At 40.3% G+C, this 72,089-nt stretch overlaps 1 protein-coding gene across 2 annotated transcripts; it reads right to left on the reverse strand.

Moving 5' to 3' along the window:
- Positions 1-29,959: 29,959 nt before the first annotated feature.
- LOC131895848 (desmocollin-3) lies at positions 29,960-54,706 on the reverse strand. 2 transcript variants are annotated; one of them, XM_059246394.1, is made up of 13 exons: positions 54,647-54,706; positions 53,324-53,479; positions 51,996-52,140; positions 49,434-49,600; positions 46,141-46,275; positions 45,566-45,751; positions 39,691-39,950; positions 39,436-39,578; positions 37,735-37,959; positions 34,974-35,198; positions 33,386-33,507; positions 32,791-33,045; positions 29,960-30,825 (listed from the first exon to the last, which is right to left on the reverse strand). In XM_059246394.1, exons 1-13 carry the CDS (start codon positions 54,689-54,691, stop codon positions 30,628-30,630), a joined length of 2,262 nt encoding a protein of 753 aa, XP_059102377.1. In that variant the 5' UTR covers positions 54,692-54,706; the 3' UTR covers positions 29,960-30,627. The 2 variants fall into 2 exon arrangements, with proteins under 2 accessions (XP_059102377.1, XP_059102378.1); XM_059246395.1 differs by lacking the exon at positions 29,960-30,825 and adding an exon at positions 30,921-30,947.
- Between the last annotated feature and the right edge of the window lie 17,383 nt (positions 54,707-72,089).

A 72,089-nucleotide genomic window follows, 5' to 3' on the forward strand; every position in this document is an offset into this window, starting at 1 on the left:
TAAACTCGAACTCTTCACACTTTCTGAAATGAATCTCCAAGCATTCATTGTTCTTTCAGATGGATACTGTTGACTTTGATTCACTACCATCTTGTGTTTGGTTTTCCATCATTAAAAATTAATGATGTGCCACTACAGGACTATAAAATCGGTGACTAGGAAGTGTCTTCTTGAAGAACAGATACAAGTGAGAAATGTCTCAGGCACAGCAATCACCCCTGTAAACTAAGGAGCTACTGTTGATGCAGAACTTTTGCAGACGATGGGATAGACAGGGATTTATAGATAAGATTCAAAAGTACAGGCAGTAATGCAAAAGTAGACATATAGGCTGATTTTTAAAAAAAGAAAACAGTAAGAAGCTTTGGTACATGGGCCAGCAGGATGGCTCGGTGGGTGAAGGAGCTTTCCACCAAGCCTGCAGACTTGAGTTCAATCCCCAGGACCCACATGGTGAGATAAAAGAACTGATTTCTCACAAGTTGTCTAACCTTCACGTGGGCACCATGGCGCGCGCGCACACACACGCGCGCGCACACACACACACACACTGAAAAATGCAATTTTTAAAAATAAAAAAAATAATAAAGTGATTTAGAGACAGCAAAAGAAATCAACAGAGTCAAGAGATTTGGCCATACAGAATACAAGAACATTTGTGCCAACTGTGGAGTTATTATCCAGGTATGAAAAGAACTCAGTCGTCATAATAACAGAAATCAAGTAACCTAATGAAATACTAGGCAAATTATCTAAGCAGACATTTCTCCAAAGAAGACATTGAGGGGGTCACTCAGACAGCTCAGTGGTTATGTGCTTGAAGCACAGGTGTGCAGACTGAAGTTCACATTTCCAAAATTCACATAGGTGCCAGTTGGGTGCAACAGCCTGCCTGAAATTCTGGCCTCAAAGCAAGAAGCCAGCTAGTGGAACTAGCCGTTTGTATTTGCAATCTCTGAGTTTGATAGACTCCGCCCCATCGAATAAGATAGAAGAGCAATAGAGAACGACTCCCAACATTAATCTTAGACCTCCATATGCACACATGTGCCTACACACATGCAAACATTCATATACATGCATGTACAGCACACACATGAATGCACACACACACACACACACACACACACACACACACACACAAGAAAATGGAAAAATAGAAGAAATACAGACTGTTAGCAAGAAGACAGTGTTCTCAAGAAGACAAAGAAATGACAATTGCTGCCACAATGGGGAAGAGGAAACCCTCACACTCTGTTACTGGATAATTAGTTCAGTTGTGATAGAGAACAATATGGAGATAATGCAGAAGATCTGCATAGAACTACCATATAATCCAACCACCCCACTATTACGTTGTTGATAGACAGATAGATAAATTGAAGAAATTATATCAGAAAGACAGCTAGAACCATACACTGGTATTTTAGGCAACAGTATGCCCAATAGACAAGATATGGAATCAATCAAATGTCCACCAGTGGATGAAAGAGTTTAAAAATATACATGATAGGATTCAGTCTAGCCATTAAAAGAGTAAAATCCTGCCCTGGGCACCAATACTGTGTTGTACTATATCAAATAACTTTTCTGTTATTTTCACTTTCTTATTGCTCTGTGGGTGTGGTTTTAATGTCTGACACTCTCAGTAGTTATCACCATACATCTTGACATTGGCATAGAAACCACTGTTTGTGCTCAGGTTAATACAGGACTAAGGAAATGGTGGCATTCTCTGCCAGTTCCTCAAGAACTGGCACCTGAGTTAATGGTGGTTAATTTTGCATAGATGGATGTTAAGTTTTCAGCCTAATTAGATGAGATAATAGAGTTCTGCACAGACACTAGTTGCCTACTTTAGAAAATCAGAGATGCTCTACTAAAGAATTGATGCAGTACTTGGCACAGCCATAGCGTCTCTGGATCGCATTCCGCTTGTTCTTTGTGGACAGCCATCCCCCTGGAACAGTTGGGCTCCAAAAGGACATTTGACTAGCAAATTGACTTGATTGATTCAAATTTCATTACATACTGGAAGCACATTTTGTTTGAGCTAAGCACATTAATATCTATCAGTTAGAAGAAAGGCCCAATCCCTTCTTTGTTATTCATTAATAAAACCTAATGATTTCAACAAAACATTAATGAAGGAAAATATTGGCTTGCATAATTCATTTGAAAAATTAATTAATTGCTTTATTAAGGGCAGCCTGTTCCACCAAGTAATTACTGGGCCTCTGATGGAGAATTGCTTTATGTTATTTATTTAGCAAGCTGTTGTTTACCTCTTTCATTTTCTATTGATTTGTTATGCACACAGCTCTTCTGCCTACAGAAGGAAACTAAGTATAATATGAGGTAATGATTGTGAGTCTGTGCTTAAAATTGATAACGGGTGGTATCTAGCAGGAGGTTTACTGAATTCACACTACTTTGCAAAGACAGGAGACTGACTTAGTTGCAGTATTCTTTCTCACTAGAATTTTGGAACAGTGGTATCTTGCTGTGGATATTACTCTGTATAAATAAAATGCTGATTGGCCAGTAGCCAGGCAGAAAATATAGGCAGGACAAGCAGAGAAGAGAATTCTGGGAAGTGGAAGACTGAGGCAGAGAGACGCTGCCAGCCTCCGCCATGAAAAGCGAGATGTAAGGTACCGGTAAGCCACAAGCCACATGGCCACTTATAGACTAATAGATATGGGTTAATTTAAGATATAAGAACTAGATAACAAGAAGGCTGCTGCCGCCATACAGTTTGTAAGCAATATAAGTCTCTGTGTGTTTACTTGGTTGGGTCTAAGTGGCTGCAGGACTGGTGGGTGAGAGAGATTTGTCCTGACTGTGGGCCAGGCAGGACTGGAAAAAACTTCAGCTACAGTATCTGGGAAACAATGTCTTCACAGAGGAAGTAAGTAGAAGACACAGGCCGGGTCAAAGGAGCTCTTCTAAGTTAGTATTGTGTTGTTTTTTTTTTTATTACAGAAACCCACAGTTTTAACATTAAAGTAGCACAATAAATATTTAATATGAAAAGGACAATACTATTTTCTGAAATGCAATATCAAAGGTTGTTATGAATGAGTTATTAAACATAACAGTGTTGTATCATAGTCAAGCGTGGTGGTGTATGCCTTCAATTCCAGCACTTGGGAGGCAGAGGCAGGTGGATCTCTATGAGTTTGAGGTCGGCCTGATCTATATAGTAAGCTCTAGGACAACTGGAGCTACATAATGAAACCTTCCTATAAAAAAATTTTAAAAAATAAATAAATAAATAAAAAGGAAAAAGGAAATAGTGATGGACCCTAATTTTCTTCTATGATGTCACTCTGTGTACTAAACTTCATCAGATTTTTTGATGTGGAATAGAAATGTTAACAGAAAAATTCCTGACAAGCAGGTACTGATTAACGGTTTTATTTAGTTTGACACTACAATGGTAAATACTAATATTGTTTATGTTAATTCATGACACCTTAAATCATTAAATGCTACTATGCACAAGCAAGGAGTTCACTTGACATTAAGAACTTGTGTGAGTGGCCAACCAGTGACTGGTCCATCTTGAGACCCACACCACAAAAGGGAGCCCATGCCTGACACTGCCTAGAGGACCAGGAACCGTAGGTAGGATAGCCCAGAGACCTAGGACAGAAGCAAACATGACTGGCAAAAAAATAGTCAAGGAAATGATTCCTAATGCTATTCTGCTATACTCATAGATCAGAGACTAGCATAACTGTCATCAGAGAGACTTCATCCAGCAACTGATAGGAGCAGATGCAGAAACCCACAGCCAAACATTAGGTGGAGCTCGGGAATCCTACAGAAAAAGGGGAGGAAGGATTGTAGGAGCCAAAGGGGATGAGAACACCAGGAGAACACGGCTCACAGAATCAACTAACCACAGCTCATAGGGGCTCACAGACTGAACCGACAACCAGGGAGCCTGTCTGGGTCTGACCTGGGTCCTGAGCATATTGGTCATGATTGTGTAACTGGCTGTTCTTGTTTGACTCCTAAGAGTGGGAGCAGGGTTGTCTCTGATTCTTTTGCCTGCTTGTGGGACCCTTTTCCTCTTACTGGGTTGCCTTGTCCAGCTTTGATAAAAGGGTTTGTGTCTAATCTTATTGTAATTTGCTATGCCATGTTTGGTTAATATCCCTGGGAAGCCCACTCTTTTTATAAATGGAAATGGAGAAGGAGTGGATCTGGGAGAGAAGGGAGATGTGGGGAGAGGGACTAGATGGAGAGGGGGTTGGGAAACCGTGGTCATGATGTAATACTTTAGAGAAGAATAAAAAAAAATGGTGGATGATCCAAAGCTCACGTTCTTTTAGAAGATAATTCATTATCTGTCCTGTGTAAGGAAAGTGTTCTTACATTGCTTTGCCTAAAAGAGACTTTCCTTCCACTGCAGGCACATTATTCTGCAGGACCAGCAAGAATACTTGCATAATAGTGGCATGTTTCATTAAGATGTAAAAGGAAGATAAAACTTGAAGTATTGACATTCCAAAATAAATCAGCCTGGCTCTTCACCCATCAGTCCCAGCCTTCTCATTACCACACGCATATGACAGATATCTTTCAGAGCCTAGTTTAGACAGATTGTTCAGAAAAGAATGAGTTCTCTTGGTCATGTGGAAATGGATGCCCACCTTCAACAGACAAATTTAAGAAGAGACCATCATTTCTCAGAATTTGTAAGTCATCTTGGGAATTTTCTCCTCTGTGCCCTGTTCAAGGACCATTTTAAATAGTCCTGTATCTGCACAGAGTAGAAGATAGAGAAAATAAAGGAATGAATGCCACTAAAGGCCATTCTTTCTGCAGACAGCAGGTGCACGCCCAATTGAGACATTTGCTGTTGCATTCCTCCACAAAGCAGAGGGCCTGGAGTCATTGATTCAACATTGAATTTCCCCACCACATTCATATCTCAAATATCCACAGGATGGCAGCAAAGGACGATATATCAAATCTGATTGCTTAATTCGAAATCAGACAGCAGAAGTGATTAATAAGGCTTGAATCCCTTTCCGCCCAATACATGGGACCAGTATCAAATCTACTCATGGAAAACATGGGTGTAGTGTTTACCTACACCTGTGTAGGCGGCAGTGACAACCCACCATGTGATTTCTCCATTTGGTCCAGTCAAAAGGCGTGGCAGAATCTGTCTTTTGTGCTATTTCCGCTTGTAATCTCACAGGTTTATTAATCTGAACATGAATCTGTAGTAAAAATAGTGTGTTTATGGAGGTATGGAAGAAGTGCCGGTGACAGCCTTGGGCTTGCTTTTCTAAAAAGCACACACACACCTTGCTCCATTTTCCTACCACACAAAGAAATTAAAGTGCACCAATTCCACACTGTTTGTACTCAACTTGGCTCATAAACACAGGACTGGTTTATTTTCCAAGATGTAATTTACCTCCAAGTTCCATGAACAATCCAACCAATGTTAAGTACTTCCCACAGTCTTAAAATGGCAATCTTTTATCTAAAACTCCTTCTAGGATCAGAACTCTCACATGCACTTGTTCACTGTTGATGATTTGGGTATATCTTTACGTTAAATTTACTTCCTATTTTCACACATCCACACTCATTCCAAGTGGTATTCTTCACCCGGCTGTTGTACGACAAAAATTTTCCTTGGGAGACACAATGCATACATCTACTCACTCCAATACCATGACAGACCAAAGTATGGATACCACCAAAGTCCAACTTGGTGAACCATTGAGTTTTATTGGGGTTACTCACAGGAGCAGAAGTGATTCTAAGACAGCTGCATCACCAAAGCCCACCCCCAGCATGGGTGGCAGCTCACAAAAGCTGGGAACCCGGAGCACACTGCACAGTCTGCAGGCACCTCACCAAACTGGAGAGTGTCCTTTCCCAGTCACTCTTGTCTAAACCCTTTCCAGGCATCTGGGCTGGTGTCTAAGACTTCTTTGCAGCTCAGCTTCAGTTCGTCTGAGTGGAACTCTCAGCTTTTGTTACTTCCTCCAGCAGAGAGGGGCCTACTGAATCTGGCCAGTTTCAGGGACTTCCTGAAGCCAGTTTGAGTTATTCTCCCTACTGCTCTGGGAGCTTATTGCAGGATGGAATGTTTCAACGGAGAGAAGCTGTAATACAATACTGGCTTATAAATCTACATTTCCAGCAGGTTTCTTTCCCTGGGGACTGTCCCTAAGAAAACGCTCCATGGTAAGATTTCTATTTGGGAATCCCACACATCTTCCCTTAAGAAAAAAAGGTATACCCATATTAGTGTTTTAGACCGTGGAAATTCATCCCCCTTGGAGGGGAGGCGCAATTTGCCTTTACTCAATCTAATCTTGTAAATGTTGCTACTAATACATTTTCTACACATGACCTAAAACTAAAATTAATATTTTCTTACAAGGGCCGTGCTATCTCTCACACACAGCACAGACAATTTGGTGCCGGGAATGCTGGCTACTTAGCTGTCTATCCAAAACTTTAACAGAGTAAAAACTCCGACAAATTCCAAAAAACGAGAATTTAAAATGCTATTTCAATTGTATTTGAAAGGTTTTCTCATGTGCTTCAACTAATGTAAACCACTCAGATTATCTTAAAATATTTCAGTGCGTAAAAATTGTCCAACCTGTTAACTAAAGCAGGGTGAACTACAGAATTTATCAATGTAGATTGCCACCTAGTGGTCATACATTATATCACAGTTCAGATTCTCAGAAATGGAACTGCGTTGATTGTATCTAGTTAGGGTTCTAGCGTGCATTGTTACTGAATTCAAATTAACTTGTCATGATTCTGCTATTATAGCAATAATTTAATTTTTTTATTTCCTACTAGTATACTTGATAAGAGGGAGTGATATAAAAATGTATGCATATCAATAAAAGGAGCTATGTCTGGAGGGCTGGTTTGTTGAATAGCCACTCACAGATTTACATATGGACATTCCCATGCAACTTAATTTATGAATTTTCCACTATATCAGGTAGGACTGTCATACTACTTTTCAAAAGAAATAATCCTCCCATCAATTAACTGCAACTAACTAAAACCAAGGGTTGTTTTTTGGTTTTTTATGTCAGCTCTGTACTCCATCAAAGAGCCTACTTTAGCCCTAGAGTTCTCATTCATGTATTTAAAATATTTGCTTAGGGTAGGCATGCAGCTGAACATTTGGATTTCCCAACACTTGAGAGGTTCAAGGTCATCCTCAGCTACATAGAGAGTTTGAGGGCTATGTACATGTCGATAATATTGACTTGGTACCTTGTTAACATGCTAGTCAACATAAATGAATAATGTTGTGGGGTATTCACAAGAGAAGACTGCTCAGACATGTGTTTAAATCAGTAGAAAGTCTTTATGAAGAGTAGTACATGATTTTAACTGCTGTGCCAATTTTCCAGTCCTTGTATTTACTATTTTTTGAGGTTTGGGGGACATGTGGTTAAGTTTCATCCCTTGATTAAAAATTATGAATTTTTTTAACTGCTTTAATACTAACTATACTGTGCTGAAATATATCTGAGAAGAAACCACCAGAAACTTCTCTAGCTAGGACACTCTCCTGCCCGCAAAATAAACTCACCACGTAGACATGTGTCTGCATGGTGTGAATGACTTTCCACCGCTCCACTCTGCAGCCCACCGCTGTGTCTGCAAGGCGTGTCTCCCTCACCCACTGGGGCACCTTGGACCAACCTGCCAAGGCCTCCTGTGCACTATATCATAACATTGGTGCTATGTGACTCAGCAGAGGCCCTCCTGGTGCTTTCTCCTGCCTGGAACTTCAACACCATCATAATTGGTAAGCTTCCCCCTTCTGGCCATTTCCCACAAGTGAGGATTCCTCTCCTCTTGACCTTGGTCTCTCGCCTCTTGGCCCCATTCAAGTTCCAGTACCAGCAACCACATGTCTGTGGGGCTTGGCTCCCCTCAGCTCCTGTTCTCTGTTTGACGAAACATCGCAACACCCTGTGCCATCTAGCTCAGACCTCAGCGTCCTTCAGGCCCCTGCTCTGTGGTTGGTGACTCCTCCAGCAGTCTTTGTCCTCTGCCTCACCCATGGAAAATTAGTCAGATCCAAGGATTCTTGGGCTGTACATTCCCATCCCTGCCTCCCTTCCTCCTGCCCATGGATGGCATTGGGACGAGGGATGAACCACAAGGAGCAAAGCCACCCCCTCAAGTCCCCTCCATTCCCCCACTCTGGTCCCCACTGCCTACTGCTCAGGGTATCCATGACACCATGATACCTGCCTTACCTTCTGCTTCTTCCAGGCTTTCTCCTACCTTGCTGCCTCTCAGTCTACACCTGCAGTCCTACAGCTTGTTCTTTATATTGCAAATTCTTATCTCTGGCTTTTTAAGTTGCTCAGCTGACAGTTTCCCCGAGTCTTGTCTGTCGTTCTGATAAAAAAGGTTTATTGCACATGTGCGGATGAAAATTCTAATTTCTATGGCCACATGAATGTGTTTCTAACTGACTTTTGAATGATTGAGTTTATGTGCTCCACATGTGTCCCATATGTCTTGGAAAAGAAAAAAAAATGACCATATGGTCAGACGCCTTCTTTACTAAGGTCAAAGACAGACAGGTCATATGGCTCTGTAACCATTATTGATAAGGGCAATCACGTGGTCAGACACCATCTTTACTGAGGTTAAATACAGACAGGTCATTTGGCTTCATCGCCATCTTTGATATGGTTGGGGCCTGCCGCTCCAAAGTCCCCATCCCATGCAGTCTTTCACTCTTTCACTCTCAAATCTCTTGTGCTGACTCTGTTGCCCACTTCACGCCAAGATCTCACTCACCTCAGGCAGATCTGCCCCCTCCTACCCTACCAGATCTGCTTTCTGATTCACCCTCATACACTTATAACAAATTTGCTTTCTTGCTCACAAACAGCTTTATATGAATAAATAATTTAAATGTTTCAGATTATTTTCCCTTTCTGTGATATTGTTATACTAAGATTTTGAAATTTCAGATTTTAACATTAAAATAGAGTTCTGATGCAGTTTGGGTCACAAGCTCAGGATTTTGGGTTTTCTTTGGTTGTCTTCCAAATATAAACTTATAAGTATGACTTTGCTGCTGTTTTACAGATACCTGTTACCGGTTTTTTATGTCTTTTTGTAAAACAGAAAAATCATATAAACTTAAAAAGATCAGAAGAAATCGTAAAACTTAGATCCACTTCACAGAAGTCAAAAGAACTCCAGATAAATGAGTTTTCTTCACCTGTCTATTCCTGAGGATGGCATTTTTCTCTCTCCTTGTCTCTCCTTCTCAATAACTAAGACCATGGACCTAAAAGTTTCAAATAAGTTCATAAAGTTTAACCTTTGTCTCTAGTCTATATCTGTTTCGGCAGATTTCCATTTGGCTGACTGACACATCCAGGCATTGACTACTGACTTCAGCCTGTGAGACATGGACTTCCTGAAAGCTGATATGAACCAAACCAGTTAATATGAATGCTCTTTTTTCCAGCTGGATCAAATCAGATGCTTCTGATTAATACTCCATTGCCTAAATTCCCTTCTTACCTTTGACTAGCCTTTCAACTCACTGGGCTCTGACCATCTGCACCCCATTTCAGCTTGAAGCAGTTATGGAAGAGAATACATTGTCCTGTTCTCCCTGCTCCCAAAACAGGCTAAAAGGCTAAGTTAAAGGTAAACCCCATGGCAAAGGGGACAAAATGGCTACCTAATGCCCATTGATATATCAGGAAACTCGACCCCAAATTGTCAGTTGATAGATTTATTAACTAAAATGGTTCTGCAGTAAGATAATACATTTGACCTTCTTTATGCAGAACCAAAGAGGTATTATATGAACTTAAGAAAATATTGTTTCTATATAAATCATTCAGGATTATATTCTGGCTATACTCAAAGATCAGATCAAAACTACAGGGCCTTAAAGTGGTAATAAGTGCAGATATCATGGCCAATGGCTTAAAGGTGTCTCTCCTTACTCAAGATCTATTCAGGTTTAAGAATGTAAGCCTCTTTGTCCTTTCTAAATTCCACCCAGAACTTGCTCCAGAATAGCACCAGCCACTGAGATGGGCACAGAAGTACCTCAACTGCTGCCAGGGCCTTCTTCAGACCATGGACAACAAGACTCTGGGAACCCATTGCCTCACTTTTGCCTAGACAAGATAGGCTGGTCCTTCCCACAAGTTCCTACCCAACAACTGTTGGATCTTCTGAGGCCTGGCAGCCAAAGACTGTTTTGTTACCCTGAGACCTCTGTCCTCAATAACCATAGAGGTCCCTGGGGTGATGTCTAGGTACCCGCAGGTAAGTCTCTGTCACTTTCAATTGCTAACTGAGGTAAAATTTATCCTTCTCAGATCTCTGATGCTGTTTGGTGACCAGGCTTTGCTTCAGCTGCCTTCCCAGTTCTCTATGTAAAATTCAAAGGCCTCATTCTCTTAGGGCTAATACTGCTCTCAGTATCTCCTGGGGAATTAGATAAAAAGCAATAGCTTTAAGGTTTGTTTATATGAAGACAGGAAAGCTGTCTCACTTCTATTCACTTGCTTATCTTTCTCAGACCTGATAACAGCTCTCTTCCCCAACTCCAAGGTTTCTGTGGACTTTACTAGTCCCAACTTTTAGAGACAGGGTGGCATTGGAGAGGGTAGCGAAACCTCCCTCCTTCTTCTTCACTCACCCAAACACTTCCATTCGGTAAATTTCCTCTGGTTATAGATTTAAAGATATGTTTCATTGGACTGAAACCAGGCCCTAAAAATGTTCACACGTTTTAACCCAAAGCCATAGCCTTTTGTATGATACCAAGATGTAAATCTGTTCCAGTTGTTCTACACACTTACAGGTTCCTGCCTAGGTCCACCTCTCCTACCAGACTTTTGCTAAGACCAACCCTCAGGGGCTCAGCCCCTGCACCAGCTCTGAAGATGCCAACCACCAACCCAGAACACCAGCCAAGCAAATACTGGCAGGTTGATTTCACCCACATCCCTGCTCATAAAAAGGCTCCGTATCTCTTAACTCTTGCTGACACCTTTACAGAATGGATGCATTTCCCACCTCCAGAGAAACAGCAGATGTGATGGCTCCCGTACTCCTAGAACACATCGTCCCTCACTTTGGTGTGCCATCTTGCCAAGCTCCTGGGACTTTACTACTGATACCATCTCCCCATGCTCAAGCCAGCACCTAACCAGCAACTGGAATCTGGTTTTCCAAGATGTCCCAATGAAAGGCATATCTGCTCTCATGTCTCGCTCAGGGCACTCTCCCATTCCATTCTTTCTGACAGTTATTACTTTTCCATGGCTAGCCCTGTTCATGGGGCTGATGATAACAATGTATTTTTTTTTTCCTCCTAGCAACCTGCCTTCTCAGCTTCCTCAAGGAACAGACACCTGGGGACTCCATGACAACAGCTAACTGAAAGCTTCTTTACTCACACCTCCCACTGTGCATGACCCCGACCCCACTTCATCCCAACTCAGCAGAAAGCAGTCTCGAGAATCTGGTGCTCTCATCCCCCCACTTGCTACCCATAACTCACCTTTTTATAATAATCAAAAAGGTAGGAATGTTAGCATTCAGACTCACTTCTTGGAATCCTGGCCAATAAGTGTACTGACATCATCTTACATAAAGCCTACTTTAAGAGAAAACTCCTCCCCCTACTTTCTTTCTATTCCCACAAAGTGTGCACCTCCGCATGCTCTCTCTCTCTCTCTCTCTCTCTCTCTCTCTCTCTCTCTCTCTCTCTTCTCCTTCCCTCCATTCCTTCTCCTCTCCTCCCAAAATGAACTTTCCACGTGGACATGGGTCTACATGGTGTGAGTGACTTTCCACGGCTCCACCACTGCATCTGCATGGCATTTCTCCCTCACTGACTGGGGCACCTTGGCCCAACCCTCCAAGGCCTCCCATGCACCATATCATAACACCCTGAGCAAAGAATAAAGTTGTTTTTTAAAGTCCTGGGTAGTCCTACTAATACCTTTCAATTCAGAAATCAACTGACATGTGCGCGAAAGGTTGTATAGGGGAAAGAGTCTGAGAATAGAAAGCCATTGAGAGTTCAAGATCACATGGTTCAGCAGAGCAGGAAGAGCACACACAGCCTTTGGCCTTTCCCAGCACTAAGCTAAGGACAGAAGGAAACTGCACCTGCAAGAGTGAAAAGATTCCTGCTCATGACACTCAAGCAGGAATTACACTTTTTTCCACATTATATACTTAATAGTAAGCAGTAAATATGATACATATAAAACCAGCACTTAAAATATTTACAAAATACATGCCTAATGATGTCATGTTATTAAGTGGTTATTGATTCACTTGAATATTGACATTCTGGCACATTCTCCCAGGAAGTTGACACTAGACAAAGCTCATTTGTCTCTGATGGTTAACCTTGTTTCATTATTAAAATAATCCCTTCCAAGTGTCGGCTTGACATTCTCTCAAAATGACCCTTTTATTCTCAGCAGTCTTATTAGGACAAATTTTTATCCATGAAGCACTTCTTAGTTAATTGAAAAGGTAATTGGAAGCAAAACCAAATCTTCCAAGCCTATTTGGGAGGATATTTTATAATTATGGCATTAATTGAGTTGATTAAATCAACATGATTTTGAAAATTACCTTCACAAAGATAGCTCCAATGTCCACACATTGTAGTTTCTCAGAAGAAAAGATGTCATTTATTTTAAAAGAAAAACACAGAAAATCCCTAAAGTCCCTTTAAACTTTTTCAAAAATGAAGACCAATTATTTTAATTCTGTATCAGACACAGAAACAAGAAACCATGCTCTAAAATGAAAGGAACTAACTTTTTGACCTGAAGGAAGTGACACACTGCTGAAACTACCAGTTTAGAAGTGCAAAGGTATTTGCACGTCCTCCAGGCAAATCAAGTCTCTCGTCATGAGAATTTCTATACAAATATTGTTATAAGCAGGAAACATTGTATAAATAATTTCTAAAGCAAATTCTACTCACTTAGCCTGAGTCTTTAGGATTTAATCTCAGTGGGACTCAAAGAAAAAATACTAGACTTGGATTAAACAATGCTTTTTTGTTTCCTAACATATCTTTTAGAACATTAAATGACAGAAGATGGGTAGCAACTTGGAAAAATAATCGTTAGAGTAGTTAAGAACTCTGTGGACTCCATAAGCAAAGTGATAAACTAAGAACTGCAAACCTTCCCTTCTCCGGAGAGATACAAGAAGACAGATGCTTCTAAACATTCTCTGGGAGCTTACAAACAAAGATTTATGGCAATCAAACAAACCCCAAATCAAGAAGGAACTATCTCCAAAACGATCATAGAGCTGGGCAGTGTTTAACTAGCTTCAAAGCCTCTTCTACCTAGTCACCTTCTTGGTCTTCAACTACAGCAACCTAGTTCCCTTCATCCTGAAAACAAAGAGAGTAAAACACACCAAATGTAAAAGATTCTTTGCAGGCTCTTGTGTTGAACTTGTGGCCCCTAGTCTATTTTGGGAAAGTAGCATAAACAACATGGGGTCTTAGCTGATAGGAGAAAATCACTGCAAATGTGCCTTGGATGGTGCCTTGGATCCCTGTCCAGCTCTGCCCCCCCTCTTTCTCTCATCTCTCACTCCTTCACATGGGCAGTGAGGTAAATTAAGTCTCCACACAGTTCCACTATAGTGAAGCTCTGTCCGAGCTCAGGGGCCAAGCAACCATGTAATGAGTCTTCAGAAAACATATGTGCTGAAGTCAGCCTTCCTTTAAATTATTCTGTTGGTATTTGTTCACAGTAATGAGAAAAACTGATGAATATAAATACCTCACTTGTAATGTGTGTGTGTGTGTGTGTGTGTGTGTGTGTGTGTGTGTGTGTGTGTGTTTGTATGCTCTAACCAGGTTAGAATATGTTCGAGGAACTGGCTTGCTAGGCTCTGAATCCTACCTCAGAATCTAAACAAGGGGAAAGGTAGTATTTCTCATCACAGTGGCTGGGGCTAACAAAACTCACATGGATGGAGTTACACAACAGACCACCAATGGCCAGAAGTTCAAGTGAGACTCTTTAGAAAAGGGACATCCATACACAGCTGCTGACATATATGAAGGATGGTTAAAGAGTCACAAACATTTGCTCAGCCTAGACACGTGCTTGGAAATGTACTGAGAAGATCATGAGTTTTCACCCCAAAGTAAGACTGGATAGTAAGCAGGCCTGGGCTAAGCACGAAGCTGGTCTGCATGAACCAGGAAAAGTAGTTGTTACATCCTTTCAGGTGTGTGTGTGTGTGTGTGTGTGTTGTGTGTGTGTGTGTGTTGTGTGTTGTGTGTTGTGTGTGTGTGTGTGTGTGTGTGTGTGTTCATGCATCTGTCTGTCTATCTGATTTCCGGGCAATCCAGAAAATCTTTGTCAACGCATTTGGTGAATGTGAGCTGAAACTACTGCTGTGTTTTGAATATAAAATGTCTACAGAGGCCCACGTGTTTGAATACTCAGTCCCCAACTGTGGGTGCTGTTTGGAAAGGTTCCAGCAGTTATAGGACTAGGTCAGGAAGCCTTGCTGGAGGAAGTCTGAGGACTTCAAGATCTTACAGCCTGGCCACACTTACTGTTTGCTGTCTGCTTCCTGAGTGAGGGTATAATGTGAGCCGCTTCAGATTCCAGCTGCTGTGCCTTCCTTACCTGTTGCCATGGTTTCCCTCCATTATGGACTCCTTTTCTTTTATACTGTAAGCCAAAATGAATCCTTTCTTTCCTGAGTTGTTTCTATCAGATATTCTATCACAGCAACATAAAAAGAAATGAATTTCAGCAACAGACAGCAGTGAGTGCATACAAAAACAGTAATCACCTCATAAGCTGAGAAGTCTCAAAACAGGTGTCCTACTACTTACAGTTTTTGACATAAAAAAAGTATGAGACTGTCCCAGGGCAAGGAGAAATCTGATTTTCAGCATAACCACATTATGATTATCAAATAATCAATTTCTGACAGCAAAAACCCACAAGCTACAAAAGGAACAGGAAACAGGACTCACTCAAAAAACAGAATAAAATGTGCAGCTGTCAGATTCATCAGACAAAGCTTTTTAAAAGACTGACCTAAATACACTCAAAATACTGAGAAAAATATAAATAGACAATGAAAGAAAATTTTAGCAAAATGGTATCTGAACGAATTGAGAATATCAACAAAAAAATAAAAGTTATCTTTTTTGAGTAGCACAATTTTTAAAACCTAAAACTATAAGTGAAATAAAAAAAAAGTTCTTTAGAATGGTTCAATGGAGGGGTATAGGAAAAAGAGAAAATAAGAAGGATCTAAGAGTGATAAACAGAATTTTTATGCTGAGAGCATGACCTTTTTTGTTGTTCTTGCTTTTGTTTAAACCATTGACTTATTAACTTCATGATGACATTCTGAAGATACACCATTCCTCAGTTCCAGGGATGGATGCTGTCATGGGTTAACCTGTGGCTCCACTCGCTCTGGCATCTATCTGTTGGAGCTTTGGCTCCCAAAGTGACTAGGTTTAAAGGGACATATGTAGCATTAAATCTCATCATAAATGTAGGGTCTTAGTCCTTAGTCCTATAGGGATTGTAGGTGCCATGGAATAAGCCACAAAAAAGGTCTCACTAGAAATCAGTCTTGCTCAATCACGATCTTGAACTTTTGACCTACAAAGCAGTGAGAAAAATTAGTATCAGTTGTTCAAAGTGCTCAATCTGCAGTACTTTCTTATGTAATCCAAGACATCTAGTGTAGTCCTTGATTAGAATCTGGAGCATGAATTTGGGTGCATTATTTGTAAGTTTGACAGCACCCACTAGGAGCAAGTTATTTCTACTGTAGAGATCTCATCTTTTGCTTCTCTGTGAACCTCAAATATTCTACGACTCAATACTCCTCAAAAGAAAGAGCTTGAGGCAGGAGAGATGGTTCCATAGGTAAAGGTGCTTGTCACCAAAGCTGATCACCTGAGGTCCATCACTGGCACCCACATGGCGGAAGAGGAGAAGCAACTTCCACGAATTGGCCTTTGACTTGTGCATATGCGCGCGCGAGCACACACACACACACACACACACACACACACACACAAACACACACACACACAAACAAAATTTTTCTTAATGAAAAGACATATTTTTAATTCATTTACATACCAACCACAGATTCCTCCTCTCATCCCTCCTCCCACTCCTTCCTGCCTCCTCCCCACCCCCAACCCACCCCTCATCCCCTCCTTCAACAGGGTAAGTTCTCCCATGGGGAGACAGCCAAGCCTGTACATTCAGTTGAGGTAGGATCAAGCCTCTCTCCTCTGCATCAAGGGTGAGAAAGGTGTCCTACCATAGATAATGGGATCCAAAAAGCCAGCTCATGCACCAGGGATAGACCATGATCACACTGCCAGGGGTCCCTCAAACAGACCTGGCTACAAAACTGTCTCCCATATGCAGAGGGTCCAGTCTAGTCCCATGCAGGTTCCACAGCTGTTGGTCCAAAGTTTTGAGTTCCTTTGAGCTTGGTTCAGTTGTCTCTGTAGATTTCCCCATCATGATCTTGACCCCTCTTGCTCATAGAATCCCTCTTCCCTCTCTTCAACTGGACTCTCAGAGCTCGGCAATAAAAATAAAAGACAAAATGACACATGAGATGATATTTTATTTGTGCTTTAATAAATAAAGCTTGCCTGGAGATCAGAAGAAATAGCAAGCCATTTTAAGTAAACACAAAAGTCAGGCAGTGATAGCACATGTCCTTAATCTGATCACTTATCAGACAGGGTCTCTGTGTGTTCAAGGCCACACTAGGGAACAGAGCCAAGTCTGGTGACACATGCCTTTAATCCCAGTACCAACCATAGAGACCTGGAGGTCTGTACAGACAAGCAGTGACAAGGAAGTGAGGTAGCTGGAATAAGATAGCCAATGAGAGGGCAGAACAGCAAGGCAATAAAGGCGCAGGTAAGACAGGAAGTAGCTCACATTTTGGAAGCTGCAGAGCTGGTGAGGTAAGGTTGGCTGGTGGCTATTCCTATTTCCCTGTTCTCTAAGGCTTTCACCCCTATATTTGGCTCCGTGTTTTTATTTAATAAGACCATTTAGAAATTCGTCTACAGACACAAACAAGGAAAACAAGACTAACACACACAAGACACTGTATTCACCATACTTGAAGTTAACAATCTGAAAACCACTTTATGAACACAAATCTAACAAAATCACTCTACAAGGTGATGTATTTGCTCAGATAAACACTTTAACAGTTCCTCAGACAATAAACAGAATTGTTTATTATGTCCACATGAATAGTGTATACAAATTCTCACAGAAGGATTGAAGTATTTGGAAGGTGGAGGGAAGCAGGAGAGATCAAAAGTTATAGACCATCCTTGTCTACATATCAACTAGAAAGAAAGGAGAAAAGAGATAGAGGAAGAATGGATGACAGGCAGACAGGCATCTGTTACACCATTAATAAGATTATATTACACTTAAAGAGAGTCAGAAAAGAGCCACTTGTCACAGAACGCACACCACATGAAAGCTCAGAGTGGGCAAATGTGTCTTAGCCTAAAGCAAACCGGCTGCTGTCAATAAAAGTAGCTTGTAACAAAAGGGCATGAAGTAGTAGTCAGGGTCTGGGTTATAACCATGACTCCTGTTGCCACCAGGGGCCGTGTGGATGCCCAGGGTCAGGTCAGCCACCTGAGTCCATGTTGATGTCTGGGGGACCATACTTCAGCTGGGGCCATACAGATTTGAGTGGCTTGCACTGCTCCCCAATGCCATGGTGATATCTGGGCCAGAGCCACAGCTGAGGGCCAGATGGCAGCCATGGTCTGTGTTGATGTCCAAGGTTCCTGTTACCATCAATGTCCATGCAGATACCTAAGGTCCGGGGACATGTTGGTGTCCAAGGGTCATGCTGCCACTGGGACTGTGCCTGTCTGAGTGGCCTGCACTGCCAGCTACAGAAATGGTGACATCCAGAGCCAGCTGTGGCAGAGGACTATGATCCTACCATGGCGGGGGTCTGTGTTGAAGTCCAAGGCCCATGTTGCTACCAAATGTCACACAGAAGCCTGTGGTTGGGGCCGAAACCTATGGCCTTGTTGGTGTCCTGAGGCCATGCCATGGGTGGCCAGTAACTCCACCCAGAGCCAGAATGTTATTCGGGTCAAGCTGCTGCTAAGGGCCATGTCTGAGTCTGTGGTTCAGCTGCAGCTGGGGTCTGTATTGATGTCTGTGGCTCGTGTCGCCTCAAGGAGCCAAATAGGAATCAGGAGTGATGGAATCAGAGGGCTATGCTGAACTGACCCTGCCCTCAATGGCCCCAGGAAAGCTGTCCCTGCCTCTCACTAGACCCTGCAGCAAGAGAGCTGGCCCTGACCCTCACTGAGAGCTGGTCCCTGCACTTGGGAGAGATGGCTCTACCCCTCACCACAGGCAAAGAAGAACTGATCCTGATAGAACAGACACAGGGGAACTGGCTCTGTGCCTCACCTGAGGTGGGTGGACCCAGTGGCCTGGACTGACCAGTCCACCCTAACATCTACCCCATCTAGGACCTGCTGGAGCTCATGAAGGGACTAGTCCTGTGGAATGATGCATGTAGGATCTCCTTGACTGGAAGTGGCCTTGGGATATCCCAGAGGAGTTTCGGTGAGGATCCAGTGATGATGGTGTACCAGAAACCAGAGGCCTGGAACCAGACCAGTGACTCATTGCAATGAACATTTGCCAGTAAAGTTGATTGGACAAAGGGGTATAGATTATAACACACCGTTCCCAATCCACCAGGATGAATGAAGAGGTGTTGGAGTGGTAGGAAAGATGGAGAAGCTAAGAGGTTTGTTGTCTTTTTGTTTGTTTGTTTTGTTCTTGTTTTTGTTTGTTCGCTTGCTTACTTTGTTTTGGTTTGATTTTTTTTAAATTTTTTGGGGGGCATTGTCGGGGTGAGGGGAGGATATGGGGGGACTGGGACATGAGTGGATTTAGGGTGCAAGATGTGAAACTCCCAAGGCATCAATAAAGAAATTATGTTAATTAAAAATAAACAAACAAATAAATATATCAAAAAGTGTCCTAAAATTTACTGTGGAGACAGCTGTACCATATGGTGACTGTAGTGTAAACTGTCCTTTACACATTACACACAGATGAATGGTATGGATATGAGATGTTTCACTGTGTCTGCCACACACAGACATTCATCTATGCATAAATGTTATAACTGCACTCCAAAAGAAATAACAAAATGCTCTCATATGGATTGATGCAGATGAAGAATGAAGAACAAAGGAAGACAGAACAGGTCAACCAAAGGAAATCATGCAGCAATACAGGAGAATAAACCAAGGTACATCGATGATTACTCGTGACAGTAAATGTAAATGAACACTCCAATTAAAATGCCAGGGTCTGTGACTTAACTGTGTGTTCTATGCAAAACCCATAATAAAAGAGATGGCTGGAACTGGAATGAAGGGGAAAAGGAATACCACACAAACACTCAGCAAAGGAAATCTGATGTTTTCAAACAAACCTGAAATGATCAAACAAATGAGAACTTAGTACAAAAATATGATACACAAAGAGAACATTTTGTGACATGTGAAAACAAAATTTTCAAACAAAAACAAAGATAAGAAAATTCCAAATTTGTATGAAATATTCAAAAACTGGAGATGGAAAATTCACAATCACTATAGGTTTTTTTTTTAAATTTTAATCTTTTGCTTTTTCATCCCTGGTAACTCAGTGCAGAAACATAATTAGCAGCAATCAAAGGAAGCTACTAAGCACTCCTGCTCCTCTCCACCAGCCACCTTGATGTCTTAATGTGTTGAGGTTGGGGGGAGGATGATCTTCTAGTCAGCTGAGAATATCCAGCATGGGCTGTTGTAACCAACAGCCACCTGCTTACGTTAAGCAAGAGCTGAAGGTGATTCCTCTCCTACTGCTGGTTGATCTTTCTGCCCTCCTGCCCTTCTCAGTCACTGAGGATCAGTATTCTGTTCTTCCACAAGTTTGATTTCTATAATTCAGTGAGAACATCAGCCTGGTTTGTTTCACTCAATGCAACACTCTAGCTCCATCTATGTAGCAGCAGATGGCAGGATACTGTGTTATTTTTGTGGCTTTTCTTGTGTGTATAAATATACCACGTTTTCTTTATACCTGTGTGTGATAGAGGGGGCAAAATACATGGTAAGAAAGCCTGGTGGTTAAGCAACTTAATTATCCATATTGAACTAGGTCTGTGTAAAACCACTTTCTAGAGCAACTTCATAATATACAGTTATTATTAACCACATTGATTTGGAGGCATTATACAGCCATTGTTTATTGATGAATGGTAACTATTGTTCATTGAACAGAAATATCATAGTAGAAATTGAAGAAATTTTTGACGGAGGCTGATTGAGGCACAATGTGGGATTTCTTCTGCCCCACCCTCCCTCACTACTTCTCAAAACGTCCTCACGCCTTACCTCTGAGGAGTCAAGTTTTAATCCACAAAATAAATACAGACACACAGCAGAATTAAAGAATTAATTATCCAACATGTACTCAATAATATTAGTTTTCCTTCTGCCTTTTGTGTTCCCAAGTAATGCAGACTCTGTTTTGTTGTTGTTTGTCTGTTGAATTTTCCAGACAGGGTTTCTCTGTGTAACAGCCCTAGTTGCCCTGGAACTAGCTCTATAGACCAGGCTTCAGATTCTGTTTTTATCTGAAATTCCCCTTAGATAAAGTGGTTAGACCAATGGCCTGATAAACTCACAACGTAAGTGTATTACATGGCTGAAAGAAACAGCCACTGTCTCAGTAAATTATTAAAATTTCTACCAATGGATTTTATATGAGGTCAGACTTTCTCTCCCTGTCTGCCTGCAAACAGGCAATTAAAATAATTGCAATTAAAACAATGCAAACAACATTAAAATAAATAAACTGAACAAGCTAGTGGACACCTGTGTAGCATTCAGGGAGCCCTGGATTCAATCTGATTGATAGGTAAATGGTGCTGGTTACCGCATGGAAAGGCCACAGTCATGGCAGAACCCAATGGTAGTTTAGAGATTTATTAGAAGGGAAAAGGGGTGGGGGAGAGAGAGGGGAGCCAGGCCTGGGGGGAGGGAGCAGAGAACATAGAGTAGAGAGCAGAGAGGGAACAGAGGGAGAGGGTGGGGTCCGCATTTGACTTTTTTAAGGCGCAGATTGCATGACCACGTAGTCGCCAACTCTCCCCAGTGACATAAAATGCAAGACTCCAAGCTGAGCATGTGTGGGAATAAGGGCAGGATCCTAACACTCAATACAAGGGAAAAAAACCAAACAAACAAAATCAAGACCTTAAAGCTCCATTTTCAGTGAAATGGGGGAAGAGACTGTGGTGACAGAATGCAAGTGAACCCTAGTGGTATCTCAACTTTCTGTTCGTGTCTTGGTGTCCAACTGTCCTTCTAGTCAAGCAGGACTTGTAATTTACCTTGATGAAGAGGGTCAATAAGATGGGTATATGCCTGCAGTGCAAGCCTGATGACCTGAGTTCCCTCCCTACCTGCAGGTAGAAGGCAAGAACCTACTGCACAGAGTTATCCTCTGACCTGCATTCACGCCATTGGTGCACATATACTCATTCATGCATCATACACGATGCATGCGCGTGCGCACAAGTGCACACACACATACACACACACACACAATAAAATAGCAATAACAAGAATAGTGATAATAATAATAATGATAAATAAACTGCCTTTTAAATATATAAAAAATAAAAGCATGTTGGTGAGATGTCTTTCTTTTGACTAAGTTATGTTATTTAAGAGTCCATGTGGCAGAGTAGAGATGAATCCAGAGTTGTACTGGGAAACTCACATGTCAAAGCCTCTTCTTGAATTGTAAGACCTAAGAGCAGTCTAGAGACTGCAGTCAACAAAAGCCAGGACTCCTTGGTGTGGTCAGGGCATCTACAACCCTAGTATGTGGGAGACTGAAAGAAGAGGACCACAAGTTTAAGGACCAACCTGGGCTACAGAGTGAGACCATGTCTGAAAACAAGAAGTCAGAACTCTCCCCTTCTGGCCTCCAGGTGAGAATGCAGTGCAGTTGAGCCCTGGACCACAGCATCCCCTCAGCAAAGGAGCAGTTGCATTTTCTGAGTGGTAGAATCCAAGTAATAAACATGGGCTACTTAAATCCACAAAGTTCATAGTCATTTTTAAGATGTCAATAGAAAAAGGTTACACAGGGTACATCCTCAGATAACAAAACTTATGAAAGGAAAATTAAACAAATGATAAATGAAAAAAGAAGCAGTAAATTGGAAGGGCCAATGGGAGACCTTAGAATGTGACAACCAAAGAGTGTTCCTTCATGGAAGGCTCAGATGTGGTGTGTAGAACCAAGTACAGGCATGAAGAACAATCTATCACACATAAATTACACTGAGAGTTCATGGTATGTGAGCAAAGCATTTGATTTTAAATAAAGAAGGGGGTAACTATATTAACTGTGAATTAAGGAGTAGTTGACATAATTAACAGATAAACTAAACTAATAATCACATAATATTCTGGCCATGTTCTATTTTTAAAAAAAACTGACAAGCATCCTCATCTTTCCTCATAATTGTTAATATTCTGATCCCACCCCTTGGGGCCACCCTGCATCCTGATGTAGAAGCCTCTTAAGGAAAAACTCCACCCCTTTCTCTCTCTCTCTCTTCTTCCTTTTCCTCTCATGAGGTGTGCATCCCCCCTTCTCCCTCTCTCTCTCTTTCTCTCCCTCTCCCTCTCTCCCTCCCTCCTTCTTTCTCTCTGCCTCTTTATCTCTCTATTATAACAAATTCTCCACGTGGATGCATTGTCTGGGTTGTGTATCACTGACTGCCAGCATGGCGGCATCTGCCCAGCCTGTTTCCCTGCATGTGCAGGATACCCACACCCCCACCTCCTCCAGGAGGTAATAAATCATAACAATAATGAATGACTGTAACCCAACTGTAAGGACTTTTCATTGCAGAACAGTCTCACAAGCCGAGGCTTCTGCCTTCTTGGAATCTTGGTGTTGATGCATGTGTTCGGCAGATTCCTGCAAGTACCAATACCTTCCATCTCTTCCCTTTCTTAGCACAGATAAGACTGTAGAGCTATTGACTCCGAGGTGGGTAGAAAAGCTACATACTTGAGAGTATAAAATGAAAATGTGGCCTTTGCTTCCCTGGGAGGTGTCCCAAGTGTTAACAGAAGAGATTGACTCAGGGTGGAGACAAAACCCTGAAAGCTGACGTAGGCCAGCTGGAGGGTAAACAGCTCTGCTCTGTCAGAACCGGCTGTAGAGACATGCTAAAGGACAAGTTAGATTCCCACTGTTGGAAGATGAGCAAAATGCCAAATGTTGATATTGGCAGTGAGGTTCTCTAAAACACTTGCTGGCACATGCCTCCCTGTGCAGTCAGTTACAAAGGAGCCTCCATCTGATTTGCCAACAAAGACCTCGGCAGGTCTTCATCCGCCCTGGTGCAAACTCAGCTCTAGTTGAAGGAAGCAGAGAAGGGCCAGAAAAGTAGAACTGGAATTGGCCGGGGAAATGAAAAGATGACGAGACGGTAGGAAGAGGGAAGGAAAGAAGATGAAGAGAAAAGATGAAGGAGAAAACGCAGGAAGTAGCAGTTATCCCTCACCTTAGCAAAGTAAGACCCCAGAACACTGTGTGCTCACAGGACACAGAGCTCTGACATCCCACTGTGGTACCCCCACCCCACCCCATTCAGGTTCATATATGCTGCCTTTAGAAACAGGAACATGCCAAGCAGCGCTTCCTCTCCCTTTCGGGAACGTAGATACCGGAAGCATGGCTTTCAGCTACTCTCCCCACTGTTCTATCTTTATCATTGAAAACCATGATTGGCATGTGATAACTGACCAAGTCACTGAATAAGTAAATAAGTGACTAACCATCTTTTAAATAAGAGACTGAAGAGTAAGTATAGATCTAGTATGGACATAGGTTGCCTGACAAGTTACTAAATAGTTCCATACACTGAGTAAAACAATCAGAGCATCATTTGCACTCAAATTTGAACCTTGCTCTTGGCTTGGCTTAAGCAGACACATACATACACACACACACACACACACACACACACACACACACACACACACGCAATGTATGTTAAGATTTATTTTATTTTTTGTTTCTTTGTCTTATACGTATGTACCATGTACCTGCAGATGCCTATGCAGTACAGAAGATAAATAAAATACCCCGGATGTGGAGTGATAGGCCACTGTGAGGCACCCACTGTGGGTTCTGGGAACTGAACTCAGGTCCTCACTAAGAGCAGCAAGCACTCTTAACCACTGTGCCGTCTCTCCAGCCACCTTTGTGTATGTGTGTGTGTTTGTGTTTTCTTGTCCCTGTCTCTGGGTCATTATTCTTATGTTGTCTTATCCCCGCCTATCAACAGTGGCCTTAACCTGGTGTTACCTGATTGCTATGCATGTTTGTATATAGATTGGAGATAGAAAGTTAATCCAATCAGCATGTAGAAATAATAATTAGTTTAATTGTATTGTTAAAAAAATATGGATACTGTGGAGGGGCCCCAAAACAGATTGACCACACAGCAGCCATGACAGGCTTAGGGGCCTAGACACAGCTTCTGTGACAGGCTTACTGGCAGGCAACACCCAGATCCAGGAAAAGCCATAAGCTGACTCCACCCAGGCATGGGAAAGTACCTAACATCCCAAACATTCCAATCATCAGATAAGGTGGCCAGACGTCCCTGAGTCTAGCATACATCTATTTTTGTTTTATAGCTACCTCTAGATAAATGTCAGCCAATCAGGGTCCTGAACCCTGGAAATCCCCTCACCCCAACCTCTGCTATGATAAAAACCCCACACCACCTGAGTTCAGGGCTCTCTGCTCTCACTGCTGTGTGGGACAGACAGACCAAGCCCCTGAGTTTGAAAATAAAGGCTCTTTGCTTTTACATTTGGGATTCAGTCTCCGTGGTGGTCTTTTGGGGGTCCCCGAGATCTGGGCATAACAGGTAGAAGTTGAGTGCAAATACAACTTTTAAGTATTTATAAAATGAGTGAAAATTTAAAACTGGGTAAAATATTGGATTGATGGTCTCAGAAACAAGAATTCATCCAATTTTGTGGAGAAGTGTGCACACACAAACTGTAAGAATGCTAATTTACTACAATGGAATTATCTTTCGTATTTCCCATTTGCCTAAATATTTTTTAATATAAAGACAAATTATGAGGAAAGTAAAGGTTTATTTCTATATCATGGTTGTCACTGGGGATATGAATTGAAGCTTAAGTTAGCATAACATATAAAATCTAGATCCTGGGGCTGGAGAGATAACCTAGTGGTAAATAGCATTCACTGCTCTTTCAGAGAACCCCGAGTCCATTCCTGGCATCCACGTGGCAGCTCATAACCACCTATAACTCTAGTTCCTAAGAATCTGATGCCCTCTTCTGGTCTCCATGGGTCTTCATGCTCCTGCATGAATGTGGCACACAGACATACACCCAGGTTCACATACAGATAATAAAATAAATATTTTAAAAATAAATAAAATAAAACCTAGATCTTCTGAATGACAAGAACTTTCAGGTTAGATGAGGCCAAATGAACAGGGTTCTCTTTTAAGAGTAACGTGGTATTTCAAGATCTGAACTTAGGCTTATTCATGATTAACTCTGAAACACGCAGATGTACTGGGCACTTCACTAAGTTAGAATCACAGGGCACAAATGTTACCAAACCAGCTTGATGCAAATAAATAAAAAAACAAATAAAAATGCACCATTGTTTTTCTGTCTGTGTTCTCTTTCTGGGTCTGGTATACTTGGGCCTTTTTTATCTGGCATTTCCTCAAGGAAACTTATGTTATTATATGTCTGCTTTAATTTGTCTATGACGAATCATACTTAAAAAAACAACACAGTGTAACAGGAATAATCTAGAAGATTGCCCTTAACTTCCAGCACATCGAATCCTATCAGAGAAGGTTGTATGATTCACAAGCATAATTTCAGTTACGACATAGCTCTCTAAGCAGTAATTCAGCTTCACTAGAGAGACTCAGATTACATACATAAAGGAACCTGAATCGTTAAGGGTAAAATTGAAGTCTATCTTTTAACAAAATTGTTGTGCATATATTTATATCACACAGCACTAAGGCATTTTGAAAGGAAAATAGTAAAACATCTACAATAATGAATTCCAGAATGTAAGAACAAATGTTCCCTGTGGAATCTTATTGCATCTATCAGTACAGGCTGGCGGAAATAGACTGATAGATGTGTTCTTCTAGGTAGGGCTGGAGAGATAGCTCAATAGGTAAGAGTGTTAGTTACTCTTTCAGAGGACCAGAGTTCAGTTCCCAGTAGCCATCTTGGATGGCTTAAGACCTTCTGCAACTCCAGCTCCAGGGATCTGATGTACTCCTCTGGTCTCTGAAGGCCCCTGTACACACAGGCAAAGTAAATCTTAAACAAACATACTTTCTCTCCACAATGGTCGCATTTCTCTCAGGAGACAATGATTATAAATGAGGGCGTCTGGAGGTTTCTTTGCTGAAGTTCAGCCTTGGTGGTCCCAAAGCAGATGTTGATGATTCTGCTTTTGGAAGTATGTGCAACTACCTGTAACTCTAGTTTCTAAGAAACTGATGCCCTTTTCTGGTCTCCATGGGCTCCTGCATGAATGTGGCACGTAGACATACACCCAGGTTCACATACAGATAAAATAAACATTTTTAAAATAAATAAAATAAAGCCTAGCATCCTGGCACGGTCAGTGTGCTCATCCTGTCTGGTTCTTGAGAACAGGAGAGGTCTGAGCCATTGATGAGTGTGTCCCACGATCCCTCACGGACACTTGAAAAGGACCTGTGGGAAGAGGGAGCCACTGGCAAAGGCCTGGAGCACCAGCCTCTCCTGCCAGGAGGACTCAGGAGGAACGCACCTCACCAGAAAACAAAGCAGTAACCACACTGGGAAAAAACTTGCCTCTCAGATCCTATTTCCTAGTGGCTTCTGTGTGTGACGGGTAGACAGAATGCCAGCGCAGTCCATGATCGTCACAGAAACACTGCCCCCTTTATTCTCCTATTAAAATTTCTATACCAAGTGCTAAAAGGGGCTGGAGCAAAGGCTCAGCCAATCAGAGCAATTACCGGCCCCCAATGTCAAGTCCTTTACAGTATGTCAGCTCTGCAATCACATCCACATTACGAATTTTTTCCAGATGGCCCTCATCTGGAGAGCTGAGCCTCAAAAATGGCATCCTGAACCCAGTACATCCTGATGATGTTGACAATTTGCCAGTGACCTATTCTCTGAAATATTCCCCACTACACAGCAAAGGTGCTGTGGAGTATTTTGATTTTCTTCCTAGCCCAAAACTCAGTGTTTCAAGGTTGCACTGTCACCACCTTCAATCATTCAGTCTCTACACACAGCAAAGAGAGGAAACCAGTTTAGCATTGCTTTATTATATTCCTTATCAAGACGTATTATTTTACACATTCAATGAGTGTTTATTTTTATCTGACATGTTTCAAAAGCAATTTAATCATCGAATTAAAGTTGTTTAAAACATTGAAAAATAAACTTCAGTTGCTCTTTAGATAGTTAACTGCTTCTTTACAAATGTAAGAAAAATAGTCTGTACATTTACATAAAACCCGGGGTGGGGGTGGGAGATAAAAGCATTTAAAAAAAGCGAGCTGTTTTTCTTACACACTAAAATAGCACAATTTTCACCTTATGCATGTGAGAAAAGAATAATATTCTATGATGCTGTGAACAACAACAAAAAAACCCTGACAATTTCAGAAGTATACCAAGAAAATGACTCTCAGGGTAAAATGAAAAGTGTAAAGTCAAATCCCAATCTTAGATGCACGTGTAATTGAGGACCTCAGCATTGCTGGAGAAGGTCTAAGGGCTTTCTTGACGAGGCTGGGTTTATTTGGCACAGCAGTTCTGGCCCATCCAAAGACTCACCACACGTAGTCCCAGCTGACCTCCAGCTCCTCACATAGCTATGGAGAACTCTGAACTTCCTTGATCCTTCTGTCCCACCTCTCAAGTGCTGGAACCATGCTTGTTTGTGGAATCAAATCCTGGGCTGGCTTTGAGCAAACCAGGCAAGTATGCAGGTGACTGAACTACACCTCCCTTCACAGACCTCTTTTTTGATTTCATATTCCAAATAAGAAGAGGTCTCAAAAAATGGCTTGCCTGATACTTCACCAAACTAAAGGGCTGCTATATTGGTTTGAGCAAGAAGGAAATGCATAGTGAGGCCCAGGAGAACGCCAAGAGCACCTAAGGCCACATTCACTGCCGTTCACAGGTCTACTGGCTTCACTTCTTGGCCTTCCCAATCGGTCTGCTTGTTTGTCAGTCTCTGAACATTACATGCTCCATCGGCTTGTCCTCCCTAAGTGACAGTTTCTTCTTTCTCCCATGGATCCTAAATTCCTGTTTCTTCTGTTATGATACCCCCCCCAACAAAGCAAACGGATAAAATATTAACTCACCCTAAAAGATGATTGAGTTTCTGGAAGGTTTGCCACCTAGGTGGATCTTTGGAACAGCTCTGCCAGGCAGGAAAAGGAACCCAGGAGGCGGGCTGAGCTTCTGGACTGGTGCCAGACCTCCCAAATAGGGTGTCAGTGGGTGCTGTCAAGAAAGCTGCAGCTCAGCCGGGCGGTGGTGGCCCACGCCTTTAATCTCAGCACTCGGGAGGCAGAGCCAGGTGGATCTCTGTGAGTTCGAGGCCAGCCTGATCTACAGAGTGAGTTCCAAGACAGGCACCAAAACTACACAGAGAAACCCTGTCTCAAAAGAAAGAAAGAAAGAAAGAAAGAAAGAAAGAAAGAAAGAAAGAAAGAAAGAAAGAAAGAAAGAAAGAAAGAAAGAAAGAAAGCTGCAGCTGTGGCTGGAGTGTGGGGAAGAGCCCGGGAGTCTGTGGCTCTAAGGATAACAATACTTTGTCCCCACTGTCTGCTTTCGGGATGCCTTGCCTCCCAGCACCACAAAGCCTCCAAACTTAAAAGACAGTGTCAACTGGCTCTGCATCAAAAGCAAGAGTGGTGGAATCTGCCTGTAATTCTAGTATGCAGAGGCTGGGGCAGGAGGATTGTGAGTTTGAGGCCAGCCTGGGGTATGTAGAGATACTGCCCCCCCCAAAAAAAAAAATATATATATATATATAAATGAAGAGGAGAAGGAGGAGGAGAGAAGAAAAGTAGAAGACAAAATAGAGGGGGGCGGTGATGAAGGATGTAACTTCAGCAGAGACCAGCACTAGGTCCCAAGAAAACTATGTCATTTCTGTAAATTCCTGAGGATCCCAGCAGTGTAAGGGGCAAAGAAGCGGGTCCTGTAGTGAGCTTCTAATATTTGAATGTGCAAATCTTTACATATCCTGGGAAGTGAATCCATTCTTCCACGTGCCTTTCTCTTTCTTTCCCACTAAAACTAGAATATATATTTCTAAATTGAAACAAATTACACAAGCAGTCTGAGCTGACACCTTCAGGTGTCACACAATGCACAGTGACCAGGCAGGAGGAAGTCTGCCCCTCTAAAGCCCCGATTTCCTGTTACAAGATGAGCCACATCCAGCCTCATTTTCAATAATTTCCATTTTCCTCTTGGTTTAAGTTGCATTGTGTGTGCACTTTTGAGGAAATACTCACTGGCTTCAGACTATGCTGGAATAAAGAAATCGCTGCCCTGCACCATAGGCTAGCTTGCCAAATACTCTTTCCAAAGTCCAGTAAAGTATTTGATAGTGAAATCGGAGAGAAGCACGTCCGAGATCAAAAGTTTTATGTAATTTGTGTTAACATTTCTGTCCTGAAACATTCTTCAAATAGTGTTACTTAATGCTTGGCTTGATTCTTAAGCCATCCTTAGGAGTGTGTGGTGACGTGATATTGGTACAACTGAGCTGTTTTTAGACAAATATTTTACCCAATTCATTTGTTAGAAATATATCTTCAGGGCAGGGCGGGTCCTTTACAGACCCTTGGCTAAATCCAGGACTACAGCATGAGCTCTGCTGGTTCTCTGTTTTAATCTTTGTACTTTTTGAAAACTGGTCAGCAACAAATCACTTTAACAATACAAATTGGTAGGGGGAAGGCTGTAAGACGTAGAAACGTACATTATATGTGCATACACTCCTTGACTCACAATGTGGTTGTATCTTAGGAACACTCAGTGGAAACACATGCACAGCACACTGCAAGGGTCATGACCCTGGGACAGACCAGGAACCGCAGCCCACTGCCTCTGCTGAGCATTGCAAGAATGTCACGCACAGCACACAGCCAGCCTGCAAAAGATCAGAATTCCGCAAATGGTTTCTCCTGAATATGTGTCAATTTCACACTAGACTAAAGTCAGAATATCACAAGCCAATATAACTCAAGACCATTTTGTATAAGTAGTGACTCTGTTTTACAGTATCGTCGGTTCAAACTTCTGGAGTAACTGCTAAGGCTATGTCGAATTGTAACCCTGTGCCGTTATCTCTTTGTGCATGTTTCTGCCAATGTAAGAAATTTGGGTTCCAAGTTGTTTAGAAAGTCGAGTCCCTCTTCTTCCTGCTTTTCGCTGCAGCAGCCTACAGAACCTGCCGGAGATCCTCTGCCTTCGTAGTTATAGGTGAGGACGTAGTCTTGGGATGGGATGTGCTCTTCATTCTGATTACAAACATGCAATTTCTGTAAAGCCCAAAAAAGAGGGATTGTATTATTTCTTTAAACAACTTCAATATATGAACAGAAAATTTATTTTATTTACCTTTTATGTTTAATTTTTAACCAGTGTGTCCTCTAATGGAGTCCTACACACAAAAAATGCACATGATTGGTCTATATTACAGCCATATCATAATTCAGTATAGTTTGCATTTTTAATAATCCATAAAAATATAAAATAGGTCTACAAATGCGACATCTAAGTACATTTAAGTCATCATGAAATATTTATACCCAAATGTTATGTCTATAGTTGACGTCAGTTTACAAAATGGAGACAATATACCAAGTGATTGGAATTTGTATATGGATATCGAATGGTCCTAGTTTTAAGTAACTTTGGTTTACTAACTTGTGTTACTTTAAGTTGCATTCTCCTCAAATATCACTTTGTTATTTTGGAAACTAAAGAAGGAAATGCAATGCATGAAAGCATACTTCTTAAGTCCATCAGTGTACAGTGAATATAAACTAAACTTCTATTGTGTGCAATGATGAAATATGTTTAAAAAATTACTGCACTCCAAAGTAGCCAAAAAGCAGAGATATATCCCTAGAAAATCACTGCAATTAAAATCATCAGCTTAACTCACACTGCAGAAACTGTGCTTTGGTTGTGAAGCAGCCAAGCCTTTGACCACTCTGGCCTCGGTGCTGTGTCTTGTTGGCCTGTCTTCCAAACTTAAGGCTCCCTTTGCTGACCTGGCTATGCAGTCCTCCACTAACCCTCAGCTGGTGGCCAGCTGCTACTCACACCTCCCATGACCAGTTACGGCACTGCAGGGCATTCCTAAGGGAGCATCTGGACCTCTGTCCCTTCCCATGATCTTATGTGAATGCCGTCTTCAAATACAAAACACGTAAACACTTGACTATGACAAGATAGAAACAAAACAAATGCTATGGACATGCAGTAACTGAGAGCCCTCTTCTAGAATATTGCTCATGTTCTGTCCAGCATAGAACTAACAGAGTCAGGTACAATGTTTGCCACAGAGGCACCAGTGCCCTCTGATACAGATACGGAATCAGTGCCAGCAAGAATGTTCAAACAGGATCCCCTACCTTGGCCCCACATACAAATCACATGTGAAATGTTGTACACACACACACACACACACACACACACACACACACACACACACACCCCAATGGAATTAGAATCTTCCAGAATGAAGCAAAGGCATTAGTATTTCCAAAAGCTTTCCAATGTTGATATAGACTGAGATTCACTCATTCAATCCTTTCTTTCACAGCATTGCTTCTCTCTACATGAGACACTGTATATTTGCACAGTATGCCTTATGTATTGAAAATAATTCATATGATAGTGTGCTGTAGTTTTCAAAATTCTTAAGAAAATTTCAAATGTCTTCACACACTGGGTTCTTTAAACATTCTACATTGCATATCTATGTGACCACTCACCACAACTTATAAATAGGTCTAACAATAACTAGTCCATTTAGAATAAAGTAGAAAAGTAAAATAAGTAAAAAAAAAATTTATGTATAGCTTAAGTAAAACATGTTAATCTTTAACCTAAAACTGCTTTCATATGTTTATGTTTTCATAGCAAAATACAAGTTTGCTGTGGGAAATATGTATTTGTGAGGAACTAAAATTTATCTTCACATTCTTTTTTTTTTTATCACAGGGGCTTATAAGATAGATGTACACCTAAAAATGAATCTTTGGAGGCAGATATTAGAAGCCTCTGGTCCTCATAAGATTCTAGAAACTGAGTGTGAAAGAGGGATCAAAATATTTAAAAATTAAATACAACAAATTCAAAGCATTATTTAAAATGACCAGAACTAACAAGAGAAGGCACATAAAACACTGTGGCAAAGCAGTTTCTCGAAATGTACATTATTATCAGTGTTCTATTGTTCTCTACTTCCAAGTAAAGCATCTCGGGACACTCACTTCGCCGAGGCGGGGCTGAGTGAAACTGTGCCACTCTGAGTAAGTGTGTCTGCAATTGTCGGTCTCCATGTGTCCGCCTCTGCAGGAATCCAGGGTGTGGTGATGCCCAGCCACACGGCAGGAGTCTAAGGTCTGGTGTCCCTTCATCATCTCAATTGTCTCCTGCCCACCATTTCTCATTCCCGATCCCATTGTACCACAGAGGCCTTGGCTGGAGTTGTTGGCAGTCTGGGTGGTGAATCCGTTGGCAGAGCACTACATTATAATAAAACAAGACAACGGTGGACAGAGGGGTGTCAGAGAATTTCACACATCGCAGAAGCAGTCAGAGTGATGACTGTTGTCATCAATCCACAACATAAAAGGCTAAGCTTGAATTAATACTATCGAAGAGTGGGAAAAACAGAACTGGAAGGTAAACTTGCTTTATTAAGTTCATTAAGTACCACTCTAGAAGCTCTGGAACAGTGGTAGACCGAAGATTTACAATTTACAAGATTCCAACTATTTACAAATATAAACTGACTCCCAAATAACTTCACAGGGATGGATTTTAAAACTATAGAAATAATTATTCACCAAAGAAATTACTTACCACCCTGTCATCCCCAGGTGCTTCAGTGTTTGATATAATTAAGTTTTGTTGGGCTAAATCTTCAGGAAAATGCTTTCCTTTCCGAGCAGTAACAACTCCACATACTAAAGTCAGCAGCACCGCTGAGTAAAAATAAGGAGAGATATATTTTTAAAAGAACATACTTAATTTACCAGACATACAAAAGTGACCATCCATTACGGCTTATGCCTTGGGCCACAGGAGGACAGTAAGAACATTGAACTGTGATTCTGTTGAGTTGTCTTGGTCTTGCGAAATTCACAGGCACAATTTGAAGTATGTAATAATCACATGTGAAAAGTGTTTATAGAAGCATGAGTTCAACTGTAGATCTTAAAAGTCTCTAACATTTATTTAAGTCAAACATTAAAGATATTTACTGATTCCCAAAAGATCAGTTTGCCAATTAAAAAATAAAAATAAAAAATAAAAACTTTTCTCAGAACAGATTTGTTTCCAATAAACATAATTAAGCACATTAAGCACATTTTGTATCTTACTTAGACTTTTATCCTACATCATAATAATAGGAGACAAGATAATATGCTTGCTAAACCAACAGTAATAGCAGCGATTTACAGTGGTCCAGAAGAATGGCTAGCACACTGGCAAACCACAGCTACTCTTCTAGCCCACCACATGTTTGTGTATGACCCATGACCTAAGTTTTTAAGCCTTTAAGTTGTTGAAAGAATAAATAGCAATAGTTCACAATATGAAAATTACAGGAAGCTGTTTTAATCCCAGAACTTAAGAGATAAAGGCAGGAAGATCTTTGTGAGTTTGAGGCCAGTATGGTCTACATAAGTGAGTTCCAGGGCAGCCAGAGCTGTATAGTGAGACCCTGTCTCAAAAATGAACAAAACAACAACAAAACAACCCCCCCCCAAAAAAAATACGCAAACACAATAATTACAAGAAACTCCAATTTTAGCATGCAGATTTGAAGTGCTGAGGGAACACAGCTATGCCTTTTGCTCACACTGATGACCTCACACCCACAGCAGCATGACTGAGTCAGTCTACTTACTGTACTCCAAATTTTTCCTCCTGTCAAAATGAATTTTTTTTTTTTGGTAATTGTTGAGTTTTTGGTTCTATTCTGTTGTTTGTTATTTTTATTTGTTTTGCTCTCCCATGAATCCTACCTAGTACAATTTTCTGAAATTTAGTAGGTGTTCAAGATATATTTATTTTAGGGGCTTGAAAAAATAATAAATGTATGTTAGACATTTAGATGTTCAAATCTGATAATTTCTTATCAGTGAACTCATTGGACTGCAAAGAGTAGGTTACCACCATTGTCCCCATAAATGAGAAAAAGGAAGCAGAATTAAGTAAACTAAAGACCTTTTAACAGCTCTGTCCAAGGGTGAAACCTGTCTCAGAAAGGCTCGTGTTCCCTCAAATAGTGACTATTGAAGCACAACTACCATAGACTACAGAGGCAACTTGTAAAAGGAACTCGCACCTGATAGATGCTTCTCTATATTTACTTCCCAAGATCCTTTCTGACACTCAGATCTTTTATTTTGCATTTTAACTTCAAGTGAGCGAAAGTACTTACAAAATAGCAGTGCGATGCCCAACAAGATGGCAAGGATGGCCCACTTCCCCAAGGTGACCCCTGAACTCCTGGACCTGGCCATACACTGGCTAGGATGAGTACAATCACACAGGTTGACTCTCAAGAGTTTGGTCGTGGATTGGCCTGCTCTGTCTTTTACACTCACAGGAATGGTGTATTCTTGAACTTCAGCATTTTTCCGATAGGACAGGCGGGCAGCTGTATCTTTAAGAAAATAAAAAGATTTATTTTGATTGATTGATTTCAGGTGGAGAGTTGTACACATGTATGTGCTCACATATACAGATCCCATAAGAACCTCAGCTATCATTCCCCAGGAACTGACCACCTTGATTCTTGAGACAAGAACTCCCATTGCCCAATACTTCCAGATTAAGCTAGGCTGGCTGGCCACCAAGCATGGGGACCTATCTCCTCCCCACCACCAGTATTACAAACAGGTACTACCCTTCCCTGATTGTTCATGTGGGCTCTGGGGACTGAACTCAGGTCTTCACGCTTACACAACAATCACTTTATCAACTGAACTCTCTCTAGCCCAGTGTTATTTTTAATGATTACTTATTCTTTCTTACAAACCTACTCTACCACTCTTATTGTTAAATACCCACCCGCTAAATAAAAAAAAAAAAAACTGCAAAGGGGGCTGCCTTGATGCTTCCACCCTTTCAGGAATTAATATTACCTTAGACATGTTTCTCCTTGTAATTCTATGAGAGACAGCCTTAAAGAATAAATTTGGATTCAGATAAGGAATGCACACCTGAATTTCTAGCATCTGAAACTAAGGAGGCCAAAAGGGGACAATGAAATTGAGGCTAGCCTGAGCTACATAATGAGATCCTATTTCAAAAGGCCAAAGTAATAATAATAATAATAATAATAATAATAATAATAATAGTAATAATAACCAATAATAATCTAGTATTGAAATGACCTAGCAACATTCCAGTAATATCTAATTTCCCCTGATCAATACAGAATAAGAATTCTAGCTTGACTCTTAATGTAGAGGTCAAAACTTTTCTTTAATTCCAGCTCATATTCTATTTAAGAATCTATACCTGAATAGAGAACATTCTCAGTTTTCATGCTCTAAGCCATTTACCTTCTACCATCTGTCCATTAACCCTCTGGAAAAAGCAATGTTTCAAAGAGCACAATACTTCCTATATGATTAATGCCTTGTATGTGGAAATGATCTCCCTAGCAGAGCTAATTGTATTACTTCCCATTATAAAAACATGGCCATTTACATCATAATACTTTGTTTTTATCAACTATGATAGTCAACTTCCCACAATGGTCTTGATAGCGTATTTGAATAATGTTATTCTCAATTGACCAAAGCTCTATAGATGTTCAGGGGCAATTAAAACATCCTTGGGCTTCTATAATAGACAAAAATGATGTTACAGTGGCACAAAATACAGCCCAGAAAGCATCTGAAATTTGCACAGCTTAAATTTCTGTTAGAGCTTTTGGGGTTTGGCTACACCTTGTACCCGAAAGCTTGCTAGAGCACTGGGAATGGTTCCTGGGTTCTACTGGAACACTTCAGCATCACCAGTGTCTAAAGAAAGATTGTGCAAATCAGTGACCTTTTCCAAGATGACTGGCCAAGCCATAGCTATGTCATATATTTGTAATAGTTCAACAACCTCGGATTTTCCTTATCAATCAACTCTACCCTCTTCCAATGATCTCCTGACACTACTGTCATCTGTATAAGACATACATCTGGATGAAGAATGGTCTCCTTTCCACAGTCTCAATGCATACCCCACTGTCACCTACCATACAAAGGTCAGTCTCCTCGGCTTGGCACATAAGACTCATCACCACCTAACTTCACCCTTCCTTACACCCGAACACTCAGAATTCCTGATAAAAATCTTCTAAACCCAGATACTACCAAATTATTCATTTCCCTATTGTGTTTTTTCCCATATGCATATTCTTTAATCAAAACATTGATTAACCAATCACTTTTTAAGTAGTTATTAGCTGCTAGTCACTGGGCTCAGTGCTGAAAGTGAGAATATGGATTAAGAATGCTGTGAGAAAAGACAGTTGGTAAACAGCAGTCATACAAGGTGTGAGGTGTGATTAACATGTGATGCAAAAGGTCACATGTTCCTCCTTATACTTCTGGGATAAGTTCTCAGAGGTCTAGCAGCTGACCTGAGGTAGTGCCTCCCTGACCCATCCCTATACATATACTCAGGATCTGCAGCTTATCCGACCAATAGTAGGTAATGTATACATTTTAAATATGAAACTAAGACACAGTGAGGGTGATTTTTCTCAGGCAGAATGGACAGCATATATAAAACTTAGTAGAATGAAAGAACATGGTATTAGGAGCTAAAGAGATAGCTCCATGGTTGAGAACACTTACTGCTTTTTCTGAGGGCCAGAGTTCATTTCTCAGCTATATTGGACAGCTCACAACTTCCTACAGCTCCAGCTTCAGGAAATCTGACAATATGACACCCTCTTCTAGCCTCTATGGACATGCACACACATGGTGCACACACGCACGCACACAAACAAACACTATAGATAGATGATTATACATGCACATACACTTATACATGCACACACAGGCGAATGCTTTGGAAAAGGCTAATTTAATATCCTAAACTTTTGCATCGTACTTTATGTAAATTAACATGTAAACCCTCCAGTAGTTAATTTGCTACTTCAAATCATATGAATCATTATTTTTCTGGAATACCATTAACTTGGTTGATGGTCCAGATTCTGTTGACTTCTGGAGAAGAGCTTGCCAAGTTGAACTGAAAGGGAGGGCCGTTGACAGGCTCATCAGCATCCACAGCTGAAATGTCCGTATACCCCATCTTTGGCTTGCAGATAACAAGATAATCTTGAAGTATCACTGGTGCATTGTCATTCACATCCTCAATGTTCACTGCAAGTGTTCCTGTGCATGATTTGCCCTCTGAGAAGAGAAAGGGACAAGGTTGAGTACAGTTCTCTTAGAGTATCCAAAGAGGAAAATAAATTTCAACACACACACACACACACACACACACACACACACACACACACACATATATACATACATACACACACAAATATAAATTTTAAGTCTAGGTCCTACACATGAGAAAAAACATGTGTCATTTGTCTTTCTGAGTCTAGCTTATTTCTCTTAACATAATGATCTTTAGTTGTGTCTATTTCCTGCCAATGTCACTATTTCATTTTCCTTTATAGAGACATGAAATGTCATTGTATATATGTACCATATTTTCTTTATTTTTCCTTGCATCTAAACTGGTTCTATTTCTTAGCTACCGTGTAGCAATGAATATGATACATGGGTTGCTTTGAGGTAATTTCACTTAGAGTCCTGCAGGAATATACCCATCAGTGATACAGCTAGAATCTATATTTCCTGAAAACATAATCTTTGCTTATTTGATGAATAGTAAATAAGAATATGAATGAATATAAAGAAAGCTACAGATTATCTAATATGGTTCCTGCAGCTGATAATATCAGATACAAGTTTCAACAAACCTTTTGCCTGAGTTACTATAAATAATAGAAACAAATGCTGAATTGCAAGCTTTCCTTCCTTGGGCTCCCATAAGGAGGTTTTAATAGATTACATCCAGGCTCCACAGCCAGAGGTTCTAATTCAGTGAGTATAAGATAATGTCTACACGTTGAAATTATTATTATTTAAATTAAACCACAAGTAGAGGAAATTTACTTCAAAACCAGAATTCAAGTTTAGAAGCATTTAATAGTCACCTGAATGAGTAAAAAACCCCTAGGTAAAGTGACACAAAGATATCTGGAGGAGTCTGAGGAGACCATTGCATAGTCTTATGGTTAGGTTTGATCATTGACCTTTACCACAGAGTGGTGCAAGAACTAAGTTCCTACAGATAGACTATAAAGATACATAAGAGATGTGTTATTTAGCTAAGCATGATGGCTCACACCTATAAACCCAGCACAGGGGAAGCTAAGGCAGGAGAATTGCCACAGCTTCAAGACCAGCCTTAGTTACATGGTGGGTCTGAGGTCTTTGTGGACTACAGAGTAAGACTATGTCAACAACAACAAAAGCATCTTTCTGAGTGTGGAGGTGCAAGCCTGTAACCATAGCACTCAGTATGCTGAGGCAGGAAGAGCAGGAATAGTAAAGGTCATCCTTGGCTACACAGTGAATTCAAAAGCACCTTTGGCTATATAATACCATCTTATCAGAAACCAAACCAACGAAACCAGAAATAAAGAGTATCTTCTCACCAAAGTCATTTTGTAGGACAACAAGAGAGATACTGGTCTACAAGATAATTTTTAAGAATTATGTATAGTTACCACAGATTATTTCTGCACAAGAATAATTGCAATTTATTCTTCCATTCTATTATAAAATACTGAATTAAAACTTTGTTACCTTGGTCTATTGCCATGACTGTAATATTATATAAGTCATTTCTTGGAGTCATAGCTTCTCTGTCTAGGACTTTTGATATGGTGAGCAGCCCCGAAACTTCTTCAATGCTGACCCATTCTTTAGGATCCTGCAATTTTTTATACCTGTTAATAAAATAAAATTGTCTAAGTGTTTGGCATCAGAACACATCTCAAAATAAGTTACCTGTTTCAATTATGACAACTGCATTAGCACATGGTTGCTGGATTTGTGTACCTTAAGCCATTGCTATTCTTGGTTTCAGGATCGTAGGCCTTATAGCCATTGATCTTGGACCCCACTGCTGAGTTTTCTTTGATCCGCACATATTGCTCAGGGGGGTTGCATTCTGGCCCCTCGTCCTGATCCCTCACATGAACTGTAACCAAGGCCCGGTTCATGGTGGGTACTCGGCTTGCAACTTCTCTGATGAATGGAGCTTCATTGTTCACTCCAATCTCTAGGGTCACTTGACGGTTTTCTTCATAATCTAGTGGCTTTAAAATAAAGGATATGCATGTCAGCTCAGTGTGGAGTACATTTGGTGTGGCGGGCCACAAGAATATATTATAGAGATTCAGCTGTGTATTAAAGCTATACTTTGACCGGCCAAGGGTCTGTCAAAAGGCACAGCCATTTATTGTGAATATTTGGTGTTATCCAGCCTTTAATATTTCAGCTGTCTTCTGCTATAAAATTCTTGCATGCCCAAATATTCCCAGATGAATTGGCAAACAGTTCAGCTGCTCACACCAACTAAACTTCTAGGTAACTAATTTCCCTGCTCAAGCCAGTACTTGGATAAGGTCATGTAGGCAAAGACAAGTTGGTGGGAGACACATAGCTTTGTTTCTTGTGCTAATGAAGCTCAGAGCAGCCTCTTACCTTGAGCCTAGTGGCTCTCTAGAGCAACTGACTAAGAACAAAAGAGGTTTTTACATATCAAGTTGGAAGATAGAACAACTTTCCTGAGGAGGCAAAGAACCCCATGGCCAGGGGAAGGACAGACAGGCCTTTTTTCTGTAGAGCAGACAGAACAGCATGACCAGGGAGAAGAGAAGAATGTAGAGGTAATGCAGATGGTAAGGCAGAACTCTTGAGCTCTCTTTCCTTCCGTCTGTCATCTCTCCCTCTCCCCCCACCTCTGCTTTAAGCAGTGAGTTTAAATTCACTGAGTCTTCACATCTGTGTGCAGCAGGAATTCCCATTATCCCGTTTACACACCAGCAGTCTGGAGAATTGGAAGAGAAACTAGCTTTCCTGAAGTCAAAAGATTTCGTTTGGGCTAGAGTTTGAAGCCAGGTGGCTTGGACTCAGACCATTTCCTTAATGGGCACACTTTAACCTCTCCACATCACTAAATCAATTAATTCTGTTCATCAACCTCCAGATTTTTACACAGAAAACTCCAGTAAAAGCCATAAAACACTTTTTCCACTCTACTGTGAAGGACATCACAAAATGTTTTCTATGATTGTCTTTCTACTGACCAAAATAGTCACTTGCTGAATGTTAAACAAAATCAAAACATATACATGAGGGACCAGAGAGATTGCTTGGTGGTTAAGAGTGCTTGCTGCTGTCCCAGAGAATTGGAATTTTGTTCCTAGCATCCTTGACAGGCAGCTCACAGCTCACAGCTAACCATCTATAATTCTAGTTCCAGGGGATCTGACAGCCCCTTCTAGCCTCCATGAGTACCACCACATACATGAGGGGAAATATATATATTAAATGATAAATAAAATTGTTTTCATACTGTCCACACACCTAGATATCAATAGATTGAGAAACAAATACCCATACATCCTCTAAAAAGCCAAAAACATTTGATGAATCTTAGAATTTATAGCATGCAAATGAAGGGGTTTTTTTTATGACTATCCCAGGAAACAACAAGAAAGAACCATGAAGATCCATTTGTTTGCTGCTACCAAGGACCATGTCACAAATCATACGCTGGGGCAGCCATACAGAGACAAGGGCATCCTCAGGCAATGAGGAAGTGAAGGACATGCAGGTAACCTTGGCAGTTGTGGCTGAATACAGCTGTAAGATCCAGGGCAGCTTCCTAGAGCCTCAGAGTATCTTCCTGCCAGCTCTCTGGGCTCCAAGTTAAAGAGGTAAGGAATGTAAGTTATCTCCAGACTAAGGCATGCTTTTGCTTCGTTACATTAAAAATGTACTCGAAAACATCCCACATGTGCATAGAAGTGCTAACAAACTCTCTAGAAAGTCATAGAGGTGAAATTTAGGACCCTCCATGTAAAAATGGCCAAGATCTATAATTTTTCCACTCAAAGTTACATGGATCAAGACAAGTTGGCAAGCTCTAGACCACTTAGAGAAATATACCCAAGTAATTCTTGATTCAATCTACTAACTATTCAGTTCTTTCAGGTATAAAAGAAGGATTAAAGTATATCTCTAGTATATGATCCTAACTAACAATGAAGAACAAGGCTATTAGAAATTATATATATATATATATATATATATATATATATATATATATATATATATAATAGTTTTTTCATACAATAAACTACGATCACTGTTTCCCATCTCTCAACTCCTCCCACATGCTCCCTACCTCCCCACCTGACCAACTCCATGTCCTTTCTTTCTCTTTAGAAAACAAACAGGCAAACAAACCAGAATAAAACAAACAAACAAAAATCCAACTTCTTCAACTTGCAAGGAAATACGGTCTACCTAGCAGAGGTGAATTCCAAATTCTGTGTTCAGTGTGTTTGATTTATGAAAGGTAGATCTTTCATTGAGGTTAAAAGGTACCTAAGGCCATAGCTGCACAAGTCTTTTCAAGATGAGTGTTTCTACTATGAAATACTGTGAGGAATTCAGTTTTCTAAGATTTTGCAGAAAGAAAGTAGAAGGGAGAATTTGACATGACAGATACAAATTGCACTGATAAAAATTTAGAACAGAAAGAGATAATATTAACAAAGGAGTTAAGACAAATGAGATATTTTTAAAAATGAACTCAGAAATGTAGAACCTAATTAAAATTCCAATACGAGAAGACCCTTTCATGTCAATGAAAACATACTCTATCAAGCCAGATAACTCAAATAAAGATAAAGAGAACATGGCCATATGACGTGAAGCTGGAAGAACAAGAGCAGCCTGGGATAGTAAAGGTCATGCATGAGGTGGATGTCCTTTAGCACTGTGGCTCAATGGCCAGGGTTTCCTGTCCTGGGAGGGGTAGACACTCAGCTGTTGGTGCATGTAGGGCATAAGCTACCTAGCCGACTTATGTGAGCCACAATGTTACTTCTGTTTGACTTAGTCTCCTTACTAAAATATTGGAAGTAATATTAGAAATAAACCATTCTGGGTTATGAAAGTCAAATAAATATTTAAGTTCAATGGTGTTGTTTTTTTCCTACTCTCTTTTAAAGCACAGGAAAGGGGAAATAAAAATTGTGTGTGTGTGTGTGTGTGTGTGTGTGTGTGTGTGTGTGTGTGTGTGTGGTGTTGCATTTACCTAAGTATTCAAGTGCATGTACACACATGCAGGTTTGGAAACCAGAGAAGAATGGACTTCTGGAGTTTTCCTCTATCACTATCCACCTTGTTGATTTGAGATAGCATCTCTTACTGATCAGAAGGTCATCATTTTGTCAAGGCTAGCTAGCCAGCTAGGTCTCAGGATCCACCCATCTCCACTCCCATGTACTGCATTATAGGCACACTCAGCCATGCTAAGCTTTCCACACAGAGTTTGGGGATTCAGACTCAGGTCCTCTTGCTTGAAAATCAAGCATTCTTACTCACTCAGCCATCTCACCTACATTTATAAACTACTTCTACAAATCAAGAATGAGATTGATAATGAAGCTTAGCAGCAACTATGTAAAAGGCAAGAACTATAGACAAATTTCAGTTGCAAATAGGAATGTAAATCCTAGACATATTAAATTGGAAAAACATATTAAACACAACTGCCACACAGGAAGAGTCACACCCACGATTAAGCATCACCTTTTCTAGGAATTAACCTGCATTGTAAAATTACACACATGTGTCTGCACACATGTGTGTAAAACACACACACACACACACACACACACACGCAAGCACCAAGGTTATTTGCTTTAGTATACTTTCAAATCACAAAAAGGTTTCCACTAGTGTGGTGCAGCTTATACTCATGCCATGGATACACTAAAATATCTGTACCATAGAGTTCTCAAAATGAAGAACTGTTTATGTCCAGTATGGTAATGGTTTCAGAGATAATTTTTGTGTAATGCATGGTTTATACTTCCATAGATGTGGAACAGGTTTTAAATCTACATAAAAATTTACAGATGTCAGTGTTTTAATCTCAGCAATATGCTAAGAGAAGGGTGACTTTGTTCAAAATACCACATATGAGTAAGACTGCTTAAGCACATGTGCATGTGTGTATGCTTGCGTATGTGGTGTGTGTGTGTGTGTGTGTGTGTGTGTGTGTGTGTGTGTGTGTGTGTGATACCTTTGAAACATCAAATGAGAATCTGGAAATGCTTACTGATTCTTCTAGGAGAACCAAATCCCTGAGGAAGAAGCGGGAAATTTCACTACTTATTTTTATTTTTAAACTTAATCTATGAATAGTCTACTTATTAAAATCAAATTAAAGTAAGTAATACACTTATTGATTGTTAAGTTAAATAACAAATAGTCTATTCTCGTTTAAATCAACTAAATGATAGCTCACAGTGTGCCTGTCATTTGGTAAATAACACTTTATGGCCAGTGTTGGGTTACTAGCCAGATATAGACATGAAAATATAACTGGCTTCTGTGAGAAGAGACTGCAAACAGTCACCAGGATGTGAAAACTGCTGAGTGAGCTTACTGGAGCATGGAAAGGTCACCGATGTGGAAATGTCATAAACCAGATTTTCACTCCAGGATGGATAATTGCTATTTGCCTTTCAGGAACTGATTTACCCCCATCACCATCAAGTTGTTCATTATTATTATTATTATCTATTACTATTACTATAAGTTGGGGATATTAATACCTATCCTAAAGATGCAACATCTAAGATTAAATAATACATATGTCTCATCCATTACCTGTCACAACAATATGCATAGTTCATAACTCCTACAGATATTCGCTAGACATAGGAATATAAATTATGCTCAATTTAAAACTATGGATTTGCATAATAATTACAAATATAATTGAAATTGTCATTTTATAAATAATGGAAATAAATACATTTCAAGGTTTGCTGGGGAGAAAAATTTCTACTCTATACATCTAAAATTCAGTGAACATGAGCCAGAGACAGAGCAGAGAAATGCTGAAACAGACATTTGATATGGAGATTGTATGTCTGGCTGTTCCTATTTGGACAGAACTTTCCAGGCCTTGACATACAATCCCTTAGAGCTCTCACATAGGAAAACAACTAAAACCAGCAATAGGTAAGTGGCCCTTACTAAGTGAATAGACATAATACCTGCCCACAGGACACTATTATCTTTTTATTCAAGGCTAGAAATATAAAAACAAATATTCATGTCAAACAAAGACCTTCCTGCCCTTATGACTTGAGACCAAGAATATAGCGTACAATCAAATAACAATATATACAACAAAAATATGTCCATTCAGTGCTGTCTTATGTAATACTTTATTCACCATAGATATTGTCTACTAGGAATAAAATACCAGGAATATATCCTAGAGAGAATGAGAAGAATATGGGGCTTCTAAATTACATTGGGAATACCCACTAAAGAACATAAGTCACAAATGGACACAGAAGCATTTTCCAAAAAAGAAATGTGTATCTCTTATAGACATAGACCCAGGCCCAAGGATGTGAGTTGTAAAGAAAATTACTTGTGCAAAGTTATGTTAAGAGCTTAAGAAATAAGTCTCTCTATATGTGGGAGGGATGCCACTGGAGATATAGAGATCTCTATAACAGTATTCTGGCATACACAAGAGCAAAGAAAGAGGAGTCACATGGGAACCAGCAGACTAACCAGTTCTCTTTCAACTTGACTAGGATAGGATCAGAAACTGTCTAGCTGATGAAAATACTAACTGGCATGAAGTTCTTATTCTTTAACTAGTTACCTTCACAACGCATAGAACACCCTCATTAGTTGCTGGGTCTGTTGTGATTTTGAAGCGCCCATTTTCATTTCCTTTTAAGATGGTAAAATTTGCCTTCCAGTTGGCACTCTTAATCAAGTCCTTGTCATCTACAGGTATGCGCAAGATTTCAACATTGTATGTGTTTTCCTCCACAGAGGTTTCATACTGGAAGAAAAGAAAGTCATTAAAAATTTTACTTACTATTGAACTTTCACAAAGTAAAATGTTTTCTAATTTCCAAAAGAACTTGCCTTCGTGGTGTTTACATAGACTACCTAAAAACATGGTCACAGATAGCATTGTTTCATGAAACTTTAAGACAACAAATATTTCCTACAAATGTAGACTGATGTTTTGCCCTTCAACAAGAGGTAGCTATCAGAAATACTAAATCAGGAAACAGAGGCTATGTGTAGATGTGCATACTATATATTTGAATTGCAGTTATATTCATAAGTGAACATGTGCCTCAAAGCATGTCAAAAACTTTATAAGCCCAGATTAGTAAAGAGAAATAGACAGAACAAATATAGATTTGTATGTTTTAAACTTACAGCATTTTGTCTGAATGTGGGTGCGTTGTCATTGGAATCTTGCACTGTTATGATACAAGTTGAGGTACTGATTAGTCCAAAAAACTGGCCGTTCATGTCTTGGACTTTCATTATCAAGGTGTATTTCTCTACAACCTGGAAGTAGAACAATTATTTAATTAACTCAGATTATTTAGATTCATAAGTAAAACCCGTGTTGTACATTCTTTGGCTTGTTTTTATTTTATTTCTACGTTTGGATATACTCTTAAACTTTGGTAGAGAAAGATGATTCCGAAAAAGTAGTACTTTACAAAAGGACATACTAAGAATTTAAACATTTTCTAACAGAAAACAGGAAAGTCAGAGATGGAGTGCAGAGTAATGACATTTGAGTTTTATAATACTCTCAAGGAATTGCAAGCATTGTCTAGAGCAGTGATTCTCAACCTATGGGTCACAACCATTTTGGGTCAAATGACCCTTTCTCAGGGACCACCTAAGACTATCAAAAAACAAAGATATTTACATTACAATTCGTAATAGTATCAAGATTATAGTTATGAAGTAGCAGGGAAAATAATTTTATGGTTGGGGGTCATCACAACATGAGGAACTATATTAATGGCTGCAGCATCAGGAAGGTTGAGAACCACTGGTCTAGAGTAACTTAATCTAGTGTCATACTGTGAACAGGTAGGGAACCCCTACACTAGACAGGTGGTCCAAACCTGAGGCAGTAGAAACAAAAGCAAAGGGAAAAGGAGTTGAAATGTATTTGGGAGTTAGAGTAGAGTGAGATTTGATAATCAATTATTCACTTAAGAGATAAAGAGGTGCTTGAGTATGATACGGTGGACCAGGTTATACAGGTAGATAGACAAGGCCATCACAAGCCACCATGGGAAGTCCAGAATAAGACGGCTCTCTTATTCTGGTAGCAACATTGCAGAGGAGGATAAGGAGAGCTGTGAACATGATGGGGTTTGTTTGTTTGTTTATTTATTTATTTATTTATTTATTTATTTATTTATTTATTTATTTTGTACGTGCAGGATTTTATCTGCCTAATGAGATCTAATAAACAAGAACCTAGAACACCTAACTGTGTGATCCACCCCTCATGGCAGGAGGTGGTGGTGGGGAGGCATCCTTCAGGTTTTCATGAGAGGAGCTGAGCCATGATGAGTGACAGCCTCCTCAAGCGCAGGGAAAAGAAGACAACTAAGCAAAGAGAACGTATGAAGAAGGAACCGACAAAAAAGCAAGAGGAGAACCACAAATTCAAGGTAAAGGCTTTAATATGTGGCAAGCACAGAGACTAGAAGGCCATTGGAAGGTCACAGATGACCTCTGGGCATGGAGTAGGGACCAGGACATGAAGAGATTTGTTGGAGATGCACAGTCATTATGGCTGCATTTTCTCCTGTTTCACTTGTCTCCAGCCACCCATTCTCCTGGCTGTTTTCATTTCTAGAGTCTTCCTCTCAGCCTCCAATGTTCTGTCTATGTGCTCTCCCTTTCTCACTAGAAGTCAGCCTTCTCACCGTGAGGCATTCCTCCAGTAGTCTTCAAGACACTGGTAACCCGTGCTTTTCATCTAACTTCCCTAATTTGTAATCTCTTTTGTTCATTCTTGTCTTCACCCCCTGTGTCACTCTGCACAAAATGTCTGTTCACACAAAGTCCCATTATATTTTTGTTTGCAGCCTGAGAACAGATCAAGTTGGGAACCTTAAAAAGTGTAATAATCAAGTCTTATAATCTTTCATTATTTTATACTGCTTAGCCTCATCAATTTTAATCTGTAAGATAGGGGAAAGCCATTTTCAATTAATTAACATACCCATTTTACATTACTAGAAATGCATAAAAATATCCATAGTATATCTTACAACTTTCCCATTTATTGCTTTGATGACTAATCTCCATCATCAGCCTGATGGAATTTAGAATCACCATGGAAACAAACATCCAGATATGTCTGCCTATGAGAGAGCTACTAGCTTCGGTGAACTGAAATGGGAAGACACCTGAATGTGGGCAGCACAGATCCACAGACTGGGCCCTGAACTGCACAGGAGAAACCAGCTGAGCAGCAAGAATTCCTCCCTCTACTCCTGCTGCAAGCGCGATTGTGACCAGCTGCCTCAAGGTCCTGCCACCATGACTCCCTGCTCTAATGGACTACACCCTTGGACTAAATCCCTCCTTCCTTAAGCTGCTTTTATCACGTATTTTAAAACTAAAACAGTTAGTGTCGTACCAAGCTTTACTACACAAATGCTCCAATGTTACAAAAAAAATTAAACATTGGGAACAAAAACCTCTGTACTAGTTTGTATCCCTTTCTGTAGATTCCCACATTCCTTCCTCTTTCCTTTGGAGTCACACTTCATTGATTGTTTTCTAACATTTGTTCTTGTCATAGTAATCATTATAGGTACATTATTCTAGCTATAGTGGAGACCATGGACATGTCCCAATAAAGTCACTTTGTACATGTGGTTCATGCTTGACTCTGAGTTAAACAGCTGACAAAACAGAGAAATGATAACAAATGATTCAAAGACTTCTTGAAATAATTTGACTTGAGCAAACTAATAAATTTTTCTATCATATGTCTCCTACATAGGTTGGATATTTATTATACCTTTCTAATAAATCAAGTAAAAATTTTAAACACCAAGTAACATTCACATAAAGGAGTTGAATACAATTGCCACACATGTAACCATATGCGATTACTAGCAAATTTAATTTTATCCCAAGTAATACTTCCCTCTTTAAAAACTGCACATAGCTAAGCCTGGTACATTCAGTTGAGGCTGTACCCCCATGGGAGAACTTACCCTGTTGGAGGAAGGGATAGGGGAGAGTGGGAGGAGAGGGAGGAGGAATGAGAGGGGGTTTGTGGTTGGTATGTAAAATGAATAAAAAAAATTTTTAAAAAACCTGCATATAGCTAGACTAACTGAATAGGGATCCGGATAAGAACTATACTCACCAAAAGAGTTAAACCTTATTGCCCTGCATGACTGTAGGAGCTTTTACTGCTCTGCAACCACCTAGCTTCACACATTAAAGGAAATAAAATAATATGCAACAGTTTTCATAAGAAACACATTGTATCTTCCCTTTTAAACACCAACCAAATTCTATTTCTATTTCTTAAGGTTTCTCTTACATATGGAAATAGAAATAATGTTTAAAAGCTAGGAAACATTCCAGGAACTTGTATTTTCTTATACTTCAAATAAAATACAAAACAGAACAGCTAGTTTAGTAAATGGGAAAAGAGAAACCCACACTACCTCTCTGTCCATGTAATGAGAGACGGTGGTGATGACGCCGGTGTCGGGGTGCACAGAAAAGAGCCCAGGTGACCGTGGGTTCTGCTCCAAGATGCTGTACTTGAGGCGCGTGTGCATCGTGTCCGGTTCATCTTTATCTGTGGCACAAACCACTCCCACCACAGTACCTATGTGTTTAAAAAGAAAATTTGAACTTCCAGAACAGCACAATGTGTTTGGTGTCTACACTTTTCAACCTGTCAGAGTGACCGTGGATATCTAATTTAAAACGTGAATCTGCCCAAGTGAATCACATCTTTAAACAGGATATAGGAAGAGGACTTCTAATGGAGAATCTAAGCATTCTACAATTGAGAGTCACAGATTAAAATATTTGATAGTAAATTACCAAAAACTAAATGTCAGTCAATAATAAATTCAGAGCAGGGCATGGGGTTATACTTGTATTACCAACACTAAAGAGGCTGAAGTGGGGGGATCAGGAATTTGAGACCAACCTGGGCTATATAGCAAGGCCCATCTCCAAAACAAACCAACAAGGCTAAAATAATATCAATATGAATTCCAACATATTGCAATAAAAAGCCAATTAGAGGCATAAACCATGTCTCCTAAAGTAATTCAGTCTTTTTTATGAGACTTAATTAATAGCCAAATTAAGACTTAGGTTAGTATAATTATGTAAGTGATCAAATTGATTTTTTAAATTTATTTAAATTATTTATTTTAAATTATTTAAATTATTTTAAATTATTCATTTTAAATTATTTAAATTTATTTTAAATTTATTTATTAATTTATTGGGGGATATGCCAAAGCACATATGTAAAGGCTAGAGGACAATTTGCAGGAATCAATTCTCTTCTATCACATGGGTCCCAGGAATCAACTCAGGCCGTCAGGCTTGGTGGCAAGCTCCTTTAGCTGCTGAGCCATATCCTAAGCTCTCATGGCGATCTGTTTTAGTCCATCCTTTGATCTCCTATCATTTGAAGACATTTCTCTCTGTCTCTTTCTTGCTCTGTCTGCTCTGATTTGACTTCTTAATTGATTTATCTTCAAGAGCTTCACAACATTAACAGGTCTAAATGTAATGGCTTCAACTAACCCAGGTTAATGGAAGCCGAAGTGTTTGTCCTTGATCTCCAGGGAAAACTGGGACTTAGAACCAGAAACACGCAATGGGGCCATAGAATCATGAAGCTGAGAAATATTTTTATATATACATCTCATGTTCCTCTGACATGGGTGTGTGTGTGTGTGTGTGTGTGTGTGTGTGTGTGTGTGTGTGTTTACAGATGGAAGAGCTCAAAGACTGTCATTTCTCCTCTCAGTGACTTAAAAATACAACATGTATGAGAAAGTGTGTTTCCTAAGCTCTAAACTGTCCGTCTTAATTTAATTTCACATGTGTGCAAAGAGGATGTTAACACTGGACAATCAAATTGTCACAGTAAAACAAGGATGGGAAATGCAGATATAATACAGTAAGGACATAAGCAATGACCAGAAATCCTACAGGAAAAAATACTGCCGTCTTTTACTCCAGAGCTCCCAGTCTCACTGTATGGTGGTGTATACACTTCATAATGCAAGCCTCAGAAATAAAACATGACAAATGCCACAGAAATAAGACAACTTGTTTCCCACATAGAAAGACAAAGCTTAGGATAGAACCTGTGTGATCAAAGTGTCCCTCAAATTGTTTAGTGTTTATTCTAAGTTATATGTAGTAAAGTAATTCAAGAAAACAGACATTTAAAAAGAACTTAAAAACTGTATCCTCGGTCCCTATCATTTGATACTTTCCCACAGCCCCACTGAAATATCTAGACTACGTTTGTTTTGACTGTTCATTCGACCCTGTGTCTCCTCTTGAAAAGGAGGATATGATAAAACCACATAACGAGAAGATAAAGTAAGATGCATGTTACAAACATCATATAAAGCCTGACTAATGGCTGCATCCCCTGATTGATAATTACTACCACACTGACCATGGTGGTAATTCCTGTAGTACATGGCATGTCGGTTGGAACGGATGAGATTTGACTAATGTTTTCTGATAAGTAACCCATACCTGTGTTATCTCATGATCAACTGGCCATGAATATAAAAACCCCAAGGGGGAGAAAGGTCCACTGAAAAAGTGTTTGTCTTGTGAGCACAAGGACCTGAGTTTGATCCCCGGAATCTACATTTAAAAAGAAGCTGGTAATGATAGTGTCCTCAGAATCCCAGGGCCGGAGAGTCAGAGACAGGTGGATCTCCAGAGCTCAATGGCCAGGCAGCCTAGCCTACTTGACAAACTCCAGGCCACTGAGAAAAACACTGTCTCAAAAGAGAAGGCAATTGTTACTTGAATGACAGGGAAGGTTGTACTCTAGTTTCCACACGCACACACGCGCACACACACACACACACACACACACATCTGCGCACACACACATGAATGCACACATGCATGCATACACACACACAATGCAAGAACAAAAACAAAAAATAAATATCCCACTGTCTCAAGGATATACATAAACATGTTTGACATAGAAATAGCCTTACCAAGTCTACTGCTCTCTGGAACTTCAAAATTATAAATTGTTTCCGTAAAAAGAGGATAATTGTCATTTTCATCCTCTACTTTGATGGGCAGTGGGAGAGGTAAATCGGCTGAATAGCCATCTGCAGTGGATGCGTAGGCGATCAGCTGTGGAAGAGAGTAAGGCAACGTCAGCAGGCAGTCAACTTCACAGCACAGGGGGGAGGAGATGCCCTGTAACCTTTGCTGTGAGTCCTTCCAGTAGTAAGCTACCACATCGATGCTCCACACTGAGATAATCAAAGCAATGGGCTTTCAGTATAGGGAGAAACAACTCCACTTGAGATAAAGAACAGGTCAAAATGTAGAGAAGTTGGAGATGAAGTTCCATATGCATTATTCTGAGGGGTTGGGTGAACTTGTCACTCAGGTTACAGTCTTTAATCTCTCTGTCATCAGTAAGTTGCACTGGGAGAATGGTCAACTAATGGCCACTGGAAAAATTTCTTCTACATAATCTATAAAGCATATCCCCCATCTAGTCACTTCTGAACTCTTATTGCATACCTTTAAATAGTTCCTAATACAAAACACATTTACTAATTCCCTCATTGCCCATTAATCAAAAGAAATGTAACATCAGACAGAATGTAGTTCAAAATGTAGCTCTGCTCAGTGTGTAATTATATCAAGTTGAACCTTTTATAGCCCAAGGCAAAGAATGACACATGAGGACATCAGTCAGGTTGGTTCCTCAGCACCTCTTTTGTCTTCTAGAAACAGACTCCTTCTTCCCAATGGAGGAGCCTTCTTGTTGAACGTGGTTCATGACAACAGAGCACATTCTGCTCTATAATGGAAACTGTCTGAGTCAGCCCCCACTGAAAGTACATTTATCCATATCAGAAAGCTGAGCTACCAGCCTTTAGTTAGACTTTGTTTCCCACTTTTATTCCTTTATCTAGTTATCAGACACAATCAGAGAGTAACACATGTGGAAGAAAGGCAAAAAAGAAAGCGCGAACAGTGGAGGGAGACCAGCTGTTGATCTGTCTGGAGAACTGAAAATGTTCCAGCAACCAGAAATGGTGTCTGACAAGCTGAACCAAACTCCTACAACTGTGCTGAGTTTTATGTCCAAATACAATTGAACCTCTTTGTTTCATTTCAGGATTGCCTAACCAAAGCTGAGATAAAGGGTTGAGTAAGCATTCCAATACACAGTGCACACTATTGTCCTTTGACTTTCCAACAGCCTCTAAGAAGAGAATGCAAGAAGTAAAGAGCAGGTGAGCATCAGAAGACAGACAGTTCCTTAATATAGAGCCGTATTTATCAATAAAGCACCTACATCAAAAACATCATATTCCTCACGGTCCACAGGCCGAGTACAATACAGATTCCCAGTGTCTTTCTCTATGAAAAACAAATTCAGTGGTTCTTGGTCGACTCCGCGCCCACTTATTGAGTATAAGATGGTGTAGTTCTGAGCTGCGTCAGACTGAACCTGAAAGGAAAATACACAGAGGTAAGCACTTAGAATTAAATTTAAATGCTAATTTGTGATATATATATATATATATATATATATATGGGTTTTTTAATATTTTTATCTTAATGACAACATTTCAATAGAAAAGAACAATATAACTAATAGTTGGTAAGGGTAAAGCCATGGTACATGTATGGAAATCAGAGGATAACATGCAGGAATGAGGTCTCTCCTTTCACCATGTGGGTCCCAGCGATAAACTCAGGTGTCAGGCTTGGTGGCAAGCCCCTTTACCATTGAGCCATTTTGCAGACCCTTGCCTACCATTTTCTTTACAGCTGAGCCAAAAGATGCTGGGAAGAAACTCCATCTAAACTGCAGTTAGGAATGGCTACATGAGGGCAAGTACATGAGGCTACATGGGATACACAAAAATAATATGAACAATAAAATATAATATAATAATAAAATGTACTAATATAAGTAATAGTATAAATAATTATGACATAATAGATTGTGTAAACAAAATAATAAAGATATGTGAAGATTTGGGGTCTAGAAGGTGAAGAATGCAGTCTCAACTTTGAACACAAGGATAAGCCATTTTGTCCATGCAAAGGTGACCAAGCTAAGTCTGTGTCCCAACATATGTGGGACTGAGGCAGGAGGATTAGAAGATTGAGGCCAGCCTGAACTACATATTGAGACCTCATCTCACTTTTACCCCTTCCAAGAAGAAAAGAAAACAGGAGCCTTTAGCCCTTGGTGCTGTCTTCATACTCTAGAACTGCTTCACTGGAGAACATTTTCACAGGAGAGGAATGAGCATCTCCCTTGCCTAAGCTGGTGCTTTCTGAAATTTCAGTAAAATTAGCTATACTGTGGACCAGTACTCAATTTCTTTCTGTCTCCAATGCTTATAGCAGTGTCTACAATAACGTTTAATAGATATCGATACCCAACCCTCTCCTAAAGAAATGAATAAATGACTAAAGGCACACAAAGGCTGTTGTCTTACACCATTAGTACATTAGCCATTTTCTTATGTTATTCATTTGTATTGTATTTCATGGACAACTTTGGTCATATCTGCATATTTTTTAATGTTTAGCTATTTGCTAAATCAGAGTCAAAAAGACTTTCCTCTCAGCAGGACCACAATCAGAAAGAAAGACTACCTACCTGTTGAAGAAACAATGGGAAGGGACCCAGGGAATTCTCTTGCATAGAACAAGGAATGGGTGCCCATCTTCTCTTGGCTCTCCTGAGGACAGTATCCTTCGTGTGTCTTTTCTTCAGGACCTGAATTTACAGGAGAAAATAAGTATCAGAAGCATCACAGCCAGGCAAACCACAGAAAGGAAATGCATGTCCCTTACGGCTCCATCTACATGTGTTGTCCCATATGATAGCCACTGGCCACCACTAGGCATGGGATGGTTTGTGTTAATTAATTTAAATGGGGAACTCTATCCTTTTGTTGCACTAGTTGAATGTTAAGCACCCAGCAGCCATTAACATCGGGCTACTGTACCAGACACTAGAGATTAGAGAACATTCTAGAACATTTCTATAACTGCAAAATGTTCCACCAGATGCTTTAGAAATAATAATTTTATTTCATGTAGCAAAAGGAGACACTTAGTTTCATGGTCATTATTAACAACTAATAATTTTATTAAACATTCAGTAAAGTGCTAAGCAGTCATTTAATTAGCCTTACCACTCATTCATTAGCATAGATTAGGTATAGGTCAATTGAAATCTTACATCATTTGGTGACTACATTCACAAGGCTGTTTCTCATGAGTAAGTGTGGGCACTAATAAGGAATCCTAAAGGCTGTGATGAAAGAGGTCCCAAAGTGATCCCAGAATACAACTGACATTAGGTAGAAATCAGAGCTAACCAAAAGCTTCCCAGAAGAGGGATATTTAGTTAACATCAGAAAACCCAAAGCCAGCATTGAACTGGTGTTGAGAAAGAGTTAGAAAGAAAAGACAAAGGAAGAGAATGGAAGAAGAAGGGAAGAAAAATAATAGGAACAAAACAGGACAGGAGAGGGGGAAGGGAAAAGAAATGAGGAGGGGAGGGGTGGCAGGGAGGGGAAGGGACAGCAGGGGAGAGAAAAGACGCTATTGCTCCATTGGTCTTCTTTGCCATTTTTAAGGAATTTTACTGAAAAAAGTCCCATGCTTGGGAATGTCCAGTGTACTCTGCATACCTTCTTCTGGTGCTCCAGGATTACTTGGATCTCTTTCTGTGTCTGCGACTTTGAGTCAGAAAGCTGAATGGTAAACGATCTTTTCTCACCAGACAACACAAGATCTCTGGCTGGATAAACTGACCCATCATCTAGAACTCTGAAATCAGGATCACTTGGCCTGATGCCGTCAGCGGAGCTGAGACACTCTTTCACATTAACTGCCCACAAAAATTTTCCAGTTGTAAGGTGGAGATACATGCATAAAGGAAACGCATATGTTAAAATAATGTACATGACCATGAAAACCAAGCACTTGGCATTTGTAGAATGCCTTAATAGCCCTCTTTCATTCTTAAAAATAATAATTTCATTTTAATTGAAAATGACAGTTCTTGGCTGCATGTTTGTATTGAATAAGATATTTTAAACATGAACATGCTTCTAGGAGGCTTATGAAAATGATCTTCCACTAAAGGGGTGTGCACATGACTCTAACGACAGAGGTGAGCCACACACCCTCAGGTGCACCTGAATAAACAGTTGAAATTTCCCTCAACAACACACTGAGGGTGTCTTCAGATGCACCTGCCTGTAGTCAGAAGATACACATAGAAGCACAAAGAACAGGAGCATACAAGCTGACTGTCAAGTAAGACAAACTGGTCCCTGAGTTTTTCCCATAGCACTTTTTTTGTACAATCCAACCTCACAGACACAGCTTTCTATGGCCCTCTATGGGAACACCACATGGCACCTTCCCTATCTGGGAATTTTGCCTCCTAATAAAAGATGATATTTAAGTATCAAAACACAACTGTTTCCCATCCATTCTTCATCTGCTTTTACAGAAACCAAATTGACAATGCCCAATTACCTCACCTAAGAGTCCTTTACTTCATGTGTATCTTTGCTTTAACCTGAATCTGTCATGTGTGGTTTTAATAAAATGATAGATGTTTCACCAAAAGGCAGTGGATGCTTTATGAGCTAATAGTATACATTCTCTCATCTTTATATATATTAGCTGAATGATTCCTTCTGGTTTATTCTCCCAGAGGAACAACCTGTCTCTCTTTACATCTTTCTTTTCTTCTTTCCCACAGTAGGGAAAGTGATATTCATTTGATTAAATTAGTTGAGATAGTTTAGTCAGAAATTGAACACTTCATTGAAAAAGCCATTTTCATACTTCTTGGATAAATATTTCTATTTAAAAAAATCAAAAATAATAGCAGTTTCCTCTAATTTATCTAAACCCACATTCAAAACAAACAAACAAACAAACAAAAAACACCTGGGCAAAACTTTCTAGCTTCTGGGAAGAGAAACTGAAATTCATTCAGCTTCTCAGGTTTCCATTTTAAAACGGCTGACTGTGTAGTTCAGAGGAGAATGGTACACTTTGTTATGCTTCTCAATAAAGGGGTAACACTGATCACAACACTCTTCCATGCCTGTCAATATGGCCTAGTGAGGAGATAAAGGTGTTTGCTGCCAAGTCTGACACCCTGAGTTTGATCCCTGATGCTCACAGAGTAGAAGAACAGAACAAAACCCCCCAAAAGTTGTCCTCTGATCTACACACACACACACACACACACACACACACACACACACACACACCATAGCACATGTGCACAAACACACAAACACAAAATAAATAAAATCTAAGTTTAAAATAAAGGAATACTGCAGTGTTTCTCTTCAATATTCATCTATACTTACATGATTCTTGGACCCCAGAGTATTGAGAGTGTGACATTTTAACCTGTTTAAAGATTAATGACTACAAAATCATGTATTGGAAAACTTGCAATAGAATTAACCACCAAATCCAATAGAAATAAGGGCAAAAATGTATATTTGAAATGATACTGAATTGTCTCCATTTCTAAGTCAATGCAGACTTCCTCCAGAGGGCAACGATGACACACTATGCTCCTGGCAGACTAAGGACACCACATGTCTGTTTCAAATCAGCTGTTCAGAAAGTCCTCACCTCTTCCGATTATCTGGTCCACTTTTAATGTCGAAGGGACATTTAATGTCACCTTTTTACAGGCTTCACCAGCAAAACTGAAGACCTAGAAAATTTAGAATATCACATTAATTCATCAGAGAATAAGAAACAAACTACATGGTCATCTCAGTAAATGAAGAACAAGCAATTGACAAGCTCTTTCTGACATTTATGATAATGGCCTCACCTTTCTAGTGACATACAAGAACTTATTTAACAGTGTCTGTGTTAAACTGATGACTAAGTTCATACTTAAGTGAGAATGACTAAATATTTTCCTCTGTTATTGGAAATAAGACAATCATGCTTCTAGCCAGAGCACTTACTCAAAAAGAAATTTTGATTTCAATATACAAATGGACTGGGAAGGAAGAAATAAAACTTTCTAGTCAAAGATATTATATATATATAAATATATATATATATAATACATACACACATATGCAAGGGTTTTACCATATTTGGGCAGTGACAAAACAAATAAATGAATTTAAAAAGACTAAGAAATAAGATGAACATACAAAGTGAATTGCTTGGGCCACCAAGACAGCTCAGTGAGTAAAAGTGTCTGCCACCAAGCCTGGTGATCTGAGTATAATACCCAGAACCCACACGGTGGGAGGAGAGAGCTGACACCCACCAGTATTTCCTTTTATTTTTGCAATACCATGGTGCATGTATGCACATACGCATACAAGCATGCACACACACACACACACACACACACACACACACACACATCAAATAAATAAATACTGTAAATAGTATTTTTTTTCCTGTAAACTAGCAAAAAAAATCCTAAAACAGTTCCATTTAGGGTAAAATACTTTGGAATACATTTGTCAAAGAAGTACAAGATCCTGCCCTGAAAACAATAAAAAATGGTAACAGAAGTTGTAAAAAAAAAAAACAAATAAGTGGAAATTTTACCTATTGTTATGAATCAGAGAAAATATTCTACAAATACAATCTCCTTTGAATCTCAAATCTCTTTTTTTGAAGAAATTGGCTATTTATCCAGATGTGGTGCCACACACCTTTAACCCCAGCACTCAGGAGGCAGTGACAGGTGGCTCTCTGAGTTGAAGGCCAGCCTGATCTACAGAGCAAGTTACAGAATAGCCAAGGCTACATAGACAAACACTTTCGCAAAACAAACAAAAACAGACTGAAAAGAAAGAAAGAAAGAAAGGAAGGAAGGAAAGAAGGAAGGAAGGAAGGAAGGAAGGAAGGAAGGAAGAAAGAAAGAAAGAAAGAAAGAAAGAAAGAAAGAAAGAAAGAAAGAAAGAAAGAAAGAAAGAAAGAAAGAAAATCCTTAAGGAAATGCAAAAGACCCCCCTCCCCACACACAAGAAAAAGAATGATGTTGGAGGACTGGCATTATTCAGTTTTGAAACAGCTCAAAGCTACACTAACCAAAGCCAAATGCTGTTAACAAAAATAAATGTGTGAACAAATGGAATAGAGCTGACATCCTAGCAATAAACCTCACTTCTGGTTGTACAATAGCCTCTGGAAAGTTGCAGGGTCAGAGAGCTCCTTACCAAATGCAGCTGGGATGACAAAAGTGGAAATGAGTCCCTAAGTCATGCCAGGTACAGAAATTAACAGAGTGGATAAGATCAAGGATAAGGATGAAAACTATTTAGAACAGTAGTTCTCGGCCTTCCTAATGCTGTGACTCCTGAATACAGTTCCTTGTGTTGTGATGACCCCTAGCCATAAAATTATTTTGTTGCTACTTCATAACTGTAATTTTGCTTCTGTTATGAAGCATATTGTAAATATCTGATATGCAGGATATCTGATATATGGCCCCCCAGAAGGGTCACAACTCATAGTTTGAGAATGTCTGATTTAGAAGAAAATTTCACAATCCATGTTGAGCAATGATTTCTTGGCTGCAATATCAAAGCATGAGCACCAGATGAACAGGACTTGTTTGATATTTAAAACCTGTGTGCTTCAAACAATATGATAAAGAAGTTAAAATGAAAACCATAGAATGGGAGACAATATTTTTAAATGAAAGGACAATTAGTGACATATCTGTAGTATATAAAGATACTTTGTAACTCCAAAAATGGATGGTAAGTGATGAAAAATAGGCAAAGAATTTGAATAGAGGTGTTCAAAGATGTTCAATGATGGTTAAAAAAATAAAAAATGCCCAACAGCATGGGGCACTAGGGAAATGCAAATCTAAACCATGAGATGCCTGCTAAATGAACTAATGTAAACAAGACAGAAAATGCCAAGATGCTGCTAAAAATACAGAAAAACTAGCCGGGCGGTGGTGGCGCACACCTTTAATCCCAGCACTCAGGAGGCAGAGCCAGGTGGATCTCTGTGAGTTCGAGGCCAGCCTGAGCTACCAAGTGAGTTCCAGAAAAGGCGCAAAGCTACACAGAGAAACCCTGTCTCAAAAAAAAAAAACAAAAAAAAAAAAACAGAAAAACTAAAACCCTCCTGTATTGTCCATGGAAATGGAAGGTGATATAGACAGATGGAATGGACATAGTTGCAGTTTCTAAGAGAACTAAACAGCAAATAAAGATAGAATCCAGAAATTATATGCTGTTTAAAATCTGTGTCCACACCAACTTCTACATGCATAGTCATAACAGCCACTGTTGATAAGGACTAAGATGTGCAAACACATCTACCAGCTAGTGAATAGATCAACAGAATGTGGTCTAGCATACAATAGGATACTATCCTGCTATTTAAAAACATCAGACTATTGATCCATGCTAAAACATGGCTAAACCTGTCAACATTACACCCATTAGACACAGACACAATAGAGGTGGTGTTGATATACATATATTCATTCTAAGCAGTGTTCCAGCAGGCACTATGTGGAGACAGAGGACAGTGTTGGTTGACTGCATGGGGGGGGGGGGGGAGCAACTAGAAATGGGCTCAAGGCTCCTTGGGAAAGCTGTGGAAATGCTCCAAAGTTAGACCATGGAGATCACTGTGCACTCTAAATTTGCTGAAAGTCACTGAATTGTGTGCTTCAAAGAATGTAATTTTGTTTCAGACACCCATCAGCAAGTCTGTTTGAAACAAAACAAGGTACATCACTGACAAAAACATGATTTTTTTATATATCCATCTCTACCTCTTTCAGATCTACAAGTTAATATATGAAATCTCAGGAAAATATTTTAATAACCATGAGGAAGGATTTCAGCTCTGATGTAATCAAATACACTAGGATTTAAGCAGTTAACTCATGCTAACTTAACAGCATGTATAGACATAAAATATCAAGAGCCCTACTCTAATACTGATATATCTTAACATTAATTGAAACTTTTACTATAATCTTATCATTCTTCTATATTTATGGTTATTTATATTGTTTTTATTTTTTCATTCTAAGATAATAAACTGAGCATCCCTTGCAGGTGCAAGGCATTAAAATATATAATATATATTGCCATACAAATCTCTGTACTGCACTCAGGAGAGGTGGTGAGGACAAGGGAGAGCTGGCAGGCTGACCAACCCTGCAACTACCCAGGCCCAGAACCAAGGTTATGTATTGGCCCACCCCAACTTTTACCCCAACTGTCGTCTGCTAGAGCACATGAAGGGACCAGACCTGCAGACCCAAAGCCACAGGATCTCCGTGACACAGGGCAACAGCAGACTGACCAAGAGGAATCCCAGTGAGGGCCCAGCATGAATAGTGTAGCAGAAACCAGAGGCCTTGAACCAGACCAATGACTCTTTGTAATGAACACTTGCAAGTAAAGATATATAGATAAAAAGTTTTACTGCATGATTTACTGTGTCACACTATAGCATCTATGACAAGATTGATTTTTCCTTCTTTTTTTCTCTTTTTCTTCTTTTTTTCTTTCTTTTCTTCTTTTAAATTTTATTTTATTTTGGTGGGGAGGTTGCAAGGACAGAGGGTGGAAATGAAGGCACAGAGAAATGAATGGGATGGAGATACATGATGTGAAAGACACAAAGAATAAAAAGAAAGTGAAAACAACAACAACAAATCACTGTGCTGTTATGAATGCTCTGTCTCACTGGTTATTGATAAATTGTCTTCCAAGTCTTACTATTCATGGAGCTGGAACACAGATGTGCATTTCTCATACTACCTTGAAATTAAGTTGATTCCTTTTTAACATATTAATCTGATGATTGTCTCATTTGCATTTTTCAATTTCTTTTGAGATAGCATTTTTTTTCACCTTATGTGACATTTACCTTCTACTACAGCACTGAATTCTCCCTCTTTCCATCTTCACCTGGGTTCACTGAATAGCGCTGGCTGTCCTGGAATTCACTATATTGACCAGGCTGTCTGAAAACTCACAGAAACCCACCTGCTTCCTCCTCTGTAATGCTGGAACTAAAGCCATGTGCTACTACACTCAACTTAGTTTATTTTTTTTAATTAAAGGATTTTTTATTTGCAAGATTCCTATTTTCACATTTTGTGGCATTTTTGTATACATGGTTATGATTTTAAAGTAAACAATTTTGTTATTTCTTTTGCAATTTTAGTCAACTGTATTAATAATTCCTTCTGGTTTGGGTTTAATATGACTTAACTCCTAACATAAGCATATATCCAATATTTTCTTCTAAAATTGTAAAACCATTTCTAACTTTAAGTCTTTTGCCCATGTGATATATGTCTTTATCTCCTGCTGCAGAGATCACCACTGACAGCCCCTCACAATGACTCTCCCTGTCTCAGCTCATGGTGTTACATCCCCGATATGCCTCATACATACTTACCCCATATGCATGCTTCCGGGCTTTCTTCATGGTTCTCTCTATGCACATCTCTCTCTCCACCAATGCTCTATTGTTTTACTCAATTCAGTTGTATATCAAATCTTTCTGTCTATGATGGTAACCTCAGGATCTATATCACTTCCCTTTAAAGAAAGCTCTTTTGGCCTCCAAGTCCCTCAAGAAACTTTATCATCATGTGACATAAACTTTCAGTGAATCTTCACTTACATTTTAAAAAGTATGTGGCATGTCAGGGCCCCTAAGCATGGTGAACACAAGCTTTCAATCATTTGTAAATTATACTATGCCGTTTGAAGAGGCATTCTCAGTCTGCTATGAAGCTCTTTCAGAATCTGTTAGGCTGTTTTTACTTATTTATTTTTGCTCTGAGATTGTTTCTTGTAGCTCCAGTTAGCCTTGAATCCACTTTGTAGCTGAGGATGGTTCTCCCTCTATCTCCCGAGTCCTGGGATTTCAGGTTTGTACTACCACACTCAGCTTACTAGGCTGCTTTTAAATACATAATGACAGTGCTACCATGAATAGGATTCCTCTTTTATCTATATCATTGTTATTATTATTATTATTATTATTATTATTATTATTATCTGTCTGTTGACAGTCTATAGGAATAATTTTGAAATTCTTTTAAATTGACCTTAGTTGGAAAAAATTTGCTGACTTTTGTTAGTTATAGTAGTTTGGCTGCCTGATCTTCTTTCCACAAAGCTGGTCCTGATCTCAAACAATGTCCATTGGAATTATATCCTTTCACTCTTCCCTACACCTCTTCCATATTCCCTTTATATATACTTATGTGTTTATTTGGATTTCCAGTAGAACATGCAAAAGAAACAGCTACAATGATCAAAATGTCTTTGTTTCTAAACTTAAAGAGAATGTTTACCATTTCACCATTATCTATGTGTCTCTATTTTTTCACTACATTCAATCATTCATTCTTTTTTAATTGTTAAAAATTAATTATATAATTTTTGTGTGTGTATGTGAGAGAGAGAGAGAGAGAGAGAGAGAGAGAGAGAGAGAGAGAGAGAGAGAGAAGAGAGAAAGAGAGAGAGAGAGAGAGAGAGAGAGAGAAGAGAGAGAGAGAGGAGAGGAGAGAGAGTTGTATATGTGTATGTGTGTGCATGTGCATCAGTGCACCTAAGTGGAAATTCCCATGGAAGCCAGAAGAGGTCATCAGATCTTTTAGAGCTGCAGTTAAAGGCAGTTGTGAGCTGCCTTAAGTCGGTGCTGTAAACCAATTTTGGATCCTCTGCAAGAGCCATATGAGCTCTAAATCATTAAGCTGTCTTTCCAGCCCCAATTCATTTTTGTTAAGCATATTTCATTGAATTAAGAAAGCCCATTCCCATATAACTAATTTGCTAAAAATATCTTTGAGTAATAATTTTAAGTGGTCTGTTTATTTTGAAATGACCACAGTTTTGCTTTATCAGCATATCATTAGCATGTTAACACACAAATAATAGACTTTTCCCTTTCCTGGGGCAATCTTTCTTAGGACATAACTTTTATATACACCATGGGTTTCGCTGGCTGCTATGTGTTTCATCATTTCCCATACAGGATGTCCATGGTGACATGAGACTACTTACTAACTTCACATGGTCCTCAGAAAGGGAGCTAAGAAGAGTCCACTCACTTCTGTTCTCAGAACTCTGTTCTGTGTCCATACCATATAACTGAGTTATTTACATCTTACTGGTCTGCTGAATGTGAAGGAGAAGAGGACATCTGTGCTTGAGTTCAGTCTCCAGAACATACATAGTGGAAGGGAAGTACTAAAGTCTCCATTTTGTTCTATGACCTCCACATACAAGCCTAAGTTCTACTCCTGGAACTCACATGGTGGAAGAAGAGAATCAATTCCCACAGTTATCTTCTGACCTCCACACACGTACTATTGTATGGCCTCCCCCCAAAATAAATAAATAAATAAATAAATAAATAAATAAATAAATAAATAAATTTAATACATTTAAAAATACAATATATGAGAAACTTTATTTCTAAAAAAATTAATGAATTGATTGACAACTTGAATTTAAAGAAACCCTTAAAAGGAGAACTCTCAAGAGTAACTTCAAATATCTGATTTGGAAAAAAATGTTAAAATAGCCTTAAAATGTATCAAATTTTGTTTTATTTTACAGTACTCTATATAATTTTTTCTAGTGATGTGATTGAAAAAGAGAAATACCATTAAATTCTGATGCAAAGATCTAATGCCAAATGGAGAGTGAAAGGCTGAAGCAGCTATCTGCAACTGTTTCATTTTGAGTAGTTCAGTTTTATGACTTCAACACAGAAAAGAGACTTGTTTAGTACACCTTTCTCCACCAAAGGCAAATGCAGCTACAGAATGGGTTGGGTGTGGCTCAGAAGCAGAGCCTGTGCCCAGCAAGAGCACAGCCCTGGATTCAGTAGCCAGAGATACAGAAGAATGGCAGTTGATGCCATGGATACCCTACCTGAGGTACAAAACATACCCTGACCGAGCAGAGTGATTGACACTAGAATTTAATCCTTTCCTTTCTCCTGTGGACACTTAGATCTACTACATGGAAATACTAGCATTCATTCCTTATCACCTCCGGCATAAATGCTAAGATCTACCACTCTGTAGTCACAGTGGTTTGATGATTCTAATGAATTTCCTCCTAACCAAACTTGATGTAAGATGGGAATTCTGGTTCAATGGGAACCAGATGGGACGTGTGACTAACCACAGGTCTCCAGAGATGCCTTATATGGAAGGCACTGGGCATGGGGACTACACCAGGGTCAAAAATGTACACAGCTTTACATTTATTCCAGAGCTTCAAGAGCTAGTCATCTCAATATGACAATCAGTAACCTCTTTAAAAAAGTAGCCAATTACCGAGTGTGAGGTCTGGGGTTCACTGAGAGTGGGAGAGAGATTGCATCAGTCTAAACATACGTTAAAACTCTGATTTTTCTTTTGTTTCTTTTATTGGGGTATAGGATCTTACTATGAAGTCTTACAGGCTTAAAGCTTGCTATATAGACCAGGCTATGTAGACCAGTGATCTTCCTGACTCTGTCTATGGGGTCCTGTGATTAAAGGCACAGGTCACTGTGCTTGACTTACATTCTGACTTTCATACAATGAGGTTTAAAAAAAGCTTCTCCCCCCCTTAATTATTTTATTTACCCCAATCCTCTTTTACTAATAAGAGTCAATGTGAATGTCTATATTCCATTTTATTTTAAGTATGTCAAATGTTCTCAAGAGCAAAAGTCTTCCTGGTAAGGAGGTCCCTTGTTAATTAACAATATACAACCTGAAAAGATGGAAGGCATGTTTGTCAACATCAATTGCACTTATGTTTATACACTCTAGAGAGGGAAAGTAGAGAGTGGGGAGGGGAGTCTTGAAAGAGGAACCCTTTAGGAAAATGGTAGACTCTCTCCAAATACATAGCACTTACAAATTATAAAAGCTAATGGGGCTTTGATGACAGATTTGGTGCAGAGAACAGCATTAAACATGAAGGTTAATGATCTCATTATCTGTGACCTGCAGAAAATGGCTGATCTGGTGTGAGTTTCATCACGCCCCATAATTTGTTGTCACATTAAAAGGGGAAAACACTAAAAATAATGCTTAAGAGTTTTCATTAATAGTGAGGTGGTTATTTTTCTCTTATTTTATTTTTCTAATTTGTCTCCTCTTCTCAGCTATAAGTCTATGGCTGTTCAGAGTGACGGTGGGAACAAGATGCAGAAACTTGCCAATTGGAAAGATTCCTCCACCTGCCCATAGCTGGGGAGGTGAGGTGTTGACCATGTTAGGAGTCTTTGACATGTACTAAAGACTTGCTTTGAAAAGTCCTCCTCAAAAAGGTCACTGTTTTTACAGTTCCGTGATTAATCTCCACATAATTAATGGTGTTTCTAAAATGGCTCCATTAATGTTATGCTCAAAGGCTCTTGGGGAAAAAAACATGCAGTCATGAAATTTAACACATTTACTTATAAACTAGGGACTACTGATGAGAGAAATTCCCAATCTGTATACATGCTCCAATCTCTGAGTCCGCTGTTTAACCTACACGCTGTGCAACTCCTTTTTAAACAACCCTGAAGGAACACGCCATAGCGAAGAGTTGATTCACCTGTTTAAAACTGCATGCACCTCTGGCCTCGCCCCACCAGGACCCTGATCCACAGTTCCCTGTCTTATAGAGCCTTATCTTCTGCATCCTCCCCTCCAGCTAGTACCCTTAATCCTTAGAACGAAACACTTGAAGTCTCTTCTCCTTATTTCCTAATTCCTCTCTTGGTGAAAATGTCAAACGCCTTGAGAACTTGTTTGAAGGTTCTAGCAAAAAAAAAAAAAAAAAAAAAAAAGAAAAGAAAAAAAAAAGAAAGAAAAGAAAAGAAAATGCACCAAAGTCATGTTTTTAAACAAAAATGTTGGAAACTCGTCTGAACACATCTATTGCGGGAGAGCACAGCATTCAAGGGGACCTCATTTACAGTCACTTCTAACCCCAACTCTTACTGTTGCAGGGCCGGCTTAATTGCAATTTTTCAGCTCCCTCATGTATTTCAGATCACGAATACCAGTTTCATACCTGTAACTCCATGATTTAAAGAGGGGATGAAACTTGGGCCTACCTGCCAACAACTTGGAACCAGGGCTAGTCAAGAACCAGATAAGGTGATATATGTCGGCAAAGCCAGCACAGAGAAGGTGGGGGCAAAAGGATCAGGAGGTAAAGGCTATCCTTCACTCCATCGCTAGCTCAAGGTCAGCCTGAGCTACAATAAAAAAAGCAAACAAATAAACAAGGTCCACATAACACAGTGGACCAGCTCCCTGGTCAGATGGGCTCCTCTGGCCCCCTGAACCTCTTTCCTGTCTTTGGAACATCGAAGTAGTCACATCTTGGACTAGCCTTGGGCAGGTCTGAAGTTTTACAGGCTACCCCATGCGGTCAGAATTCTTAATTTTTCCTTTCAAGTCTTCCTGGTTCTCAGAAAACAGTCATTAACCTCTTTTCCAGGCAGAACACGAGCTCAACCCTGGGATTTGGGAACACAGGAGATCCCAAGATAAGCTCTGCATAAGTGCCTCTCCAGAGCCAGACTAAAGACACCAATCGCGTCTTGCCCTCAGCCTATCTGTCCTGTGACCCCAGTCCGATTGTCACGCCATGGAACTCCAGTGCAACCCTTCAGCAGCCTTCCCACACCTGGATACCTCTGGCACGCAGAGCACAAGTGAACAAGCAGCCGTGGGGTTGGCAGCTCGGGCGAGCCTTTGGAGTAATCTTTTAGGAAATGGATAGCTGAGAACTGCAGCTTCTCAGAGGCAACCCCAAGATAACATCCAGAGACACAACTTTGGCCCTACACTAAGGTGAGACTCAATAAATATCTTCGGCAAGAAGTTCCTGGAGTCCTACCACATCTGCCTTTTGCTAGGTCAAGGATCCTAAATAACACCACCCCCACCCCCAACTGTTCTCCTCTCTTTCCACTCAAGGCTCCCTAGTTCCAATCACCACCCCAATTTAGGAACTGCCAGCAGGGAGCAAATAGCACCCACTGCCCACCCAGGACGAAGACACCAGCACAGAGAAGCCAGAGGACGAGTCCTAAGTCAGACATCGCCTATGGCGGCCCAGGACAAAAAAGTGAGTCTCCAGAGATCTCATGATAACTTTTCGCCTGTCACCTCTCCAGACCAAACTTGAACCAGACAAGAAATGATCGCTGGTGACACTCAACCCATCACTTGTTGCCTATTGCGCCCCTGCGGCGACAAGGGCAGATCCATCCTTTTCCCTTCCCCGTCTGGGATCCCATCCGATTTTACCCGGGGTAACTTACCCAAAGGGTCAGCAGCAGCTGTGTGCAGAAAGCTCCGCACCGGGGGCTCCGGAGCCCAGCGACTGCCATTGCTCTGTGCACCTTGGGAGGACGCAGGCGGATGCCTAGCAGGGACTCTAAGAGCCAGGGCGCGGGGAGGGTTTTCGCACCAGCTTGTCTAGAAGTCGTTCTGGCCTCTCTCAAGCTTCTTTGCCCAGGAGCGTGTTCTCGTCTGAAACTGGATTGGACCATGGAGACGCTGGGTGGCCCCACCTAGTTATTTCTCAAGTTCTATCACCTCCGGGGCGCCTTGGAGCTGCCCGAGCCTGCCCTGTGCTCCCTGCGGCCGCCAGGGAGCTCACTCCCCGAGAAAGCGGTCCCGGGTCCACCCTCTGCCCGCTCTCCCACGCCCCTCACCCGCCCCGAGGGGTTGCCGCCCAGCCCTCCCCGCGTCCCCTTCGCTGACACGGCTCTGAGCATCCCCACTACCAAACCGGGACCCGCCTGCTCTGCCTGTCTTCTGGGCGCCAGGAACACACACCTGATTCGGATCATGGGTTCCTCCCATCCAGGCCACTGTGTGCAAAATCTAGGCAACCTCTTCACACGTTGAAACAGAACCCAGGCAGTCTCTCCAAACCTCATTAACATGATAAAATTAACCACTGAAGGAAAATTATCCCGAATGCCACGCCACGGATTATCTGTGCCAGATATGAAAACTAGAGAAAAGAAGTGCTTACCTTACCATTTCTCCACACCCAAAATGAGAATGACTGCCTTTGTGCTTTAACTACTGGCAGTATTTGTGGCCTTCTAAGGGCCCTCCGAGAAAAGAAAGGAAGGAAGGAAAGAAGGAAGGGAGGGAGGGAGGGAAGAAGAAGAAACATGTTCTTGGATGTTCATTTATTGGTCAAATGGGCTTTCGGCTTTTGTTTTTTGTTTCTTTTTCTTTTTCTTTTCTTCTTTTTTTAATGTGATTGTACTAAGATAAAAATTTTCAAATCTGGTCACAGAAAAATCTCTGAAGCAAAATGTGCTCTAAAATGGGGTTTGTAGTTTCACCATCGTTCAACAAACATTTATAGGGATCCAAATCCATAACATTACCCTAAGGGCTAGAGAAAGGGTTCACACAGACCCACTTACTAGGGACCATACCCTTGGAACTCTGCTGGCAGAATCAGGAAGAAATTCGTGTCAGATGTGTTGCTGATCCCCAAAGCCCATTCAAAATCCTTGGTCAGAATCCTGGGTCTGTCTGTCCACAGTAATGTGGAAAGCATGTAACTGCCTTCATTCACCCTACCCTGGTTACTTCTGAGAATGTCCTTATCTAAGCCATGTGCTCCCCCAAAGTGTGGGACTTCCCTGAGCTCTGGAGACTCAGACATCCCTAGGTTTAGCTCCCCAGTCTCATTCCAGACATATGTAAACCACCATCAGCTGAAGTCTGTGTGGAAGGCCCTTCCAGTCTCGGAGACGGTGCTACAAATTTCTCCCCTCCGGAGATGTCCAGCTTCTATTCTTCTGTCTTCCTTTGCCCATGACCTGAGGGAAAGCTGTGTCTTCTTCTCCAGTCTCAGTCAATGTTTGGGATCCAGAGTGGAGCTGGCTTTTCTGAAGTACAGGGAGGAAAGGACAGGCCAGTACAGAGAAGTCTCTCTGTCCCAGGCAGCATTCTTCCTCCCTCCTCCCGGCGAAGGACTGAAGGACTAAAACACTTCAGAGCAGGCTCTTAGTTCTGTAAAGAGCAAAGATGCTTGAGATAAGAAGAGGAAGGCAGAGGTTTAGGAGTGTTCCAGTAAAGGCAACAGCAGCAAGGCCAGAGCGTGAGAAGCAGTGAAGAGACTTGGGGAAGCTTCTTGCATGATGGAGACAGAAAGGGCTGTTGAGTCAGAAGAGCCTGACAGAGAACACCTGTGCCAGGGAGTAAGATTTGCATGCCTGGCTCATGACAAGCCATACTAAGGAGCGAGAACTTGTCCTGGAAGAAATGGCAATTCACTCAACTTCAAGGTATGAAAGGGATTACTAGGGGTTTGTAAGGAGCTTTCACGTCCATTATCCATGAAACTATTCCTTTACATGATTTCCCCTTAATCACTATGAAATATGATTAGACATAGACGTAGACATTTTTGATACATTCAACTCTATTCTAAATGCTCCTAAGTTTTTAATGACCTCAACCAGCTCTTTAGATTAACTAGAGTCTAACTGGCTCTGGGTGTCTACCAAGTGGCTGAAACTTCAGCAAGACTGTCCCTTTGGTTGTTTGGACTGTGTTGTCTGATAAGGAGTACTGATATGCCTACTGATGGGATAGTTGCTTTGAGTTTCCTCCTACAAATTAACAGTGGTTCAAATCTAGTCCATAAACACTAAGAAAGTGCATGAGCGATATTTTCAACTCACATTATTAAATTTTAGGTACATGTTAAGTATGTTAAAATAGCTGAATGTAGTGTTAGTAGATGGTTTGGCATTTCCTATTCTGTGCACATATTCATCTAATTCCTGCCATAAGGCAATGTGCATTTGTAATTTAGGGAAGCACCCCTCCATCACTTATAATGGCACATAGAACACCCTGGAGATTGGTTCAGTTGCATATATTTTTGCATGAATTGTATTTTAAACCAGATTTGGAAAGTTTATTTAAAACGTGAGTTTTGGCTTGAGTGTAGTTATAACTGGGTATTATCCGTAGTAAAATCAACTTTAAATCATTGTGAGACATGAGGAAGCACAAAGTACTTTTCAGACATGTCTCTTTTAATAGTCTGACCTTCAAAATCACTTGAAAATCACTGCTAAAACAACGATGGGCCAGATAGAAAAACAAGATATTACCCTCTGTTCTGGTATTAGTTCTAAAGATAAGAAAACTAACAAAGAAGAGTTAATAACGGTAAGAGGTTTGAGATGAACACTCAGAGCTAGAGTAATCCAGGTGAGTTACAATATAATCGACAGGAAGCAAAGCTGAAGCAAGAGAGTTTCTGGACTGGATGTGATGGCTCACCCCTGTATTCTCTGCACTCAGTGGTGACAGGGGTACCGTGACTCTGAGGCTACCATGGGCTGTGCAGTGAGTTCCCACCCCAAACAGGCCATTTGGGAAAAGCCTAGCATCTCAAGCCAAAAGCACAAATGAAGAGGAGGAGAGAGAAGAAGCAGAGGGACAGGGTAATGTGCCTGAACCTAGGAGGAGTCTCCGGCAATGGCAAGGGGTAACTGATCTTAGGAGGTAAAGGCTGACCCCTGACCCACTGCTCCAGCCTACCTTGTGCAACTTAGCACCAACCGGTCTAGCACACCCACTCGCCTCTGTGTCTGTGGTCTGGGATGAAGCAAGAGTGGGTCAGCTCAAATACTTCTGTAATGTTGAGCCAGGGCAACACGATGCCTGAAAAAAAAAAAAAAAGAACAACCTGCCAACCAGAAATTGAAACACAGCTTTAGTAAAGAGCAAGCAGAAGATGAGTTTGAGTAACCCAACTTGACTTTGGGGGTCATCTCAAAAAGGCTGCTAGAAGCTGGTACCAAATGGAATCCTCATTCAAGACCTTTTGTCCTGTGTAGGAACTGACTGACTGATTGCCTCCCTAAATCCCACGACACACTCCTCCAAGATTTTGATCTGTTCCCACAGAAATGTTGCAGGCAGCCAGGGGAACCTCAATTCTAGACAAACTGACCACAGCTCCCAAGAAAAGAGGTGCTTCTCCTTCATTCTGTTCGGTCTCACTTCTAAT

The sequence above is a fragment of the Peromyscus eremicus genome, chromosome 19 (assembly GCF_949786415.1).
Source record: "Peromyscus eremicus chromosome 19, PerEre_H2_v1, whole genome shotgun sequence".
NCBI classification, from domain to species: Eukaryota; Metazoa; Chordata; class Mammalia; order Rodentia; family Cricetidae; genus Peromyscus; species Peromyscus eremicus.

Excerpts from the sequence above, each read along its gene's own strand:
- LOC131895848 (XM_059246394.1), bottom strand. The coding sequence starts at position 54,691 with ATGCAAGAGAATTCCCTGGGTCCCTTCCCATTGTTTCTTCAACAG. Across the intron at positions 49,601-51,995 it reads TCCAGAGAGCAGTAGACTTG|GTACTGTGGTGGGAGTGGTT; the intron begins GTAAGGCTATTT and ends TTAAACACATAG. Across the intron at positions 37,960-39,435 it reads AGTCATGGCAATAGACCAAG|AGGGCAAATCATGCACAGGA; the intron begins GTAACAAAGTTT and ends TTCTCTTCTCAG.